General features: G+C 37.0%; 3 protein-coding genes and 1 pseudogene across 4 annotated transcripts; 2 read left to right on the forward strand and 2 right to left on the reverse strand.

Annotated features, from left to right (window-relative positions):
* Positions 1-4,008: 4,008 nt before the first annotated feature.
* LOC135154105 (uncharacterized) lies at positions 4,009-6,822 on the forward strand. Its single transcript, XM_064099344.1, has one exon. The coding sequence runs from the start codon at positions 4,009-4,011 to the stop codon at positions 6,820-6,822; it is 2,814 nt and encodes a 937-aa protein (XP_063955414.1).
* Positions 6,823-9,278: 2,456 nt separating this feature from the next.
* On the forward strand, positions 9,279-10,904 carry LOC129261758 (uncharacterized protein K02A2.6-like). Its single transcript, XM_054899800.2, has one exon. The coding sequence runs from the start codon at positions 9,279-9,281 to the stop codon at positions 10,902-10,904; it is 1,626 nt and encodes a 541-aa protein (XP_054755775.2).
* A 9,680-nt stretch (positions 10,905-20,584) lies between these two features.
* On the reverse strand, positions 20,585-30,293 carry LOC129262369 (uncharacterized). Of its 2 annotated transcripts, none has more exons than XM_064099878.1 (3): positions 30,032-30,293; positions 24,325-26,248; positions 20,585-23,165 (listed from the first exon to the last, which is right to left on the reverse strand). In XM_064099878.1, exons 2-3 carry the CDS (start codon positions 26,204-26,206, stop codon positions 22,891-22,893), a joined length of 2,157 nt encoding a protein of 718 aa, XP_063955948.1. In that variant the 5' UTR covers positions 26,207-26,248; positions 30,032-30,293; the 3' UTR covers positions 20,585-22,890. The 2 variants fall into 2 exon arrangements, with proteins under 2 accessions (XP_063955948.1, XP_054756452.2); XM_054900477.2 differs by having other exon boundaries at positions 24,325-26,224; positions 30,078-30,262.
* Positions 30,294-50,977: 20,684 nt separating this feature from the next.
* LOC135154248 (uncharacterized) lies at positions 50,978-65,157 on the reverse strand (annotated as a pseudogene).
* Positions 65,158-72,089: the final 6,932 nt, after the last annotated feature.

Genomic DNA, 72,089 nt, shown 5'->3' on the forward strand with positions numbered 1-72,089 from the left:
TTATTTTATTTTCTGAGATATGAGAGGACTTTCACGGCGATGCCACACAAATTTTTAATAAAAGGCGCAAATCCCATTGGAAACGTATACTGTAACAGAGCAATACGACGTTTTGACTGACCGCGATTTCAATGCGCGCAGTCAGCCAAACCCATAGAGATATATACTAATAACGTAATTAGTATACATCTCTATGGCCAAACCGTCGTATCGGCACTATACTAGGAACTACTTTGACTTTGCACGTAAAAAGCGATACGACGTTTTGACTGATCACGCGCATTGAAATCGCGGTCAGGGTTGTTGTATTCCGTATGGTGTTTTTGTTCAGAGAAAATCTAAATGATGGCAATTCAACAATTAAACCCAACATGACCAAAGTTTGATGACCCTATTAAAATGACCCTTGCCTTTGGTCATGTGACCCGAACCTCGGACAGGATGTTCAGTCATACACCATTACCCCTCATGAACTTGATCCATAAACTTTCAAAGTTATATGATGCCAATTCAACTATCAAACCTTACATGACCAAAGTTCGTTGACCCTGAACGACCTTTGACCTTGGTCATGTGACCCGAAAACGCAGTCAGGAGGTTCAGTAATACACAATCACCCTTCTGTTTAAGTTGAATGAACTAGATCCATAAACTTTTAAAGTTATGACGAAATCTCAAAAACTTAACATTGGTTAAGATTTTGATGTCGATTCTCCCAACTTGGCCAAAGTTCATTGACCCTAAATGATCTTTGACCTTGGTCATGTGACATGAAATTCATTTAAAAAACATTTCAAAAACTTAAACTTCACACTTAGAAAAATAGGGGTGAGATTTCATGTTGACGCCGCCGTCGCCGCCACCGCCGTGGGAAAATCAGAGCTTTTAGTCTCGCTCTGCAATGCAGGCGAGACAAAAAAATGATTCAGATTACGGCGTTCTTCCTGCCAAAATGTGTTCTCAGTAAGAAGAAAGAAACAATTGTTGGATTTTGTCATTTAGACAATACAGGCAATTAACGGAACACAATTTCTATTCAACAAGGTTGCAGTTCCTCCCTAAAATTTGAATGAAAATATAAGTTGCAAAAAGAGGCGAAGTTTCATCCGAAATCAAACAATAGCCAAATATCAATTAAACAAAAACACAAAATCTCACGTGCACATGACAGTCCTTTGATTATAATAGTGTAAAGTTTAAAATCTTCTAAGAGAGTTTAAAATTTATTTCACATCGGAAAGTGTCCTTTTAAGGCAAAGTTCAATTATCAAGGAAAACATTTTGACAATCCAAATTTTGAATACGTGCCCAACATTGTACATGAAGATTTTCTTTGCTTATGCCTTTGTAGATTACAATAAAATGATCATTATCTATTTATTATCAAGTTCGAAGCACTGAAAAAAATGTTCTTCCATTTTTGCTGCCTAGTTTGATCTGCAGTGCCTCTATGCTTACTCTATGTAGGTTTGCCACCTGTTTTTTTCTTATAATTCTTTTTTTTAAAAGACATTTTGAACCTTACTAGCATTCCTAACTTCTAGACATTCTCTGAGGGGGATCGTGCTCTTGAAATCGAATGAATTTATTGCCATATAATAATTTTCACGTTTGGGTGGTCATCATCTGATCATGATCTACACTGCAAACAAGGCATGTTTTAGCTTCCATATTCCTTTGTCAATCGTGAATAGGGATTTTATGCTCTGAATGCCATGCACATTGGCGAGACGCAGTCACGATCAAATGCAAAGCGCTTATGAAAAGGACTTGCCGCAATTTTTGGCGTTTTTCCCATCATATTCATAACAGCAAACCTCTATCACCTTGATAATTCGTATTCTGCAACAACAATACAGTCGCCTAACATTATTCACGTTGGTGTTTTGGTTGATTTGTCAAATGCATTTGGCGCTATAAATCGTGTTATCAAGTTATTTTTCAGGCACTGTGGGATTCGAGGACTAGCACATAGTTGGGAAAGTAGCTGCCTGTCCAATCTCTTTCAATGTACAAAATATAATACCTGCTCGTCTGTACCTAAGAAAATAGTGTGTGCAGTTCAACAAGGGTCCTTGCTGGGGCCTCTGTTATTTAAATTGTACATACATGATATTGTAAAGGGGTCAAATACTCCGCCATTCATACTGTCTACTGGTATGCTGACGATACAAATCCATGTTCAAAGGTATAGTTCTAGCTTCCCAGCAAGAACAATGAAATGATACTTCTCTAAGCTTTGTACATTGTTTGAGGAAAAAGGTAAACAACTCTGTAAACCCCCGTAAATGTAACTTCATTATTTTTTCAATAATCGTAATAAGATATATCAGTGTGAGTCTTTTAAATTAAATTTGACTTGTGTCAGAGTGTCGGGATTGCTAAAATAATAATAAAAAAATCCTGGTGTAGCTATTGTCTAAAAATTAACTTGAAAATGCCATATACATGTACAAGATATGGATGAGAAAATATCAAAGAATACTGTCTGGAATTATACCAAGATTAAGGTACTTTTACCAGCTGATATATTACCCATATTGGATTCCACGCTGTAAAAAAAAATATTGGGTAAAGTTTTAACCAGCACGAGGGTAATGTCAAACCTATTTTGGGAAGTATTTTACCCAATGCGGGAAGCATATTGTCCAGTAAGGTAAAAAAAAGCAACAATTACTTTAGAATGGGCCAAATTTTTATCACACTGGATAAATAAAATGCCCCCCAAATGCCCAATGTTGATTGGACACATAATTACCCCCATGGAGCATTTTTACCCAATATTTTTTTTTAAATGCACACTTGTTTTGTCGTGGGGAAGTACTTATAAGTCTAACCTAAAGCAACTGGTCGCAAAACAACTTAAAATAGTCAGAATCATAGCTGAAGCAAGAAGCAAGCTCAATATAAAAATTTAGCACATACTCGGGTGTTAGCTGCACCAGAAATATATTTTTATTCATCAATGTATTATTTAACTTATGCCTATCTATTTCGCTAAGGGGGTTTTGATGCAATATATATATATATATATTAATATATATATATATATATCATATAGAAAGTCGTAAAAATCATATAGATTTTGAAAGGAAAACGGAGCATAGCTCTCAAAGAATGAAAAGAAGAAGTCACACTCTCAGTCAATATATATATATGTACATATATGTAAATACAATTCACGCTCCCCTTCATTAATCCCTTTGCCAAGACACAGGCCTTGTTCTTATAAATGTATCATTAATTTCATAGGCCATAAAAAGTGGAGCAAAGTGACATCAGAAATGCACTATATCTAAATTGTTTATTACGAAAAGCTACGTCTGGTCCCTAGATCGAGGGATTAGCCTAATTTGGGTTGGGGTTGATTGGTTGACCATTAATCGTTTCATGGGGAAAATGGGAAAAATATTATTTTTAATGACATGGTATTACGAAATATCACATGGCTAGTTGTGGAAAGAGAATTACCATAAATGACCTGTGCCTCATCGAGTGACGTCAGTGTTAGAAAAAGCGTTATAAGCACCAATTCATTGATCTGCCAGAAGTTTCAATGACCTCATCAAGTTTTTATTCGAATAAGACCTTATTTTGATTTATTAAAATGCCATTTCACAATGTAGAAATGAGTGAAGAGATGTTCAAATTCTTTAGTGCAATTGAAGGAGAGACCTCTTGAATTATTTAGAAACGATTATACGTGAATATTTATTATTTATTAGGTAATGGTTTCATTTATATGATGAAACATTCAACATAACTGTTAGATATACATATTGCATTGATACAGTTGGCACTTCATAGATAGCGTAGTAACGACATAGTTACTCATTGAACTCCGTGTTATACGAACTTGATGTAGTGTGAATCCAGAGTTTGTGCGTATTAAAGATGAACGTTGATCAAACACAGTTGTAGTCTTCGAGACTGATTACTGGATGTTCCCTATAAAGAACCCTATAAATACACAACAGTTTGGCGACGAGTTGGTTGGGGAATGTCATGATGGCAAATGTGAGTAATTTCGGACAGTTGGGGGACGAGGACTTTGATTGTTATATCGAACGCTTTGAGCTTCATTTGGTAGCGCACGGCTACGAGGTCCCACAGGCGACTGCACCGGGCGGCGCCCAGCAGACTCCGGCGGAGAGAGCGTTGGAGAGGAAGGTGGTGGCAGTGTTTCTGAATGCGTTAGGAGCAGATGTTTATAAGAGAGCTAGGGATTTGTTAGCCCCAGCTAAGCCGGCAGATCAATCGTACCATGAGCTGAAAGCAGTATTACGCAGACATTATAAGAAGACACCGATTACTGTAGCGGAAAGACGAAAGTTTATCCGAAGGGATCAGGCACAGGGAGAGTCTACGAAAGACTATGTTGTGCAGCTGAAACATTTGAGTCTGAATTGTGAGTTTGCTGATAAGCTCGATGAACAGCTTCGTGATAGGTTTATCAGCGGAATTAAGGATGAAGGAACAGCCTTAAAGTTGATGGAAAGGTCAGCAGAGAACCCCAACTTGTCATTCCAGGATGCTGTGTCTTTTGCCCTGGATCGTGAGGTCACGCTGGGAGAAGCGAAAGCTATGAGAACGGGGTCAGATGGTGTTTCTGTGCACGCAGTAGCTGATCAGAGGAGGAGAGCAGGATCAATGTTTTCTGGTCAGGGCAATCCCGGCCAGCGCCAGGGTTATCCCGGCGCGCGTCAGGGCAATCCCGGCGCATCGCACCTGTCTAAGAGGTCTGGAACAGGAAGACAGCAGAACCAGCACAAGGACTTTGAGTGTTTTCGTTGCGGACAGCAAGGACATTTGGCGAAAGGGTGCAGCTTCCGAGGACAGTGCAGAAAATGTGGAAAGAAGGGGCATATTGCTAGAAAATGCAGGAGCAAAGACTGTGAAAAGTATAAATTTGATGTAAAGAAAGACAGAGACAGTAATCAAAAGAGAGACGTTAAGAGAAGTAGTGTTAAGAAGGTTGGTGCAAATGAAACACAAGAAGAGTATGATAGGTATGATGATAGGCACACTGGCCATAATGAGGATTATGATCGTACTACTATGTTCAAGAATGAGGTTCACTCAGTTGGTAATTCAGAGGGTAATGCCCCACCCCCAATAATAGTAGAGGTAGAGATAGAGGGTCACAAGATCGCTATGGAGTTGGACACCGGTTCAGGTGTTAGTATAATTCCGTACAGCATGTATATGCAGTATTTTACTCATATTCCTCTAGAGTCTAGTGTAAAGGTGTTCGTGTCAATAAGTCCAGGTGAGACTGTACCTCGAGGTAAGATAGAGGTAGAAGTAAAATATGGGAGCTTCAGAGGTAGTTTGATGTTGTACGTTGTAGACACCGAGTTTGTGTTATTCGGCAGAGATTGGTTGAGTTGTATAAAGTTAGATTGGGCTGCAATAATCTCTCAGTCTGGTAGAAGTACTAGTTATAGTTCGCGAAGTACTGAGGCAGTTACGGCAGTGCATAGCTTAGATAAGATTTTGGGCAAACATGATCGCTTGTTTGAGCAGCGGCTAGGCCGTCTGACAAAAGTCAAGGCGCATATCACAGTACGCGAAGATGCACAGCCGGTCGTAACAAAACCGTTTCGGGTACCTTATGCGATGAAGGGAGCAGTGGAAAAAGAATTGACGCGCTTGCAAGAAAATGGCGTACTTACCCAGGTGGAGCACAGCCAATGGAGCACAGGCATAGTGGCCGTGCCCAAGAAAGACGGTAGCGTACGAATTTGCGGTAACTATAAGACCACAGTGAATCCAAATCTCGAACCGGTACCTCCTCCAAATATCAATGTCGAAGATATTCTAGCGAATTTGAATGGAGGGGTCCTCTTTTCGAAGTTAGACTTGGCACATGCGTACAATCAGTTGGAACTCGATGAAGAGTCAAAGAAGTATTTGATACTCTCAACCCACAAGGGTCTGTTTCAACAGAATCGACTCGTGTTTGGAATTACCAGCGCACCGAGCATTTGGCAGCAGACGATTGAACAAGTTTTGCAAGGACTCCCGGGTGTCCAAGTATACCTAGACGACATTTTAGTAACCGGTCGTACTGAGCTAGAGCACTACGAGAATCTAGACAAAGTGCTCACGCGCTTAGAAGAGAGAAATCTCACTCTAAGGCAGGAGAAATGCAGGTTTGCGCAAGAATCGATTGAGTTTTTGGGGCATGTCATTGATAGGAGCGGAGTACATAAGACCCCCGACAAAATGAAGAAGCTCGAGGAGCTAGAAAGACCACAAAGTGTTTCAGAGTTGAGGTCTTATTTAGGCCTATTGAACTATTACAGGAAGTTCATACCTAATTTGGCCCACGAAATCGCGCCGCTTACAGACTTATTGAAGTCAGAACGAAAATTTGTGTGGAATATCGAAGCAGAGCGAGCATTTCTACGCTCCAAGTCATTGTTGAAATCATCGGGATTTCTTGCACATTTTGATCCGACTTTACCGATGACGGTTGCCACGGATGCCAGTCCGATAGGAATAGGGGCGGTTCTATCGCAAATTTATGCGAGTGGTGAGGAAAGGCCAGTCATGTTTGCCTCACGTGCGTTGACAAAGGCAGAACGCAATTATCCGCAAATAGAGAGAGAAGCGTTGGCGATAGTGTTCGCACTTAGAAGATTCCACATGTATATATTCGGTCGTAAGTTCACACTGGTGACTGACAATAAGCCACTCACAGCTATATTCGGACCGTACAAGAGCTTGCCTGCTCTAGCAGCCGAACGGATGCAGCGATGGGCGATGTACCTGGCAGGCTTTGATTTTGCCCCGGGAACCTCGACACGACGTCTTTAGACAGTGTCGAGGTCCTGAACGCTCCCACTCGTTCTCACCGGAGTGCACTGATGCACTAGATTAATCGCTAAATTACAAAAACATGGATGATAAAACGAAACCAAAAATACGACAGTTAGGACTGACCTTACCTAAACAAACTGAGTTCAAGATACGTTCTCCTTAAAATTACGAACATTCGATGGAATCGTACAATAGAGGATCAATTTTCGGATTTCGTACGAATCGCCATGTTGAATTAAATTAAAAACATGTATGCGCATGCGCAACATGAATATTTATAAGATGTCGTCACTGTTAAGGTTAATGAATATGCATTACAAGAAGAGATAAGAAAACTTCGGTCGAATCACGAACTTGCTTTTCAAATAAATCGCGATTTAGGTATTTCAGTAATGGATATCAATCTTGCTTGCATTTAACATAGAAAAAAAAACATTATTTAAAGAAGAATTCATTTCATTAAAATTATATTTATCTCAATCTGTATATTATGAACAAACATGACTGCGTTTACAAAATACATTTTTTTTTTTTAAAGAAGAAAAAAGAAGGTATTCAACTTCAAAGGAGGGGGCCACTATGGTGGCTTGTCAGGGATCAGTTGTGACTCATCGGGGGGGGGGGGGGGCATAGCTAGGGACACGTCCCTTGCATGGGTTGTGAGTGTGACTCGTAAGGGGGGGGGGGCATAGGTACGCTAGTGGGAAGATGTTGCCTGAGAAAGACGTATCCAGCCGGTTGTGGTAAACAAAAAAATGTATATATATATAGGGGAAGGCGGGGTAAGTTGAGCCATCACCCCCGGGCTAATAATAGAGTTTTATTTTTTTTTATTTGTGACGTCATATATGCGAGCATTTCTCTTTCTTTTTAAAGCAGGTATTTCTGCATTTATTCAAAATTGCAAATTTATAACAATTATTTAAAATCAAACATACATAATGATCAAATTACAACGGTGACAATGTAGTTGGCGGTGGAAGCCAACAATTTTAGGGGGCACCACATTTTTTTGAAAAGCAAAAAAAAAATGACAAAAAAAATTGAAGCAAAAAAAAAAAGGTTATCAACAAAAAATTTAGGGGGGTTCGTAACCCCACCTAAAATTTAGGGGGGATACTCCCCCCGCCCCCACTTCCGCCGCCTATGGTTATAAGAAGATATAGACATAATTCATGTAAACAATAACAAATGAATTCAAATGCAGAGACCAGCTACCGTAAGCTGAATGCTTGAAAAAATAGCAGCCATATATATGGCTAAAATCAATTCAATAATGGTTTGTTAAAAACATGCCTCGCAGCCAAAGGCTGAATAATTATTTTGTACAACAATTTACAACAATAGAATAATACTCAAATACAAACATGAAATGATATCAAATTACTAGTACTTCTTAATATAATACAAGGAAATAAATTATTTGCAAAGAATAGGCTTCATCATTTCAAGCGTCAATACAAACCACATAAAATAGGCTATCAAATTATCTTTTTACTCACAAGGTGTATCAATTGTTTTCAATTATGCATATTAAAAAAAATGTGCACACCACGTGCATAATCTCTCTCGAAAAAAAAAAAGATGATAAAGAAACTAATTTAAATATAGAGACAATAGGTAGAAAAGTAAAGAAAAAAGAATAAAAAAGAAAACGAAAGGGAAAAGAAAAGACAAGAAACGAAGAAACAAGAGCAAAAGTCAAAAAGAAAAGAATGAAACAGTAATTAAAGAAAGGAAAAGAAAATCAACTACGAAACGAAAAGTAGATGAACAAAATATGAAAATAATAAAAACAAAACGGAAAAGGGGATAAAAAATAAAGAAAGTGAAAAGAAATCACGAGGGAGAACTAAGAAATAATATTAGAACACGAGAAAAGAATGAAGAAAAAAATTACATGAAAAGAAGCTAATCGAATAAAAACAAAAGGCCGTTAAAATAGTGATTTATTCACTGGCTGCCACGCAGCCAAACCATCGAAAAAGAAATTACGCCACTAAGTTAGACTTATGAATATTCATATTACCCTTTCTCGCATGCCTCATACGATAGCCTTTTGTCAAAGACTTCTAGTATATTTCTATAGGATCCTCAGTGAATAAACAGGGTGAAATTAATAGGAAGAGCGTATTATAAACGTATTATAATTTTATTTTTTTGTTTTTATAAGGATTAGGCTATTATTTTTCTTTTGTTTTTGTTTTCTGCTAGCACGAAGATAAAAATCAATTTATCTCGTTGCCTCGTCAAAAGGCTATATCGATCCTCCATTGCTTCCTGTACAAAAGACTTTTAATGCACACCGGCAAAATTTTCCGACGTTTTTGCTTCGTTTTGGGGAATTATTTCGAAGTTTTGAGGGCCGCCCATATTGCGCCTTAAGTTGTAAGTATGTATTGATTCCTTTGTAACAGTTTTGTGCAATTTTATGTATTTTTGATTGATTCCCGATGCTCATCTGGTTTGATCTGGTGAGCCGGGGTGAATCACAACGCAGCCCGAACACAGTACGTGTTCGGGCTGCCGCAGTAAGCTTTGATTATGATATTCGATATCGTACATCCCAAGCGAATGCCAATGCCGATTGTTTTTCACGGTTACCTGACAGAAAGGAAGAACCGGATGTTCAAGAACCGGAAAATGTAGCTATCTGTCACGTAGATGCTTTACCGATGAGTTATGAGGAATTGCGCAACGCGACGCGCAAGGACAAGACACTGTCGAGAGTAATGCGCTATTCTCTAGATGGGTGGCCTAAGCGGTTACCGGAAGCAGACAAAGATCTGCAAGGCTTCTATGGGCGCAGATTCGAGATTACCATAGAAAAAGGAATTTTGTTATGGGGAATGCGAATCGTGGTACCACTGAAAATGCGCAGTGCAGTTTTGCAAGAAGTACATGAAGGGCACTTAGGCGTAGTCAAAATGAAGGCCATTGCGCGCAGCCATGTATGGTGGCCTGGCATTGATGCGCAAATTGAAGATGCGGCGAAGCAATGTCAAACATGTCAGGTGGTTCAGAAGCAACCATCGCCAAGTCCATTGCATCCATGGATCCCAGCAACGCGGCCTATGGAGAGGATTCATGTAGATTTTGCGGGTCCCTTGGAAGGACTGATGTTCATGATTGTTGTTGATGCATATAGTAAATGGCCAGAGGTGACTATTATGCCAAATATTACTACCGAGAAAACCATTGAAGCATTGAGAAGCATATTTGCAAGATTTGGACTACCACAGATCCTAGTATCGGACAATGGTCCACAGTTTACATCCGCGGAATTCACAGAATTCATGAAGTTGAATGGAATAGTGCATAAGCGAAGCGCGCCCTATCATCCGAGTACAAATGGGCAGGCCGAGCGTTTCGTACAATCAGTGAAACAAGCACTGAGAGCATCCAAATCAGACGCAGGAAATGTTCAGTCGAGATTGGACAGATTTCTTTTGGCATACCGGAATGCCGCACATTCGGTTACGGGCGAATCTCCCGCAGCGTTGTTCTTGAATAGACCTTTGCGTAGTAGGTTGGATAACCTCCGCCCTAACGTCACAAGAAGGTTTGCGAGCCAATTACACGAGCAAACCATGCAGAGAGAAACACACAGGAAGACCAATAGATTGCGAAAATTTGAGATAGGTGACCATGTTTTGGCCCGTGATTATGTAGGAAGGATTAGATGGGTACCAGGTCAAATAGTAGACAGGGAAGGTCCTTTAGGATACAAAGTACAGGTTGAGAAAGGGGTATGGCGAAGACATGTAGATCAATTGTTGCCTAGATTAGTAAAGGAAGATGGAGAGACTGAAACTCCAGGTACAGAGTTTGACTTAGATACAGAGATAGAAAAGTTACAGAGTAGATACAATGATGTTGGTAGAGATCCAATAGGTATTGGTACCAGGGAGCCTCAAACTAGGGCAGATTTGTCTATGCTAGAACCATCTCAACGAATGGGTAGTATGGAAAATGAAACAAATGGGAATCAGGTGGATTTTCCCAAACCTGACAGCTTCAGGTTGAGAAGATCTGACAGGGTAAGAAAGCAACCCAGTAGACTTGTTGAAACTATGTGAGTTAAAGATTTATTGGTGTTATTGCATCTGGTGTTCAAAGGTGTCACAAAAGTCTGTGACCAGTTGTTTTGTTTATTTTACATATTGATGTTAAAGGTTAACTATTACAAACAGTAGCATTAACTTATTTTCTTTGGAGATAATATGTTCAGTTTTTACCATGAACCATGGAAAAGTAGGTTCTTTGGAGATTTAACATTAACAAACTCATTAAATATGAGAGATGCATATGTTAAAAATTTATAAGTACTAGAGAAGCAAACACAAATAATTACCCAAAACGAACAGTTACTTTGGTTGAGTGATATTTTATTACACAGTTAAACTCACAAAAATGTAAATTTGACAGACTTGGTTTCATTACAGAATAATATTTATACTTGGATATGTGAAGGTATTACATTACAGTAAAGAATGTTTATTCTACTATCGAAAACGGACATGGGTAAACCAATAGTATGATACATTGAATAATTGGTAGTAATGGTTCAATTATCATGTTTTTGTTATTTTAAGGTGAATTACAAGTGACAGAATTACATATTAATAGGTATGAAATGCATATTTCTTTATACCACAGGTATACAACTTTTATATTAGGAGGGGAGAGAAATGTTAGATATACATATTGCATTGATACAGTTGGCACTTCATAGATAGCGTAGTAACGACATAGTTACTCATTGAACTCCGTGTTATACGAACTTGATGTAGTGTGAATCCAGAGTTTGTGCGTATTAAAGATGAACGTTGATCAAACACAGTTGTAGTCTTCGAGACTGATTACTGGATGTTCCCTATAAAGAACCCTATAAATACACAACAATAACAATACACAAATAGTTGACAGGAGAATAGTTTAACGAGTCAAGGGGAAGTATTAGGAAGGGAAGATAAATAATATATTAGAAATAGTTTGCTTCGCCATATAGCAGGTATAAAGAATATAACAATCACAATTGGTAATAATAGAATGCCATAAAATCATATAGATTTTTAAAGGAAAACGGAGCATAGCTCTCGAAGATGGAAAGGGAAAGTCACACTCTTAGTCAGTGTACATGGTGACACATAAAAGGAGAATTACAAATCCGTTTCTGAAACTGTCGTAAAACACGCCTATTCGTGGGAATAAGAATTGTATAGAAGTATTAAATGTGGGAGACAAACACTTACCTAATAAGTGTCTCCACAAGATGTTCGAGAACTTGGTCCTAAAATGCAGCAAGAATCTTGCGATAGCTTCTTTGACGTTGCTTGTTGCTGAACACTCTATCGACACTTGACTTGACACTTTCACATATACTACCTCAGGGTCATTGGGTGGGAATATGGGATTGCGAGCGAGAAGGCGTAATGTTCGCACGTATGCGCAGAGGTGAGCGGCATATATCGCCGGATATAATGCGCAGGGCACATTGTTTATGCTACACCTCGCCCTATATATAGATTGGTAGATGTTTTGAAATTGCGAATTTATAATTTGACAATCTCTAAAATGAAAACAAACCAAAACAAAACAAATGTAGGTAATTCCTGATTGTCAACACAAACAAATTTAACCAACAGGAGGATCTACAAACAATAAGCAAGTGCAGCATACACCCATTAAACGTAGTAAGGAACTCAATGGTACTGTTAATAGCATTGTCTTGTCACCAAAAGGATCTTAACTCTGCTACCCACATCACCGATGAAGCTTAGAAATCGATCCCGAAACTATATTAAAGAAACAGTGATCTGCATTGTCATGAATCAAACTAGACAGCTGGCAGCCGTCTGTTTCGAGGAGTTTTTTAACATTTTTTATTTTTTATTTCTCCTCGTACACAGACGGCTCGCTAGCGTGCAGCCATCATTAGGGGACATGCAATGCAAAATCCCCCCGTCGGGGCTCTTCAATTTTTGTCTTTAATGAATAAAAATTTTGAAAATTAATGCGACCAAAATGCAAATTAATATTCCCTCTTGTCATTAATTGCCAAAAAACGGAGAAAAATCAAGTTAAAAGGAACAAAAACAGTGACTTACCTCAGCTGTCGCGCAAATTCACTTCCCCGTTTTATCCAATCTTAAGTACATAAACATATGGCCATTGAGTCCCCTGTACAGATCGCGCTAGAACTTCGGTCTCTGTATTTGGTGAGTGAAGCCAACGGAGTTCAGCTGAACAACCAACATAACAGAGACCGAAGCTTTTGGTCTAGAATCAAACCATCCTTCAATGCGGGATGAACAGCTTCGAAACTTTCGAGCAAGACCTCAACTCATGAGAGCTTTAATTAATAATTTTTTTTCATCCGTGCAGGATGCTCATTCAACCGATATTTAATAGATGGAGATTCCGTGATAAAGGGCATCAAACTTTCACGTCTGTCAAAGAGACCCGTTAAATGCAAACCACTTTGAAATGTTCGCATTGGAGAAGTTTGCGACCTTCACTTCGGCTGTTCAAAGTAGTCGCAAAGCTTGAGTCGTTAGCTGAACAAATTATTGGTCTAACCCCAGCGAAGAATTTTTTTTTTCTCAACCACAATTAGGGTTGCAAAATTCCCGGGAATTTTCGCGGTGGAAACTTTCCACGGGAATAAACGGGAATTTATTGGTAATTTTGGGAATTTTCGGCAATGATACTGATTGTTTCAAGCCAAAGTTTCAATCCAAATATTATGCTAAGACAGTCAGACAAGGCATAATTTCAATGAATTTCATGTAAAAGTTGATTTACTGTATCAGTGGCTGAATGGTACGTGCAATGGCAGTACATGTACACTGCAAATGCTTTACACAAGGGATATACATTTTTTTAAAGCAGTATTTCTGCATTTATTAATAAATCAAAATTACAAATTTATAACAATGATATAAAATCAAACATATATACTGATCAAGTTACAAAGGTGACAATTGTATAGTAGTTAAGTAGATATATAGACATATTATTCATGTAAACAATAACAAATGAATTTAAATGCAGAGGCCAGCTATCGTAAGCTGAAAGCTTGAAATAATAGCAGCCAGGAACGATGTTGTTCATGGAACGATGCCTATTGGATATTCTGGTCTTTCTGCAGCTGATGGGAATCAATATTGATAATAATTATAACATTATTGTTGTTATAAGCATTATTATTATAATTTCATTATCATTACTTTATTTCTTATTTATTTCTGCATAACAGAAGTGAGAACTTGGTGCTGTTTGCGGCGTTAATTTGATGAACTCATACAGATTGCTGGTTCCAGCTTAAAGTTTATTTTAGTTCATTAACCCTCTTTAGAAATAAACATTTTCGTTCATTATTTTCAAAATACTAGATCAAATTAATGAAACTGATATGAAAATGTCATTTAATATCACAAAATATATGAAATTAATAACAAGTTTCTCAATCTCGATCATGGTCAAAGGTCATTTGAGGTCAACAAACTTAGTGCATGTTTTTTTTCTCCCTTTGTGAAAAATTATTCATCTTGGTTTCAAGGACAGCCATTATATTGTTATTTCTTGACCCCCCCATTTTTTCGGGGGTGCACGGATTGGGACATCTCAGAAATAAATTAGTAATTTAACATTTTTCGTTCCTGGACCTGATTTTTCCCATTTAAAGACTCAAGCCAGTGCCATAGCTGGTGGTGGGATTAGTCTGCTGTGCAAACTTAGTCTGCATGCACAGACCCTGATTGAAACTTTGATCAACAAGTATAGTAGGTCTCCACGCAAAATCTTGCCGTTTCCTGAGCGAGAGGGCCTTCAGTACACAAGGCATGAGTAGGCTTCACATTCAGACCCTTAAATCATGTGAAGGCTTTGCACAGCAGACTAGCAAACCCTGCACTCGAGGAAAGTGTTCTGAATATGCAGCTAGGTGTCTGCCAATGACTTGTGTACAGAAGGTACTTTTGTTGAACAGAAAATTGTATTCCTGCTAGTCTTGTGTGAAGACCTACTTGTGGAACAAAGTTCAATAAGGGTCTGTGCGTGCAGACTACATGTAGGGGGCAATGTTTTTATGTAATGGCAGTTCTCACATAAAAAAACCCTTGACAATGAAAAATTGAAAATGGGTAAAGCAAAGCTTTATTTTTTTACGTTCAATTGATAAGCTTCATTTTGTACAATGCTCCACCATGTTACTGGATACATAGACATGTATTATAATGTGTTGCATGTACAGTTTGATTAATATTTTATACCATGGGCAATTTAAAGAATGAAGAATAGTTTAAATACAAATGGAAAGTATAATGTTTGAGGATATCAATTCATAATTTTGTATTTAAAAACAGAATTTATCACTTTTGGTAAAAAAAATGAAAATTCCCGAAAATTCCCAAATTTCCCGGCAGCTGAAAATTCCCGAAACTTTCCATGGAAATTTTCCAATTTTTTTCCAGCCCTTTGCAACCCTAACCACAATAATCCATCGTCGCGGAGAATAATCGAGCTGCTACGAGAAATGGCGGAATGTGGCTTTGAAACTTCTAGCCAATCAAGGAAACTTCGGATGTCGTATAGACAATGACAACGTCACGCCTGGCATGCATCTCGTCGCTGATGGCGTTCACTCAAATGGCTCTGCTTTACCTGTACTGGCGCAAAAAACATCGCTTACCTTCGCGGTTTCGCTTCACGGCCAGCGTGTCGCCCTTAAGAATCTTCTCCCACTGTCATCAGTGATCAGGCAAGGAGGAACGACAAGCTATATGAATTAATAAATTTATATTACCAAAATGTTCAAATTTATAAGAATTAGGCAAAAATATTTGATAAAACAATACAGGAAACATCACTAAATGTTAAATGGGAACAATTATCAGGTCATACAATTTAAACTAGTGAAAAATTAAGAAAAAAAGATTTAGTTGAACGCAATTCACGCCATGCCAATAGCCACTGACAAATAACTAAACAAGCTAAATCCTTGATATACACAAATTACTTGTTTTATACTCTCTATCACTAGGCCGTGAAACAAATTTTAATACTTTTTCGCGTACAAGTGTTTCTTAAAAATGTTTCTAAATGGTGAGCAATTTATTGATCATTAAAGATCACCAATTTAAATGGATGGAGCTGCTTGCACAACGCCAATAAAATATTGAATAGGGGAGACAAGCACTCATCTAAGTCTCTCGACAAGATGCCCGAGATCTCGCAGCGGCGTAACAGGGGTCGGTGGCCAGGGGGGGGGGGGGGGGGGGGCAAGAGCCAAAAATTTCCCGGTCATATCATGGTATGAACAGGCGTAATGGTGTAATGAGGCGACGATTCTGAAAGGGCGAGACATTGCGTATCAGACAGAATTTATCTTTAAAAAAAAAGTTGCGAGCAAGCGAAACGAGCGAGCAAAATGTTTTGACATTTTTAATACAAAAATCAAATTTTGACATGATTTATCCAGAGAATACTTTATTTCACTCTTCTCTCTTTCAAATGTCATTCATTCCTTTTTTGTGGTCTGTATGCCACTGTGAACATGATTCTTTGCGGAAGTAGCGTGAAGAGTAAACAAATGAGAGGCGCAGTATGGCGCATGTGCTAAAAGCTGCTTAATATAAGTCCCGAGCGAGAATAAAAATCACATTTTCATAAGAATTTTAATTTGAGACAGTTTTGACATAATATTCAGTAAAAAAATATCATATCCGACTCGTTCAATTCAATTCAATTCAATTCATTTATTATTTTCCATTAAAAAACAACAAAATATGTACATTTGAAATACACATGTATATACATAAATAGATCAAATACATAAGCATAGTAAATTAATATTGTAAGTAATAGAAATAAATGGAAAATGGAACACCTGTAGAAAGCTTTTTTTTAAAAGCTTGTAAATGGCAGGAGTCCAAAAGTTAACAAAATACAAATATAATAATGATAACAATATTAGATGGCGCATGTATTTGAATTCAACGTCTTGCCCCCTATCCCCACCTGCCCCCGGTCCCCACCCCCCCTATCCCCACCTGCCCCCATCCCCCCTATCCCCACCTGCCCCCTGTCCCACCCCCCTACCCCCATCTCTCTCTCAGGTAGAATTCAAAATTAATATAGGTTAAAATCTAAATTGAAATAAAATTAATATGACAACAAATAAACTTTAAGATTTTTTTTGAAAGTATTCAAAAAGACATTCTCCGTAATCGAAGTTGGTAATGAGTTCCATACTGTGGGCCCTGTATATCTAACTGTTTTTTGCATATACTGCTTATCAATATTCCAGATATGTAATTTTTTACTATTTCGAGTGTTATATTTGTGAATCATAGAATTAGTTTCAAACATATTGGCAAGAGGAGGCAAAACGGTTCCTTTGATACACTTGAATACAAAAATGGCAATTTGATAAGTGTTCAATTTATAAATATCTAATGTGTTTAACTGTTTGAATAGAGGTTTAGAATGAGCTAAATAATGCGAGTTTGTACAAATACGCAAGCAACGCTTTTGCAGTAAAAACAATGGTTTCAACTTTGAAGGGGTTGAATTTGCCCAAACGATATTACCATAGGACAAATAAGATAAAATTAGTGAATTATAAATAGTAAATAATATATTCAGTGGTAAATAGTGTTTAAGTTTTGAAAGTAATCCTGTAGTTTTGCTGATTTTTGAAGAGATCATTGTAATATGAGGCTTCCATGAGAGATTCTCATCTAATAGTATACCTAGGAATTGTATGTTAGATACTCTTTCAATAAGAGTTTCATCTATATATAATGGGGGTACTTCATATATTACTTGCTTTCTACTACTCTGTATTGTTTTGAAAAGAATACATTTTGTTTTTGCTAAATTTAGTGATAATTTGTTAACTTTAAGCCACAATGATACCTTTTTGATTTGTTCATTAAACTGATTAACTAATAAATGTATATTGTTATTACTCATAAACAATGAAGTGTCATCAGCAAATTGTATAAACTTTAAGAAAGGGGCAGAGTTACAAATATCATTTATGTATAAGAGAAATAATAGGGGGCCCAAATTTGATCCTTGCGGAATTCCGCATTCCATCAGCAATTGTGAAGAAGTACACCCATTATATTCTGTAAACTGATATCTATTAGAAAAATAACTTTTGATCCATTTCAATGCTATCCCTCTTACACCATAATTAGCCATTTTCTCAAAAAGTATAGAAAAATTTATAGTATCAAAGGCCTTACTCAGGTCCATAAAAACACCAAAAATAAACTGGTTTGAATAAAAAGCATTAACAATTCTATCATGAACAGATATCAAAGCAGAATCTGTAGAAATATTTCTTCTAAATCCATACTGATCATTATGTAATACTTTATGTTTTGCTAAAAAATCATATAACCTATTGTAAAATATTTTCTCAACAATCTTTGAAAAGCAAGAAAGGAGTGATATAGGGCGATAATTACCGATTATTTCTTTATCCCCCTTTTTAAATATTGGAATAATTTTTGATACTTTTAATTGCGAAGGTACTATCCCTGCGTTAAGTGAAAGATTAACTATATGAGTTAGGGGTTTTGCTATTGCATATCTAACATACTTAACAACGTCGGGACTAATGTCATCCCATCCACAAGACTTACCATTCTTAAATGAACCAATTATTTGATAATTTCATCCTCATTAGTAGGTTTCAAGAATAAACAGTCTTTAAGAGGAGGACTCAAAAAAGAAGAAAAATAGTTATCACTGTAATTACTATTTTTAATTGAAGATGCTAATTTTGGTCCAATGTTATTGAAATATTTATTAAAAGTGTTAGATATTACCTCAGGATCGCTTAAAGTGTTTCCTTCATGTTTAAAATGTTGTGGTAAAATAGACTTTTGTTTATGAATTACATCATTTATCAATTGCCATGTTTGCTTAAGATTAGTTCTACAATCATTAAATTTTTGATAAAAATACACCTTCTTTGCTTTTCTAAGTTCTGATGAAATATTGTTTCGAATTGCCTTATATTTCTTTTCATTTTCTTTTACAGGGTAGCAACGAAACTTTTTATACAGTTTATTTTTCAGTTTGATTTTTTTTAGCAAGTCAAATGTTACCCATGGTTTCTTTATTTTATTTTTCTTACTTTTCTTAACAAGTAAAAATGATTCATTGTAATGTGTTTGAAATTTAGAAAAAAAGAGATTGTATGCGTTATTAGGACATATGCTTTCATAAACATCTAGCCATTGTTCACAACATAGTTTGCGAAAGAATGATTTCTTTGTCTTGTCGTTGATTACCCGTGTTTTCTTTTGCATCTCACTTTTCTGATACATTGGCATGTTGCTTACTATGACGAAGACCGGTAGGTGATCTGAAACATCAGAGTAAATGATGCCACTTTTCAAATCTGAAGTGTATGAATTAATAAAAATATTGTCGATTAATGACACAGAAGTTTTTGTAATTCTTGTCGGTTTACTTATCATAGGCCTTAAACCATTTGAATATATATTATTTAAAAAAGTATTTACCCTAGTATCAATAGAAGACTTTAATAGGTTCAGATTAAAGTCACCTAATACATATACATTTTTGTTTTCTTTTGCCAGAGACTGTAGAATATTATCCAAATTATCATTGAATTCTAATATATTTGAATTTGGTGGCCTATAGACAAGTAATATCAAAATATTTTTCCCACGTGGGACTTGAATTTCGAGAGCAAAACATTCTTGACAATTCGTTATCAGACTTAGATCATTCCGTATTGAATATGTAACAGTAGTTGAGATAAGAAAAGCTAAGCCGCCTCCTCTACTTGATTTTCGATCTAAATGAATAAATTCATAATCTTGAATGTGAAATATAGGGAGGGAATTATCCGAAATCCAGGTTTCCGTAAGCCCAACCACTGAAAACGGATAATCTAAGGAATGAATTAATTGTTCTATATTAGATGAGTTCTTATTTAGGCTTCGACAATTTATATGCAACAAACCAAAGTCAAATTTATCATTTTTTCCTCTATATTTACAACAAAAATCTTCTGGAAGAATATATTGACAATCTTGAAGCAACGGATTGAAATTCCTGTCCGGATCAAGACCAATGACATCATCATCCTCATCATTAGTTATGTCATTAAGAGTCTGTGTAACTTGTGTAATCAATTCTGTGTCATCATGTTCAACAGAATCAAGAACATTTTCAATAAATTCTATGTTGTCAGAAATGTGATTAAATGGGAAAATATTACATAGACATTCATAGCATATCCAATCAGTTGGGTATCTTTGATATGCATTTGATACCAATCCACAATTATCTGCGTGATATTTCAAACAGTTAGTGCACTGTATACCATTACCATCTATACAGTCACAAGTACATTCACTGAACGTTAAATTGTTGATCATTTACATACTGATCAAAGTGAATTATTATCCTGAAAGTACCAATCCCAATGGAACCTGTATGGCTACATGTAAATAGAATAACAACTAATGGAAATGCAGTGAGCATTTTGGGCGAGAAACATCTAAAAATGGTAATAAAACCATATATAACCAAGTCTAGTAATAAAGAAGTGCACATTTTGAGAGAGAACCAACAACCATAAAACAATGGAGATAAAAACAAGAATAAGGCAGTCGAAAGGCAGTACTTAGCTTATAAGCACTACTACTACTACAGACTATTTACAAGTGAACAGGAATATGAAGCTGTTCTTCAGTCTTATAATCTTATTCAGAGCCAGGAGCCTTAAAGGCTTTTACACAAGTTGTTGAGTTGACTTAATGAAGTTATAAGTTTTTTTACTGGCTCACTTCCGTTCGTCTTCACAGTGGCAAAAATTCTTCCGTCATAATACCATGCGTTTTCAACCATTGGATTTTTTCTCGCGGCCATTAGAAGTTTGAACTTTTCATTGACTAAGTCTTCTGCTAATGTGAGTCCTGATCCTTTCAGCTTCTTCTTGATTAGCATTATCTCATTTCGTTTTCTGTAAGAACAAAACTTTACCAGTATGGACCTTGGTCTAGGCTTATCAACTGCAACCTTCCTCTTGGTCTCAGTAGTTTTTTTCTGCGTGCCCTTACCGACATCAGGCAGTCCTTCAGTGATGGGTGTACTGTCGACGGCAGATGTGATGTCCTGGATGTCTTTGACGTTACGTGTGGCGATACCTGGAGGCCTCTTGCCAACTCTGTGGGACCTATCAATGTCTCCATGCGTCAGGGGGCAACCAAGAGTTTTGGTGACAATATCAATAACAATGTTATCAGTGTTTTCATTCAATGACTCATCAACACCATAGATTCTGAGAGAATTGCGGCGACTATATTGTTCGAGCTCTGTGATTTCATTTTCAAGGTGCAACAGCTTTTCAGTTGTTTTTTCAAGAAAATTTTCAGTATGAACCATATTACTTTGTGATTTATCAATTTCATTTCGTATATCATGCAAGGTTCCATCTATCATGTCTATTCTTTCTTCATTTTTGTTTATTCTTGCAGATAGTTTAGCTCTCACATCATCGATGCATTCCTCAATCAACTTCTTGAGTATTTCTTTAAACTCTTTATCCTTGAAAATTTCTTTCACAATTTCAGTTATACCGGTACTACTTCCTTTAACTTTACTCTTTTTGTCAGCTTTGGCTTCTGACTTCGTACCTGAACGTAGAGTAATCGAGTTCTCTTCGGACATGCTACCCGGAAGTGTAATGTAAACATCACAAGAATTGCATCGTGTGGGACCGAAGTGCCAGTTCGAGCGAAGATAATGTTACCACTCTCAGAACAATCTCACAACAATCCACTTAATCGAGAACATAAATTACCATTTATGCAGCTCTGTCCGACTGTCCAACTTAAACTTCAGTTTTGCTTCAATTTGTCAAATTTTGGAGCATAAATCGTCTCAGAGAAAAATAAATCTGGATCACCAATATAGCGCCATCTATATAAACTCGTTTCCTTTGCTTTTCTTTCCTTTTTTTTTTCTTGGTTGAAGAACTTTTGGGGACCATGGCCCAACCCTTCCATAATCATATACGGCAGTGCTATGCGGTTGGGGTCTGTCTGGAGCTCCCGGAACTTCTTGATATCAAAGCCATATAAACCTCGAAGATTGCCGCTATTTTTAATGAAATCGCGGGTATATACAGAATATAGCTGTTACACAACACATTCATATATGTTTATGAAGGGAGAGAGAGAGAGAGACAAAGATTACATCAGTGCGAGATAATGCATTACATGTAACTGTTTAATTAAGCCAATTAGTACAAACATGAATTATCTAAAAAGACCCATTTTCATTCTGTTTGGTTGCCATGTCCCTGTTGAAGGTCAACTTTCCATGCCTATCGATCCAATAAATCTGTCAACATCACCACAGTAATTGTTATTATTATCATTATCATCATCATCATTATTATTATCATTTATTCGGCAAAGGAAATTACAAAAAACCCAATACATTTCAGCATAAACAATACAAGATAAGAAATATCAAACACTGGAACGCCAGGGACAGAAGAAATTAACCAAATTACTGTGGCATAACATAAAGCCTTCTGTCCCAATTCCAATGGTTGATTCACAATCTACATTATAATATAAAGTAAACAATGATAAAGTACTAGTAATGTGAAGGGATATGACATGCGAAAGGAGTATTCGAAAACAATGTGGGATATAGATCAATTGCAATTTAAACTATATGAGTCACTCTCCCCAATAATGGTGGAGTCTTGCAAAAGTTACAAACCTCGATCTACGACTATCCTTGGAAAGAGTAGCTTGGAGAACTAAAACAGGAATAGACCTGCCACGCAAGAACCGACATTCGAACTGATGGTGAATAGCCGTTGTTACACTAGGAAATTAGGTAGCCTCTTATGGGTCGCAAATTCAACGCGGAATATTTTGTTTAAATGGGATAACGTGAGGGAAACAATCATAAATGAATCATTCGATCGTGACCTACTGAATTCCTAAAGTCCATCCTGATAAAAATGGTTCATAAGTATATTGGTGATGGCTAAAGCGAAGACTGAGCAGTCTTGGAGCTACCTTGGGGTAAAGAGACGGATGCGACTGAAGTTGGAGGTTGATCATCGTGACCGTTACCGGGTACAGAATGCTCTGACGGGTCGGTAGACTGATTTATGGATCCGGCAGGAGCAGCAGGATCTTGGTTCTGTGTTTGGCCTTGGTTTGGATCCTGCTGATCTGGTTCCGATACGCAGCACATGAGACAGGAGAGCCATCTGTAGAACGATTGCCCACAGGAAGCTTCAGGCAGCGGGAATTCGCCTAGGATAATAAAGAAACAAAATCGAGATTGATCTATTTAGAGATGATAATTTGCTTTTCTTAAAGGGTTTAATGTTTAGCTATGATAAGGGTAGAGGTCGAAGGGTATGATGATGATTTTTCTACCATGAATTAACACGAGGCTATTTTGCAATTACTGTCTTATAGGCATTGCGCCCTCTCCAGTGCCTAGAGTACACACTAATGTTGCTTCTACTTCTATCGCAGTACATTTTTTTGCAGGGGGGAGCAAGACACAAATAGATTTTGAAGAAACTAATGGGGCGCTTTTAAATTTTCTAAAGTGAATTAGAAGGATTTCAAGCACACCTTTGTTGAAGCTAGTGATATTTTTCATAAAAATGTAAGTTTCTTAAATTTCGGGGGGGGGGGGGCTGGGGCTTTTGCGACTAGATGGATATGAACAGGTAAGGTTCTCCTTACGTTGTTCATGGTACATAAAGAATATTATACCCCTTACTGAAAATTTGTTATTGATTGGTCGAGGGCCCTTCACGCGTGACTAATCATAATTTCACCCGACCATAAGATCAAAATAGTTGGTGACGTCGGGGTAGAATAGTTTTTTTTTTAAATAATATTTTGGGTCCGACTGAAAACCACGCAATCATCACTCAGGCACAGCGCACGACGGACTGCCTCCACCGGGTAAGTCTTGTGATGCAACGGCGCTCGACGCAGGGGTCTGCTCATGGGTCTGCTGAGAGATGAGCGCAGCGCAATCAACACAGGTAAAAATGCAATGCTAGCTGAATCACAAACTCTCCGATAAATAACTGTCAATGTGAAATCGCGTCTTCCTTGTTTACAATGAGTCTGTATGCTGAAAATAAAATAAGTGATGACCATCATTAATTAGATCATCGAATGATTCGGGCCCCTTGATTTTAGTTCAGCAGGGTTAGTTCACAATCGGTAAGAGGAATTATGAGAAGATCGATCTCACTAGTTCAGCCGCCGCGCCGCGCAACACCAAACCACCTTGGGTGATGCTTGGGAGCCGACGGTAGTTTATTCTCGGTCGGTCTGGCAATGTTACTATGTTTAAGTAGTAATTGCCGAACCAACCTCGGACAACGATATGTCCACTATACTTTCTCAAACCAAATATATTTGTATGATATAAAAGGTGCATTACCTGTCTGGGCGTACTCTCTTAGATCCTTTTCGAGTTTCATGAGTTTGTCTTGGGTGCTGTTCTTTGCTTTTCCACCAGCTGTAAGAGAACTCCCTCCTAATCTCCCTGCAGCCGCAATCACCAAAGGTACTGTTGTGACAACGTACTCGACGAATGAAGAAACATGAGTGGTTCTGTCAATGAAGACAACAATGAGAGCGACGATGACAAGAAAGACTATTCCGATGATGATGTGCTTGATAGTATTGAAGACATGACTGTACAAAGGTAGCCATTTTCGGATAATGTCACGGAGGAGACTGGACTCTATCGTGAATTGTAATTGCGGAGATCCGTCACCTGTCTGCTGAAAGATTTTGTTTTGCAAACTGTCATCCCGGTCCACTTTTGTGCCGACAGAGTGAATCTTGCTGAAGAGGTGTTGGTAGCTGTCAAAAAACTGAATTATGTTAGCAACAAAGAAAAATGCACCAAGGATGATATTGATCCAGACGGGGCTTCCATACCTAATATTTATGGCTATTCCAATTGAGGTTAAAACAATGATTTCGACCAAGAGCATAGCTGTCGCTGAGAATCGGAAAAAACAGAAAATTACCACAGCAATGTAGTAAAGAACCCTCGTCTTCTTACTCTTCCAGTTGTATTGTTCCTCAATGAATTGTCCTTGAGTACCATTGTCACTAAGGCGGTACTTGTAAATAAAGTACAAGAAAACTACAGCTCCATCAATGTATAAGATGTTGGCTAATCCAAAATCAAGACCCCATGCATTGGTTCGGGTGAACATCTCTCCACGCTGGAAACTTCTGTAAGCGTATTCATCAACTCGGGTGGCATACCACAGGAAAGCTACAAAGTAAATGATGAATGGTACAGCATAAACCAAGGCCCAGTATGTCATGTTGAACATTTTGTGATGCCGTGTGTTATTTGAAGCAAGCATGAGCAACACAGGTGGGATAAGATTGATTCGTAAGATGTTTACTGACTCTCCAGAGCCTTCATCCTGGTAATTAAAATTTCTGGAGTAGATCCTCCACAATTCCCAGATGAGGGCCAACAAGAGCAATATGTAAGTAATCCCAAAAGAAATAGTAACGATAGTACATCCAATTGTAAACGAAGGGTAAACTAAACAGTTGTCCTGATCACATGTCTCTATATTCATGATATTCCAACATTCGTAATAGCTGCTCGATTGCAGATCGAAGAGACTATAACCAGGAATCAACGTAGCCCCAAACAACGGTGAGCTTAAATACCTTTCTTTACATAAGACGTCATCCTTGACATCCTGTGAAGCACCACCTGTATTCTTCAACTGACGCCGAACTTGACGCAGGACTTTGGACAATGTATATCCCAAGCAACCATCGGAATACGATTCGTTTAATGCTCCAGTGTTGTCGATTGTGACATTGACCCAGTGAAACCCGAAGCTCAGAGTGTTCAGAGACAAAGACTTGTTGTCGTAGGGGAAATGGAGTAAGGTTTTTCCCCTGCCACCAAGCCCCCAGTGCCAGACCGATGGGTTACTCTGCTCTGAGTTGTCTGGTAGGTTGTCATCGATAAAGACGAGATTGATTCGTACTAGGCTAACATAATCGTTGGTAACATTAAGTCTTGAGATGATTCCCTGCACCGTGCCATCAGAAATGTTTAGCTCTTTGGTGCACGGTAAGTCCATCTTTGTGTCATTTTGGATGAACAGCGAGTCGCTGTCCAACGAAAAACGGCGATATATGGCAGAATCCTCAAGGTCCAGAGACGTCCCCTTGTGTTGCGTTAAGAGCAGTACCATAAGCAAGGAGAGAAGAAATAACAGAGGGATGCCTACCATCAATTTCCTGTTGATGTTTAATTGCTTTTGGTGAGCCATTCTGGGTATCTTTGCAATCTACAAATATAAAAAATGTCAATACTAAAATTAATTATGTTACCGGGATTCCTTTAATAGGTACACTCATATCAATTTTTTTTCGAGAAAAGGTTATATTTCGTTTTCAACATCATGATTTTAGTCTAGGTGAATTGATTTTCTATTTCTTTTAAAGGGATGGTCCGGGCTGAAAATATTTATACCTTAATACATAAAGTAGAATTTACTGAGAAAAATGCCGAAAATTTCATCAAATCGGATAACAAATAAAAAAGTTATAGAAAATTAAAGTTTAGCAATATTTTGTGAAAACAGTCGTCATGAATATTCATTAGATGGGCTGATGATGTCACATCCCCACTTTCCGTTTTCTTATGTTGTTTATACATAAAATCATATTTTTTTCATTATTTCATACTTGTGTGAATAATATGTCTACCTTATAATAAAATAAGTTGCAGTAATAAATATCTAATGCACTAAATCAGTTGTCAATCCAATTTTTCTAGTTCTTGGAGGAAAAAAATTGAATAAACCTAATTTTATATGATAAAATACAAAAGAACAAGTGGGGATATGACATCATCAGCCCACCTAATGAATATTCATGACGACTGTTTTCACAGAATATTGCTAAATTTCAAAATTTAATAACTTTGTTATTTGTTATCCGATTTTGATTAAATTTTCGGCATTTTGCTCAGTGAATTCTACTCTATTTATTAAACTATAAATATTTCAGCCCGGACCATCCCTTTAAGATGATAATTCATGTTAATTTTTGGGTCATGTGGGCCTTCCCATACATTGCTCGCTCGTAGCCCGGCTCCACGTCACACCATAAGTATACACTAAATACTAGTAAACCAAAGAACATGATATTTGGGTCCAAGCAGCGGCTCCATAATTTTAAAAATGTTAAGATTGTTAATGGTAAAAGGGAAAATGAGTGAGTATCCAGTAATAAGTATCTAGGTGTCATACTCGATGAAAAAATTTAATACGAGAGGCGCATAGATCACATCGCTGAAAAGATTTCAAGAAAAATTGGATTTCAACGTCGATCTGCAAAGCTTTATATCCCGGATGACATTTTTACACTACTCTGTAATGCTTTGCTCATGCCTAATTTGATTATTGTGACGTAGCTTGGTCTAATATTTCACTCGGTTTCCTTGACAGACTTACTAAATTGCCAACAGAATGACAAGAATGATCTTAGGGGCCCATCCGCGAACTCATTTATTTTTCTGTCCTATAATGGAGAGATCTCTTTTCCAGACGGCATTTTCACCGAAATGTGTGAAGTATTTAAATATGTTAACTGTATTGCTCCCTCATATTTAAGTGAACGATTCATTAAACATAATTATGATAGACAAGATAAATGTCCACTGTCTCTCTTCAGGTAAACAGTGTACAATAATAGGGGCAAGAGGACGTTTCAATACATCGGGACCGCCGACTGGAATAATCTTCGGATAGATCAACGCTAGACAATATTCCTCAACTCATTCCGTGCCTCAATTAACGAATGAAAATGGATAAGCCTTGCAATGCAAGATACACAACAATGAGTAGTTGATTTATATTCTAATTGGGCAACATTTACGTTACTCCAATTCTACTCATTACTCATTCCTCAACATATTCTCAAATTATTTCTTAATCAATTGAACAATACTCTAATACCAGTCATCCTTCCGTTTCCTGTTAAATCGTATTTAGCGGTTTCCGATTGCCTTAACCTTTTTTATTTGTCTTAACTTTAAAGTAAAGCTATTTTTGCAATTCAATATGATCTTTTATATGGTTGTATTTTAATGCTTATCAATCTATTTTTAAAGAAATAATGTAATACCTGTATATGCCATTTTGATTGATATATTCTTTGTAAATATTGCAGAAGTTGATTTTTTATCCCAGGGCCCTCAAGGACAGTAGTTTATGTAACTGAGGCCTCCCTGATTAACTAAAACTGAAAATGATTAATGAATTGATAAATGAATTAAAAATATTAATAAATATATGACATTTTGCCAAGGACGAGATGACACAGAAACAATTGTTTTTAGTGGCAGCGTGTCTCAAATAAAAGGTCCCTGCCATTTATCACTAGAAAATTATTAATTCAAGTTTGATATGAAATATAGGTTACATATTTGGAAACCTCAATTTATTTACAGGTCTTCGCTAGTCCCGAGTTCAGTTCACAAACCCTGACACGCGATGGTATAGGTACATGTATATGTCATATGAATTCAATGAATTCAGTTATCATAACAAAAATAATGAGGAGTCGATAAGACTGACCAGTACATGTATATATTTGGCGTCCTTAAGTTCAAAGCCCATTTTGGCACCCATTACTTATCAATTTGGCAACGCTCAAGTTTGATCAATATGACGCCCCTACACGTTTAAGATCAGTTCAGTTGACATTGCCCCCCCCCTATATTCCGCATTATAACGCATTTTCCTCCTAATGTCCCCCCTTGTCTTTCTCTCTACATTCTATAATCCCTATTCGCTTCTTTTTTCTCCCCCTTTTCCTTTCTTATCTTTCCCCTATTTATCTCTCCATTCACTTTTTTTCGCCCCCCCCCCCTTTCGCACCAACCTTTTATTTCGCCTATCCGGTTAAAATTGCCTCGTTGTGGCCTCCCCTGGATACACGCATGATGCTCCCTCGCATTTCCGTAAATCACTGTGTCATCTATGCTGTTTGTGTTATTATCCAGGGTATTGCAGGGGAGAGAGTCAGCTTTCGATTAACCTTCCTGCGGCAAACCATATTCTAGACAACATCCGCCATCCAGCAAATATCCGGGAGAGTTTTTTTGTTTTTCAAGGGGGAGGAGGGAGGGGGTACTCGGGTTTGGAATGGGTTGGGGAGTGTGGCCCCAAACTGATACCATAGTTGAAGACCTATACAGTTATGCTAACGTTAACCGATTTATTCAGTTATAATGGGGTGGTGGAAGTTCTTGGACGAACCTCGCTTTTATAAAACATACTAGTGCTGAATTTGGCATCCAACTCTATTCTACAGCCTAGACAATAACATAAATAATTTTCCTGACCTGTATGAATGGTTTATATTAAAGGTACCCAATCTTTTACCAGAACTGGAGTACGTCCCATAATACATTGATGAACGTGCTCTTATTGTAATTGCCGATCTACCCCCACGACATTCGTCTACCACATGTTTCATCTGATCCCACATGGGCTAATCCTAGTTCGTCTACAGCCACTTCGTCTATCCTGGTCTGACATTCAATTCAATTCAATTAAATTCAAATAAACATTTATTTTCTTCCATTACGTTACATTTTTCATAAATATTAATTAAAAAAAAACTATTTGTTATTAAAAAATTAAATATGTACATATCGAGTTTAAAGAAGATAGCGTATACCCTAAAAGATGAGGCTTGTGGCGGGATACGCCTATAGACAAAAATACAATACAATTCAGCCCAGATGTTACCTCGTTTGATTTCCATGATAACCATTTGGTATAATGTCCACATGATCTACTCCACCTAGTCTATTATGCTTTAATAGGTGAACTGTTTTAAGAACCATATTGTTAGTAGACGAAGTGGAAATTAGACCAACAGGGCGTTAGGCGAAATGAGAATTAGAATAAGTGGGTATTAGAGCAAGCGTAGATCGTATGACAATTAAAACCAACAATAGTGGAAAAATTAATATAAACCACATGTATCTTTAACCGACATGTGTTAGTTAACTTAGATTTAGAAACTGTATACATGTACGCCTACACATCTGCACATGGGAAATACTTATATCATACTACTATTATATCATGTAACAGAAGTAATCATGTAAATAATGAAACTTACCACCAATTTACGCTGAACATTTAACTGGATGAAACGAATACCTTGTTACTGCGTTGGAGATGGGCAGGCAAATTGCGACCTATGAAAATACGGCAGATTTTTAAAGACAGACAGATCTGAATCGATATACTTTCGATGTCAGGCCAATTGAAAGTCCAGTTGAAGCTATATACGCGTTTAAGTGTGTAGTTAATGGCCTCTATCAAAACCACATTCCCATGACTATACTTTCAGGAAGTTTATGACAAAGGTACATCCGTATCGGAAAACCGAGAGGCGGAACCAGGACTTTAAAAAATGGTATTACATGCAGTCGAACCATGTCGAACCAACTGTTGGAATTTTGACTTATGAAAACTATTCAAGTTTCAATATCGCTGCAGTTCTCATTGACAAAATAATTTTCTTTTACTTTTTTTTCTTCTTCTTCAATCTCCTTCTCCTTCATTTCTCATAACCTTCTTCTTCGTCCTCCTCTGTTTTGTGTGTGTGTGTTGGTGGAGGGGGGGGGGTGCTGTTAAACATATTGGACTAAATTTGGAAGCGGATATGGACCCTCCTAAACAAATTATGTCAGCACGAAGCGCAAGCTAAACATCTTTTATTTCCCATCTGAAAACGAGATATGTCTATGAAGTCCGGACCCACATTGTAACACTCTAAATTTCATAGATCTGAAATAAATAAAGACCGACTGGAGTCTGGGACCGATCGAATTCCAGAGTTCCAGCGTCCCATAGAAGCTGAGCACTAATCTAAGTCCTTCAAGGCCCCAAGCCCCCTCCCCAAAACACCAACATTTCAGTCCAAAACCCAGATAACGACAGGCACTTAGCCAACCCAGATCCACTACAAATCCATGGTAGTGTATGAATTTTGATGCACCATCATGACCATACGTCGATCGAGCGATTACGTTTATTACTAATGGTCTTTATATATATATATATATCTAAAAGCATTTTTGCAGCTCAAAAGGCTGAATTACAAATAATCGTACAAGGTAAGCGATTCTCATAGAACTGTAAAGAACAGTTTACGATGTACTTGTGATGTGTTTTGGGGGGCATTTTGGACTGGTTGACGGCTGGACACCCCTGGTCATCGTACAATGGCCGAGGCTCTCATGAGTCTCAGGTAACATCAGAAGGGTGATCGGACAAAGATAATTGGGAGTTTTGATCTTCCGATGTCCCTGGTACCGATCTTTCTATTCTTGACACATCGTTAAAGTATCGTCCAATTTCCTGCCGTGAATCGACCGGTGTCCCTAGCATTGGAGGTCAAGTCCTTGAGAGCAGGCATCGAACAGACATCGGTTGATTATCGATCAACGTCTAGGTGTCCGGACATTAGTCACTAACCGACCGATGTCTGACCGGTATGCATCGACGTATGATCTATGTATGGCCTATTTGCTTTGACATCGGCCGGACAACAGCCGGTGATTACAGATGCATCAGGGGCCCTTGATAAACCGCGTTTTTGTACACTAAACAAGACACCACAACACAGGAAGATGCAAATAGGAAAAGTGAAATATATATATATATATATATATATTCAAAACCACATTCAAAACCACATTCAAAACCAGACATGCATCTCACAAAGCGTCATTTAAATAAAAGAGAAGAGGCACAGCACCGAGCTCAGTAAGCATATCTGGAAACTGAAAGATGAGGGCACACCCCACAAGATAACCTGGATAATCGTACGCCATGCACAACCCTACTCTCCACTCACAAAACGCTGCAACCTCTGCCTATGGGAGAAATACTTCATCATCACCGCAAACAGAAACAACAATTTGAACTCTCGAACTGAACTCATATCTACCTGTAGACATAAGAAAAAGTTCCTCCTTGCTGGATATGGATAGCCCCACCAGCCCCCCCCCCCCCCTCACATGTAACCATGTAGTAATGACCCCTAAGTACCCCGATGTAATAAACAATACACATGTACCCCTTCAGTAACCCCTTTCATCTCTGTCAACCCAATGTTATACCCTAATGCACATGCTCTGTATACTTTATTCTGTCCCAAAATTGTGTTCTTCATACTAATCAGTCGCTGATGAGCCTTAGGGTGAAACAGTCTGTACGACTAGCTTAGTTAAGCAATCCAACCAATAAATTATTTATATATATATATATATATATATATATATATCTAACGATATTACATTCTGAGAGTTCAAACAAAGTTTATTTCCAAGTCTTGGAAATAAACTTTGTTTACCTCTTTTTCTATTATATATATATATATATATATATATATATATGTGTGTGTGTGTGTATATATAATGCCAAATTTCGAGGCCCTATTATATGTCACCCATGTGGAGGTGCTACCTAATGACGAGAACGTATCTCTGTGGATAAAAAAAAAATTAAAGAAGGACGGGGTGAGAAGTGTCACAAGGCAAACACAAGACTCATTATTTCTTTATAGTCACATGTGTAAAAAAGTAAGATGGGATAAACTCACTTTAAAAAGAAATAAATAATGACAGAATTCATACTTTGCCATTAAAAGATCAGCAACCATCCTTCATTTTCTGTGAATATGGTGATATCTTCAACGTTTTTCTCAATAAGTGGTCTGAAATCCAGAATACTCTAAAACTTAGCTGCAGCAAAGCTAATAACAGGTATTCTTGGGCAAATAAAAAGAGTTCCCATAAAACATTACAAGGATCAAACGATACATCTTCCCTGGACTTAACTGAAGCAGTAATAGTCCCGATTGATGTTCAAATGATAAAGTTAGCCTATCAGATGTGTATCGTTAATTTTGTATGAATATATCTATATGTATGACATCATGGTGGTGCGCGGTCACAAGTATTTAACAACATTGTTATCGTCGATCTTGGAAAAGAGATCTTCGTGAAACGGTTAACGGACAAGACATGCAAGAGCTTTGGCAATTCTTTTATTTAAATATTGTAAAGAAATGGATAAAGAGAACAATGGTAGGCGTAGCTTAAATCAAGGTTCCCCAGAGCTATCTACCCTTTGGAAAAATTGATGCCGAAAAATGTCTCTGCCGGGAATCGAACCCGGGCCCCCAGCTTTGAACGCCGATGCCTTAACCACTAGACCACAGAGACGGGTTAGTGGCTAGGGCGACTGGTTATATATATATATATATATATAATAATCGTAGATTTAAGTAACACAATTCGATAAATAAAGTTATCTCAGATGACATTTGTATTTAAAAGTAAAACGGAGGGTCTTAACGAAAAAAAAACAAAGCTTGTACAAAAGGCAATCCCCTAACTTAGTTTCATTACAAACTTACAACAAAAAAATATTGGGTCGTAATAATATATAGAAATATTGTTTAAAAAATTTGACTCAAAACTCTTACGCCTAGGTGCCCTTTATATTCATAAATCCTTATGTAGAATATTTAAACTGAGTCTTTCACTAAGGTCAGTCCCCGACGATTGGAAGAAAAACAGCTCCTATATATAAAGGAAAGGGTCTAAATTGGAGAAGACAAATTATCAGCCAATATCAGTTGTCTGTCATATTTAGAAATCAATTGAAAAAAATGTTAAGAACAGCTCATTATCTTCTTAATTACGATCAGTTTGCTTTCTTACCAAATCACTCTACAGTTTCTTGTTTACATAGGGTAGCCGACGAGTGGGACGAAGCCTTTAACGAACATGAAGTTGTTGGAACTAATTATCAAGTCTTCATGCTTAAAATTAGATCCACGGATAAACTTATTCATTGATGATAAGCCAGTAGAAAAAGTAAAAAAATGTAAGATATCTTGGAGTCGAAATAGACGAAAACCTTGAATGAAATTCATATATTGCTCTATCATCCAAAAGTTAAGCTTATAAGATTTTTTTAACTCGGTAAATTACGACATATCCTAAATAAAATCCTACTGAATATATTATACAAATTCAATATAGAACCTTGTTTCTACTATGCAATATCGGTTTGGGGAAATAAAATTTGTTCAAATGCACTCTAAAAACTTTTTAGACTTCAGAAACGAGCTGCTCGATATACGCTACCGTAAATCTCTATCTTATAAATCATATTGGGGAACATAATGTTAAGGAGATTAAATGGACATCTATTGAACAAAGAAAGTAATATTTTTAGCAAACTTGATTACTATAAATGTGATCATGGACTGGCCCATCTCGTTTATATAATAATATTGAAATGGTTTGCGACAGACATGATGTTAGGACACGTACAGCAACTTTGATACTGTACACTAAATGGTGTTCCACCAAAATTGAATGCCACAAGAAATATTTTATGTTTTCCCGCCGCACATGTCTGGAACAACTTACCAGATTCGCTTAAAAACGCAGTTTCCGTAAATTATTTCTAATTATCTTATTAAAATATGTATTTCTTATGATATTGCGTCAAATCTAAACTCACGTTGGGTGTCTGATACAATTTTCATGAGCATATATGAATGCATTTGTATGTTCGTCTTTCCTTTTCATGTTATTACGTATGATCCTATAGACCCTTCTGTTGATTCCGGAAAGTATTTGTAACCCAACGCTCTTGTGTATTATAACCTTTACTTCAAGTTATCATTTTAATATACAATTCCCTCATTCCTGTATAACATTTATATTACGTTTCTGTTGCTTGTAATAATTCGAACTCTTTGATATTTTATAGTTTTAGATGTCTTTGCTGGTATGGGTTTTGTGTATACTGCGAGTAAGGTAAGGTGTCATCGTCATCTGGTAAAGTGACCCACCCTAGACCAATTATAGTCAAATTCGCAACATATCGTGTTCGTCAGGCTGTACTACATGCGCGTCGAAAGCTGAAAAACTCAGGGATTTCGATCTCAGAGGACCTTACGGTAGCAAATTATACCATCCTGAAGACTGCAAGAGAATCAGCAAAAGTCTCAGCAGCGTGGTCCACCGACGGGCGCATTTTTGTTGCTCTTCTTTCAAGCAATGGGTCAACCGTCAAGAAACTTGTAAGATCTGTAGAAGAAGCTAAAAATTTATGATGATGATGATTGTGAAGGAGTGAATCATTTAGTGACTTGCCAGACCTAATTTCCTGGGAGATACGCATCATTTACAGGGATATTTTTAGACACTTTTATTATTACTGTGTGTTAAGTTGTTAAAGTGTTGAATTCTTTTACTTCATTTTACTTCATCATTTTAGTTGGGATTGTGTGTGTGATGGGTAAGAAGTTTCCTTGTGGAATATGTGAGAACTCTGTTAAAGTCAACCAAAAGGGATTACAATGTACTACTTGTCGGAAATGGATTCATTTGTCATGTACTAGTGTAACTTCAAATTTATATACTAGTAGTTCAGTGCAATTTGTTGATTGGGAATGCTCCAGATGTGTCCTGCAACGGTTACCATTCTACGATATATCAATGTCATCCACTGATTCTGAAGATTTATGTGAAAATTTAAATGAAAGGGTAAATATGACCAATGATTTGAAATATAATCAATTGTTAAATACTAAGGGCATGAGATGTATTCAGTTGAATGTCGTCAGCCTACTCAAACACTTGGACGAAGTCAAATCAGTACTGTACAGTAACAACATTGATATCTGTGCCTTGAATGAAACAAGACTAGATGATAGCATTAGCAGTCATGAAATTAATATACCTAATTATACTGTGATACGCAGAGACAGGAATAGGAATGGAGGTGGTGTTGCTACATACATTTGCAATAATATTGATCATCAGCAACTGTTTCACAACTCCATGGAAAATCAACAAGGTTGCAGTTCCTCCCTAAAATTTAAATTTGAATGAAAATATAAGTTGCAAAAAGAGGCGAAGTTTCATCCGAAATCAAACAATAGCCAAATATCAATTAAACAAAAACACAAAATCTCACGTGCACATGACAGTCCTTTGATTATAATAGTGTAAAGTTTAAAATCTTCTAAGAGAGTTTAAAATTTATTTCACATCGGAAAGTGTCCTTTTAAGGCAAAGTTCAATTATCAAGGAAAACATTTTGACAATCCAAATTTTGAATACGTGCCCAACATTGTACATGAAAGATTTTCTTTGCTTATGCCTTTGTAGATTACAATAAAATGATCATTATCTATTTATTATCAAGTTCGAAGCACTGAAAAAAATGTTCTTCCATTTTTGCTGCCTAGTTTGATCTGCAGTGCCTCTATGCTTACTCTATGTAGGTTTGCCACCTGTTTTTTTCTTATAATTCTTTTTTTTTAAAGACATTTTGAACCTTACTAGCATTCCTAACTTCTAGACATTCTCTGAGGGGGATCGTTCTCTTGAAATCGAATGAATTTATTGCCATATAATAATTTTCACGTTTGGGTGGTCATCATCTGATCATGATCTACACTGCAAACAAGGAATGTTTTAGCTTCCATATTCCTTTGTCAATCGTGAATAGGGATTTTATGCTCTGAATGCCATGCACATTGGCGAGACGCAGTCACGATCAAATGCAAAGCGCTTATGAAAAGGACTTGCCGCAATTTTTGGCGTTTTTCCCATCATATTCATAACAGCAAACCTCTCTCACCTTGATAATTCGTATTCTGCAACAACAATACAGTCGCCTAACATTATTCACGTTGGTGTTTTGGTTGATTTGTCAAATGCATTTGGCGCTATAAATCGTGTTATCAAGTTATTTTTCAGGCACTGTGGGATTCGAGGACTAGCACATAGTTGGGAAAGTAGCTGCCTGTCCAATCTCTTTCAATGTACAAAATATAATACCTGCTCGTCTGTACCTAAGAAAATAGTGTGTGCAGTTCAACAAGGGTCCTTGCTGGGGCCTCTGTTATATATAATTGTACATACATGATATTGTAAAGGGGTCAAATACTCCGTCATTCATACTGTCTACTGGTATGTTGACGATACAAATCCATGTTCAAAGGTATAGTTCTAGCTTCCCAGCAAGAACAATGAAATGATACTTCTCCAAGCTTTGTACATTGTTTGAGGAAAAAGGTAAACAACTCTGTAAACCCCCGTAAATGTAACTTCATTATTTTGTCAATAATCGTAATAAGATATATCAGTGTGAGTCTTTTAAATTAAATTTGACTTGTGTCAGAGTGTCGGGATTGCTAAAATAATAATAAAAAAATCCTGGTGTAGCTATTGTCTAAAAATTAACTTGAAAATGCCATATACATGTACAAGATATGGATGAGAAAATATCAAAGAATACTGTCTGGAATTATACCAAGATTAAGGTACTTTTACCAGCTGATATATTACGCATATTGGATTCCACGCTGTAAAAAAAAATATTGGGTAAAGTTTTAACCAGCACGAGGGTAATGTCAAACCTATTTTGGGCAGTATTTTACCCAGTGCGGGAAGCATATTGTCCAGTAAGGTAAAAAAAAGCAACAATTACTTTAGAATGGGCCAAATTTTTATCACACTGGATAAATAAAATGCCCCCCAAAAGCCCAATGTTGATTGGACACATAATTACCCCCATGGAGCATTTTTACCCAATATTTTTTTTTAATGCACACTTGTTTTGTCGTGGGGAAGTACTTATAAGTCTAACCTAAAGCAACTGGTCGCAAAACAACTTAAAATAGTCAGAATCATAGCTGAAGCAAGAAGCAAGCTCAATATAAAAATTTAGCACATACTCGGGCGTTAGCTGCACCAGAAATATATTTTTATTCATCAATGTATTATTTAACTTATGCCTATCTATTTCGCTAAGGGGGTTTTGATGCAATATATACACAACAAAAAAAGTAAGTCCCCCCTAAATCAAATTGCTGTAACTTTTGAACAGAATTATTTTGAGATATGATATTCCGTAGGTGGTTTTCTACACTCATTAAGCAACTCCTTGGGAAAAATAAGATTGATCAGTTGAGTCATGCATGAGTAATTAAAGATTGAATTTAAAATGACAATTTTTGAAAGTCACAAGAGTCGTTTTTCAGATTGTGCAAATACAAAGTTGGGCAAATGTTGTCTTTAGGTGAATTTTATGGTGTTATGCTGTTTTACTATCCATCATTTAGCCACTCCACACACAATTTTGATATCATAATGTTCATGGTTGAGTGAGCACAATGTATTGCAGGGGCCGCGGAAGCGGGGGGGGGGGGGCTGGGCGGGGAGCTTCAGTCCCCCCCCCACTTTTTTCCAAAAGCATGTACAAAAATGTAAAAATTACCATACGATTGTGATTTTTTGCATGGCCAGCCCCCCCCCCCCCACTTTGAAAACCCTTCCCCGGCCCCTGTCTTGTGACGTATCATCATAGGGGTTTATGGTTGTATCCTCTACAACATGTTAGATCATGTTAACATTTGAGAATTTTGGTGGATGGCTCCCCCGATTATAGGCCCCTCCCCCATTTTAAAATTCTGGACCCACCACTGATTTGTCCATAGATTAAACTGATCATGAGGAATTGTTAGGAAAAGAATACATTTATGCAGTATAAGGAGTATTCATTCCTAAGTTTTCAAATGTGCTCGTTCAACCATGAAAATGTTTAAAGTTCGGAAAGTATGTGGTGATAGAAATGATGGATGATAAAAACAATAGCAATTTGAAACCGAATTTGCCCCCAATATTCACTTCATTACCCTTTAAAATGAGTCTGTGACATTGAAAATACCAATTTTCTCACTTTGATGCGTGCTCACTCATCCATAAATAAACAAATCGATTTCATTTTTGCACAGAATTTTGCCCATAGGTTGATAAACATTACTGCCAAATGACATTGCTAAAGACAGCCGTGAAAAAAGTTCCACTATATTGAATAAGGGGTTACTTATTCTTAAACAGGTGCACCCATAATGTACACAAGTCTATGAGAGACGAAGTCAAAATTTTAACAAATATGAAATAAGGGTTTGTTTCATGGACGGTTTTTGTTACTTCTGCCAATAGTTATTTCATGGAACTTCGTACATGGCTTCAGAGTAACACTATCCAAAAGGCGCACACACCAAAATAACCATTCGATACGACACAGAGTGGGGCCAAGGCCTTGAACTTTCTTCTCATTTGCATAATTTTCGAATATTGTGTGCTCACTGATGCATGAAACATCGTGATTTTCATAAAAATCAAATCAAATTAACTATGCAAGGAGGTTTGTGACAGATATCCATAGTAACTAATTGCATTTTTTCCAATAACGTAAAAAAGAGCTAATCGCATTCCACATGTTCATTCAAGCGTGGATATTTAATTAAACGCGTTTGAATCACTGAAGCATGTTAAATGGTCATGAACATAACGAAAAAGTTGAGAAAAGATCATTTTCATTTACCAAAATGAACCAATACTTGCCTATGATATTTGAAAATCGTATATTTTTGTTTTCAATAAATGTTCATTGAACCGTGAAACGATGAATATTGTTGAAGAAATTCTTCCAAAAATAACTGTCATCATATTCTATCATTTTTATTGATATAAATGTGTAAAAAATCCAATTAGAGCAAATTTGGACTTGTGTTTATTCAACCGTGAAATTTAGCCAAACAAGTTGTATCGTCTTTTAGAGAGTACCTTTTACAAGCCTTCTGACTATTTTTTATGATGAGAATGTAAAATTAGTTCCAATAAAATGGAATCAAAGTCATGATATTTGGCTTGTGACTTTTGAAAAGTGACATTTTTGCCTTCTGACGGTGCTCACTGAAGCATGAAGTGAAATACGTACATAACGTTTACTCAGAGGGTAGCTTATAAAATTACCTACACGCTCATGTAAAAATATATTAAAAACTCGCATTGGTTCGGAAATTATTGATGTTTGTTTAAGGGGGGACTTACTTTTTTTGTTGTGTATATATATATATTAATATATATATGTACAGTATATATATCATATAGAAAGTCGTAAAAATCATATAGATTTTGAAAGGAAAACGGAGCATAGCTCTCAAAGAATGAAAAGAAGAAGTCACACTCTCAGTCAATATATGTACATATATGTAAATACAATTCACGCCCCCCTTCATTAATCCCTTTGCCAAGACACAGGCCTTGTTCTTATAAAGGTATCATTAATTTCATAGGCCATAAAAAGTGGAGCAAAGTGACATCAGAAATGCACTATATCTAATTTTTTTATTACGAAAAGCTACGTCTGGTCCCTAGATCGAGGGATTAGCCTAATTTGAGTTGGGGTTGATTGGTTGATCATTAATTGTTTCATGGGGAAAATGGGAAAAATATTATTTTTAATGACATGGTATTACGAAATATCACATGGCTAGTTGTTGTGGAAAGAGAATTACCATAAATGACCTGTGCCTCATCGAGTGACGTCAGTGTTAGAAAAAGCGTTATAAGCACCAATTCATTGATCTGCCAGAAGTTTCAATGACCTCATCAAGTTTTTATTCGAATAAGACCTTATTTTGATATATAAAAATGCCATTTCACAATGTAGAAATGAGTGAAAAGATGTTCAAATTCTTTAATACAATTGAAAGAAAATGTCACGAGACCTCTTGAATTATTTAGAAGTGATTATACGTGAACATTTCGCAAAGGTGATGGTTTCATTTGGAAGATGAAACATTCAACATAACAATACACAAATAGTTGACAGGAATAGCTTAACGAGTCAAGGGGAAGTATTAGGAAGGGAAGATAAATAATATATTAGAAATAGTCTGCTTCAGTTCGCCATATAGCAGGTATAAAGAATATAACAATCACAATTGGTAATAATAGAATGCCATAAAAATCATATCTATTTTTTAAGGAAAACGGAGCATAGCTCTCAAAGATGGAAATGGGAAGTCACACTCTTAGTCAGTGTTCATGGTGACACATAAAAGGAGAATTACAAATCCGTTTCTGAAACAGTCGTAAAAACACGCCTATTCATGGGAATAAGAATTGTATAGAAGTATTAAATACGGGAGACAAACACTTACCTAATAAGTGTCTCCACAAGATGTTCGAGAACTTGGTCCTAAAATGCAGCGAGAATCTTGTGATAGCTTCTTGACGTTGCTTGTTGCTGAACACTCTACCGACACTTGACTTGGCACTCTCAAATTTACTCCCTCTGGGTCAATGGGTGTGAATATGGGATTGCGAGCGGAAGGCGTAATGGTCGCACATATAGAGGTGAGCGGCATATATCGACGGATATAATGCTCAGAGCACATTGTTCATGCTACACCCCCTAAACCCTATACAATAATGTTACCTGAAACTCATGCAAGACGATCAGTGACGCTTGCTTACCATTTTGTAAATTTATTTAGGAACTTGATCCCTAAACTTTCAAAGTTAGGCTAGCATTATAAAAAGTATCCCGAGCCTGGCCAAAGATCATTGTACATAAAAGACATGAAACTCATGCAAGTAGATCAGAGACACCTGATCAAAGATTATCAAAATTCAAAAGCTGCAAAATGGCACAATATTGAAAGTCACTGTTCTTTTTTCCGTGGTGATGAGTGAGTTTCTCAGCGGTTTTGTTTTTACTTTGACCGATAATTCCTCATCGGTTTTAGTAAATATCAATGTGTAATTAATATCAATGAATAGATCATTTAATTTTCTTTAAAATGATTCCCTATATGATATGATTATCATTCATATGGAGGTGCAGTGCCTTGAAATGTGGGGCAAGGTCAAAATTCAAAAGTTGCAAAATGACGCAATATTGAAAGTCACTGTTCTTTTTTCCGTGGTGATGAGTGAGTTTTTTCAGTAATTTCTTTTGATTGTTTTCATGCACCTTAACATCAACATTAACATGGAATCATCAAACACACCTCTGCACAAGCAAAAACATAACAAACAAACATGCATGGGTATTTCAAACAACGACACAAACCATGTTATCTCACAGAACCATCACTACAGAAGCAGGGGCTTGGTTTGAATGGATTTTCATCTTTACAGTGCGTCCCAAAAAAACTATACACTTTTAATATGGCTGCCAAATAAAAAATGTAGCACTTTGGGGAAAAAGACTTACATATATGGAAAGCCAATAAAGTCAACTTTCAAATGACACCAAAAGGGTGGAAAACGATTCATGCTTGAGTGAGCACTGCCCACTGAAACAAAGGGTATGAAAATTAGGGTGGGCTGGAATTAGCCTTCCAATTTATGTCAGTTTTTGAGAGGCAAATCCTTTCGAACTTGCAAAGTTAAGAGTCGTTTTGATAAATTAATGATCAACCGTGACCAGTTTTGGTTGCTTAAGCAAATTTTATAAATTATTAAATTGAACTTTAATGCAGGAGTGAACACAAATTACACTTTTTTGGGCAACATTTCAACTTCATCATTTGGATCTCTTTTTGGGCACTTTCAACTTTATCATTTGGATCTCTTTTTTGGGCAGCATTTCAACTTCAACTATCATGTGGATTTCAGCAATGTGTTCATGGGAGTCGGGAGAATGGGGGGTGAGATAGAACTTAACTGGGAGAAGTAGGTTGATGGAATAAGGGTCAACAGAACATTCAGCCCCCGCCCCCTACCTCTTTCCCGCCCTCCCCTCCTGTTGAGAGACTGATGGCTATTGGCATGTACGCGTGAAGTCCAGAGCAGAATGTTGATTTCAAGATTAATTCTGAATTGGGGCATCAACTTTTTCCTATCAATCATTTAATCAACAATTTATCAGTAAATCAACTTATTCAATGTGCAATGTGATCAATCAAACATTCAGTTTTTTTTCAATAAATTATTTCATTAATCATCATAATCATTAAATTTCTTGGTAATCATTCAATAAAAAAATGACCATCAGCCACCGGTCACTTGGCAGTTAAGTTTTGAATAGGCTACAATCCAGGAAGTGCGACAGAGAGGGGGGGGGGGGGGGGGGCTGGGAAATGGAGGTGGAGAGGGGAGGGTACATATGACTTTTAATTTGTAAAAGGACAAAAAGAAGAGGAATGCCCTTTTAACCAAGTCTTAGCATATCTCGGCCTCTTGCTTGTAACAGGTACCATCACATTACTCTGACTCTCACGAACACACTTCTGAGGTCCACAAGATGAATATGCTACACTAAAATTACAATTCCAGTTCACTCGTGCATTAAATTTCAATTTAGTAACTCATGAAATTTGCCTAAGAAACCCAAACTTATCTCACTCATTCATTTAGCTTAGCAAGTTCCAAAGGACTAACCACTCAAAAAAACTGTAAGGCTAGTTCCTGCCCAGCCTAGTCAAGCTTAGTCTCTCAGGAGGAGAGAAGCAGGGGGGGGGGGGTTGAGATGGAAAGAGGGGTTGCTAAATGTTCTGTTGACCTTTATCCCATTAACGTACTTCACCTACCTAAGTCATATTACCCCCTCTTCTGACTGTCATGAACACATTGTTCAGATCCACATGATAAAGACAAAATGGTGCACTAAAAATTGCAATTTATGATCACTCATGCATTAAATTTCAATTTAATAACGCATTAAATTTTCACAAACAACAAACTGATCACAACTGACTTTAATTCACCAAATAACCCTCAACTCTGCAAGTACCAAACAAAAAAACCTGAAAGAAATTGGAAGGCTAATTCCGGCCCACCTTAATTTTCATACCCTTTGTTTCAGTGGGCAGTGCTCGCTCAAGCATGAATAGTTTTCCAGCTTTTTGGTGTCATTTGAAAGTTGACTTTATTGGCTTTCCATACCTATAAGTCTTTTTCCCCAAAGTGCTACATTATTTATTTGGCAGCCATTTCAAGAGTGTATAGTTTTTTTTGGGACGCACTGTACTGACACAGACAAAAGAACCATGTTCTGTATTGACCCTTCATGACTATTTCTGCTCGTTTTGCAGCTTTTCGATTCAGACCTCATCCAACACTTTTGAATCTTGCTCTTTTCGTGATGGCATGATCATAACAAGCATGGTATCATCTTAAAGAGCATTAAATCATCTTTCGAATGATATCAAATATGCATTGTGCAATATTAGGAGTTGGGAGAAAGGAATGGTCAACTCAGATTTCCAAACCCTTTTTGCTCGTTTTGCAGCTTTTCATTTCAGACCTCATCCAACACATTTGAATCCTGCTCTTTTCGTGATGACATGATCATAACAAGTATGGTATCATTTTAAAGAGCATTAAATCATCTTTCGAGTGATGTAAAATATGCATTGTTTAAAATTGGGAGTAGGAAGAAATTAATGGCCAAACACAAATTTCCAAACTTTTTTTGAGAGGTTTATTTCCGCCCCTGTGGTTCCAATGGTTGATATGATCGGTTGCCATGCTTCCTCGCACACGTACAATCGCCACTCCATTACAGCAGCACAGTGTTCGACTGTCGATTAAAATTTTAAAAGTTTCACTGGTGTAAAGAGCAAAATTTCTTTCAAACTCTAGATTGCTTTATCATAGGCACTAACTGTGTTTTGGGTTTAAAATGATAAAATAATAAAAAAAAGATAGTCGGATCTCGACTTCAGTGCCCAAGTTGGTACAATATATGGGTGATCTTTTCCTGACGTTCCCGCATCGTAATGCTTCCTTAGCACCGCAGCTGGTAGATCGATCAACAAACGTTATTAAAACTGTGGCAGAATTGTCATTTTTGCCTTAAACCTTATTAGTTGTTTTCAGAATCGTCTCATACAATAGGTTCAGGGGTAACAACAATAGTTTTTTTTTTCCAATTAGTATACCCCTGAGTCCAACATCTAAAACGACCTTATTTTTCATTTTGTTTGGTTGCCATGTTCCTGCGGAAGGCTTACCCTCCATGCTTATCGATCCCATAAATGTTTCACCACCACAGTCATCATTATTAATCTTATTTTTTTATTCGGCAAAGAAAAAAAAGGCAAAAAAAAGTAAAGAACACACACACACAACAAACACACGGTATAAACAATACAGAATAAGAAATATCAACCATTGGAACGACATGGGCAGAAAAAGTTAGCTACATTACTGTGGCATAGAGCCTCATGTCCCGATTCCAATGATTGATTTACAATATATATCAATAGCTAAACAATAATAAAGTACTGGTAATGAAAAGAGATATTAACATGCGACAGGAGTATTCGAAAACAATATGGGATATAATGTAGATCAATTGCAATTTAAAACTACAGTGCGTATCAAAAAAAGTTTACACTTACAAAACATCCTGTAAAATTATACATTTGTAATATCCTGAAGATTTTTCCACATTTTAACATTGGTCCAGATCTATTTAAGCAAATGACGATATAACTGTCGAAAAATATTTCCGCTTGAGTGAGCACCACTTACTTTTGAAAAGTTAGTGAAAAATAATTTGCGCAGAACTTTGAAATAGTTATGCGAATAAAAGTAGACCTTAATCATGAAGAACACGTTGAAATTAGCTAGTAAAATTGATTTGAAGATATCTTTTACCTTTTTAACTTATTTCCTTGCCCAAAACACTTCAAAGAGTGCATTGCGCCCAACCCCACTCCCCCACACACCGAGGCCATCGTGACGATATTTGCTTTACACCGAGCTGTGATTTACATGAAATGGCTTAGGCTTGATTTTCATTTTGTTAATCATTGTCAAGCTTGGAAAAGGTGTGGAGAAACAATTATTAAATAAAAAATGAAATGTAAACCCACTTTAAATGATAAAAACTTAGTGAAAAAATGCTGGAGATGTCTGATATAAACTTTTGTTCACATTTAGCTATGTCCTCAGATCCAGCTGGCACAAAAGGGGTAAAGGTTGTGCTTACTAAGTGTTGACATTTCAATTTGGGTGGCAAAATTGTTACAAAATGCTTGAATGTATCTGTTTTATTTCAATTGACTAAAAGCGCAAGGGAAATGTATGAGAAATGTTTCGCAGGGTAGATTTGATTTCGCCCTTTCCCCTTGACACAGCGTGAAAACTAGCATTTCTGCGCAAACAGATTTCTGCGAGCTTTACAAAAATGGACAGTGCTCATTCAAGTGTAACATTCTGTCAAAACTTTTACTTTCATTGGATAGGTGAGACACAAACCTAAGATTATATGTGAAAAAAATACCCACATGTTGTATATTTTTTAATTCCCAGGGCTTTTTCAAAGTGTAAACTTTTTTTTGATACGCACTGTATACGAGTCTCTCTCCCCTATAATGGTGGCGTCTTGCAAAAGTTACAAGCCTCGATCTACGACTATACTTGGAGACAGTAGCTTGGAGAACTAAAACTGGAATAGACCTGCCACGCAAGAACCGACAATCGAGCTGATGGTGAATAGCCGTTGTTACGGCTTATTATAATCACTCGGGTCGCGTTCGCGTTCGAAATCACTCGGGTTTTGGATTTTTGGCGATTTTTTTATTTCGATGCAATTTTTTTTCTAACGGTGTCTTCAATGGGACAAACACGCTGGGAAAATAAAATGAAATTGAAATTCTAGTTTCGTTTTAAGCCGGCAAGTACCTTAGATAAAATGCACTCGCCTACTGCTTAACATAACAAACAAACAAATCAGCCATGTGGCTCAACTATCCTAGAATACATCCAGACTTCTACTGTTTTTATACGAGGACTCCGAGTCGGAACTTGCCATATCTGCCACATCGATATGACATCGTCATTCCCATGTGCGGACATGCATGCCTGCATGCAATGGTTTATTATAATCACTCGGGTCGCGTTCGCGTTCGAAATCACTCGGGTCGCGTTCGAAATCACTCGGGTTTTGTTTTTTTTGCGATTTTTTTTTTATTTCGATGCGATTTTTTTTCTAACGGTGTCTTCAATGGGACAAACACGCTGGGCAAATAAAATGAAATTGAAATTCTAGTTTCGTTTTAAGCCAGCAAATGCCTTAAATAAAATGCATCATCTTAAAGGCGCAAGTGCAATTAAAATGTAATAGAAGTCGCAAGCACGCGCGATGATTCGGAACATGTTATTAAAATGCTGTGGGGAGGTAACGTTTTCAAATCAATTTATTACTATCTTCAGAAATTAACTTTTGATAACCAAGAACAAATATAAAAGAAGCGGGGTCCGCTATCACCACGAGGTTGAAGAGAAGTGTCTATCATCATAAAGGAGGTAAGAGAGTAGTGCAGTGATGTCCGTCGGTAATACGACCTTTACAAGTTCAAGGCGGCGTCCGCTATCACCACGAGGTTGAAGAGAAGATATCTATCCTCGTAAACATCGTCAGAGATAATACTGCGTCTTTCTCCCTGATTAATGCGACCTCTAAATAGCTAGCACCTCAAAAAAATCTTGAAATATGTTCTGAACGATCACGCACTGTAACTAGATCTACGCCGATATTTTATATCCGATTTTTCCTTCAAGGGGCATGATCGAAGATTGGCAGGTGATCGCGCCGATTGTGGTAAAATCGGGTAAAATCGGGAGCCGATTTTAAAATCGGTTAATTAAAACAGGTACAATTACGATTTTAAAATTAATTTAAAATCGATTTCCAAAATCAATTTTAAAATCGATCTAAGATAAATTTTAGATCAGTTTTAGTATTAGTTTTTAAAAGCCCATTCACATTTTTACTGATGCTGACGAAAAGTTAGTTTGGTTGTCAGAGCATTATTTGTCCTGCGTCTAAATAACTATGTCCGATCGAAGGACCGTTTTAATTTCGGAAAGGTAGGAGAGACAGAGAGAGAGACTGATCCCCGTTCAGCTCAACGTATACGTTTGGCACGCGAGCACAAAGAAGATCAATTAAGCACATCACCTAATGCAATGTTTCGAGAATTTAGGTAGGGAATTTTTTAGGTCTCCAGTTACTTAAAACATGATATGGCCATTTTATCTATAAAATAAGACAAATTTTATGAGAAATGGACAATAGTTAAGAGCAGAATTTTAAAACGCCTATCGGAAAGATCGTCCTCAAAGCTCATTACGTATTAGACAGCTGGCAGCCGTCTGTTTCGAGTTTTTTAACATTTTTATTTCTCCTCGTACACAGACGGCTCGCTATGGTGCAACCATCATTACGGGGTTAACAATGCAAAATCCCCCAGACGGCGCTCATCGATTTTTGTCTTTATTTCATAAAAATATATGGAAAGAACTGTATCAAATAAATATTATTATTCCGTTTTGTCCTAAAATGCACACAAAAAAGAGAAAATAAACTTAAAAGGGGAAAAACAGTAACTAATTGCTTCGGCTGTCGCGCAACTTCACTTCCCCGTTTTATTGGAACGTAATGCATAAACATATGGCCATTGAGTCCCTGTACAGATCGAGCTAGAACTTCGGTCTCTGTATTGGTGAGTGGAGCTAATGGAGTTCAGCGGAACAACGAACATTACAGACTGGAGACCGAAGCTTTTGGTCTAATTACGTATATATGCATTAAACCACGGATGGCTGGCTATGCATACCGCTGAATAAAATACTTTCGGACGAGCTGCAGACTGACTGGCACTGTAACGTGGGATCTAACTCGACTGGACTCACGTTACCTTGCTCCATGCTACCGATGCACGCCGTGTCCGACCGTGGCCGGGTCCCGCCTTGGGGCCATTGCATGCAGGCATACATGTCCGTACATGGGAATGACGATGTAATATCGATGTGGCAGATATGGCAAGTTCCGACTCGGAGTCCTCGTATAAAAACAGTAGAAGTCTGGATGTATTCTAGGATAGTTGAGCCACATGGTTGATTTGCTTGTTTGTTATGTTAAGCAGTAGGCGAGTGCCTTTTATTTAAGGCACTTGCCGGCTTAAAACGAAACTAGAATTTGAATTTCATTTTATTTTCCCAGCGTGTTTGTCCCATTGAAGACACCGTTAGAAAAAAAATCGCATCGAAATAAAAAAAATCGCCAAAAATCCAAAACCCGAGTGATTTCGAACGCGACCCGAGTGATTTCGAACGCGAACGCGACCCGAGTGATTATAACAAGCCGTTGTTACACCAGGAAATTCGGTAGCCTCGTAAGGTTCGCAAATTTAAACTTTGTTTAAATGGGAAGGGGGCACAAAATGATCAATAGATGATTCGATCGTGAACTAACGTTCCCCTACCTACCGCCTCCAACAAAACCATCTTTAATTCCTAAATTCCACATTGACGAGAAGAGTAAATTGCTGATGCTACTTAAAAACCCCGACATAGTTTCTCAGTATCCAGGAATATGATTTTGTGTTATATGTATTGGTGATGGCTGTAGCGAAGAATGGGCAGTCGTGTAGCAGCTGCCTTTAAAGAGACAGCTGCGACTGGAGTTGGAGGTTGATCATCAGGACCATGACTGGGTACAGAATGCTGTAATGAGTTGGTAGACTGATTGATGGATCTGGGTTAACATATTGATTCATGCGCGAAGCGCGAGCTAATATTTTGAATTTCTGACCTGAAACCAGGGGAGCGTTTCATGAAGGGACTTTGTCTGACAAGTTCTGTTTTATCCGACAATTACCATAGTAACCATGGTAACAGTACCTCTCAGCCAATCAGAATTAAGGAAAGATGTCAGATCTGACAACTTGTCGGACAAAAATGTTGATGAAACGCTCCCCAGGGCTCCGTAACACAAAGATTAGCGATCAATCGTTAAATGAATTGACCAATCAAGATCAATGTTACACGCGCATTTGTCGCAAAATATATATTCAATATATATTTGCTATTCATCGCAAACCTTTGTGTTACGGCCTGTTTGTTATCACGAACAAAATGCGTATCTCACTAAAAATTAATCCGAGCGCGAAGGTGTGATGAAATAATTAACATACATACCTGAAAAGAGCTATATTAATGACTATTTGCAGTGACTCATGAACAAAATGTATATCTCTTTAATCAAAACATGCGAGCGCGAAGCGTGAGCTGAAATTATTTGAGATTCTGATTGAAAACTGGAAATGTGTACCACCTTTGCAATCATAAATAGGATTGGTATCTTATCAAACAACTAATGCGAGCACAAAACTCGATCTAAGTTTTTTTAAAGTTAGATTTAATTTCCCTCCCCAACAGAAGCAAGTTTATATTATAGTTAATTAAGTCTATCTCACAAAATTGTATCGAACCTAAATCATTTCTCCAATCACTTGGAATTGCATGATATATTTAACCTATTGTAAACAAATGATCACTTCCCATACCAAGGTTAAAAAAGTATGCGACTGGTTTAACATATCCATTGTCAATGATATGTTTCACCTTAATTAACCCTCGTTTTAATAAATCTTTATCAAATATCATCTTATTTTCTATACAAATATTCTTATTATTAAAAATGATTGGATTTTTAGAACCATTGAAATGTCTTAAATTATCGATCTCTTGCCAAGCATCTAGCATTTCCAAATAATACGATGGAATCTTCAACTTACTTTTTATCTTTTTCATTTCATAATCACATAGAAAAATTAACCTTTCTCCAACTGAACTTAGGGAATAATAACAAATAACTTCCACCCCAGATTTCTTTCTCCATACAAAAGTCTTTTTACCCATATAATACGCTGCGTTCTAACAAATATTTCAAAATTTATCATTTTAACCCCACCACAATAATACTTCTGATACATAATTTTTCTTTTAATACGATCTTTCCCTCCCCATATAAAATCAAATGATAATTTGATTTTATACACCCACATACACACACACGCTATTTCACTCTCCTGTTAATCCTCTCTTTTATATTAGCTGTGCACATACAATTCAAAATTTACATTTTTCATCCTAAAACAAAACCGAAACGAAAAGGATCTTTGCTAGTCAACAAAATGTTTGAAAGAAATTTATTTCAATATTATTTATGTTTCAATAAAAAGACTGAGTAAATTGGTTTCTACGTGTTAGTTTGATATTAACTATAAACTAAGTACATGATTTAGTGTGATTTTAGTCAAATTCCCTGTACAATGTTAAACACAAATTAAATGTTTTTTTTTTGTTGTTGTTGGGGGGGGGGGGGGGGGCCATGAACTGTAAACAAAGAATAAAGATTGGAATGACAACAGCAAAACTTAAGAGTAACCTTCCATTGATCAATCTAATCACTAAAACTCTCGAGTTGTTTTAGTTCATGGTAATTTGTCTGTGTACATAAAAAATCAATTCGCCATCGAACCCATTCTGATTTTATAAAAGGACGAAGTTTATTTGCTTATCTAAGTAATGTTCAAATGTTAAGAAATTAACGAAATAGATGAAATAGATAGATAGATAAGAAAAGATAAGATAGATAAAATAAATAAGATAGATTAGATAGATAGATATTTATTCGTCTTTCTTTCTGCACATATATTTTGTCTTAATAAGTGTGATTTCACATTCTACAAATGCGAATCAATCATAAACCGTTGTTTCAGTAGAAAAAGGAAACACAGCAAATAACGAATTACGTATTGAACGTACAAGGAGAACCCCTAAAAGGCAGGGCTTGTAAGGCTAGGGTCTCCTTTGTTTCAAGTAAATGACTAAATAGTATTCAGTGTATACATGTAATATCTCTAAAACTAGAAAAAAAACTACTAAAAAACAACCAAGAAAACAAACTTAAACTAATCAATTACAAAAACACACAAAAAAGAATAGAGTAAATCGCTTGAATATACCATTTTTAAGTCTAATAAACTAACAACAATAAAATTAAGTGATATATGATGGAAGAAGAATAAAACATGCTAAGGTGAAAGAAACACAAGAAAAGAATACAAAAGGAAAAAACGGGCTGACCCTCTGCAGAAGAATCCAGTTAGACAAGATACAAGAAAAATAGATACTGATATATCATAACATTCTCCTGTCTTCTGTACACTTTTTATAGGCTCCAAAAGTAAAAAAAAACAGTATAAAAAAGCATATCTTAACCTAGAGCGACTCACAAATAACAATTAAGAAGATAACCTTTAAGTACACGCTGAAAAGTATATATGCTTACCGATTTTTTTTATATTTGAATTGAGAGAATTCCAGAACCTGGGTCCAGTACTTACAACTGCCCTAAAAGCAAAGCTTGTACGTAACTTTGGTAAGTGGAATGCAGAAGCATTTCGTGTATAAGGTAATGATCATTGTTAGTGATCAGTAACATTTTGAGAGAGACAAGTGTTAGCTTTATTGAAGAATAAGTCAGATGCTTAACTATGTAAATAGTTTAAATTGAGTTAGAACGTGCATCTGATCACCAGTTGCATATCATGTGAATTAATCATAGCGGGGAACTTGCATTATAATATGCAGCATTCATATCGCGCTTAATATAAATGATTTTAAGCGCTCCATACTATTACACCGGCTCTATAATGACATGTGCTCGTATAATACCCCTTTCATAAACCCAATAAAACCTATCCTCCAATTAGCCGCCTAAGAGTAATGCGGATAATTCAATAAAAATTGCGTTCACAAACTCCGAAAATTATCCGCATTATTTTTACGAGCGCCCGTCCTGAAAAAGGCGGATAATCGTCATGACAACTGGACACGTCCCCTCCGATGCGGTTGTGTTGGAAAAGGGTGACCTTGTGACCGCACCATGGCAATTATCCGCATTATTTGGAAATACGTTCATAAACTCAAAATCTTGTCCCGATGCCGCTATTATGCGGATAATAGCAGCATCAGAATAATGCGGATAACTCTTGTCCTCCTCTGATTTTACGACCAAATTATGCTGCTATTATTTTCCCTGTATAACCACCAAATTCCTCTGCAGGCGTAAATAACATTGTTGCCAGTATAATGAACCAAGTGAATACTCATGCAATTGTAATTAGAGACTTTAACTGTGACATGAGCTCTGCCAAGAGTGATTCATGGTCAACCATCTTACAATCAATTATGTCAGGGTTATCATTTTATCAACTTATTGACCAGCCCTCTACGGAAACACTTTCTTCTGAAACAATAATAGACGTGATATTTTGTACTGGTCTGGAAAAGACACAATATATTATATATATTATAGTATATTATATTATTATATTTGCATTTGAGCGCAGCTTTAGATGGCGTAGTCTTTTCTAGTAGCACACGGTCCAGGGGAATTTTCGTCACTGCTCCGAGTTAAAGAATAGACCTTTCCCGTGATCCCAGAGTAGCAGTGAAGGAAAGCATCCTGCCAGGCATTAATAACCATATACGGACGTCACTGCTGAAGAAGTGCAAGTGCACTGGTTGGTGGTGAGACATTTCCTTTTCAAACGCCGCAAGGCCAACCGGTTTACGACCGTGCTGCACTGGTCGTCATCCGCCCTTTATGCATCACCAAGATGTGCCTCAGTGTTCCCAGTGAGAGACTTCTGTCCGGAAGTTCCTCTTGGTGTCGCCAGAGGTTAGGATGAAATCAAAGTCGACTTGACGGATGGCTAATTACACCGGAAGATTGGACAGGAGCCGTAGGATGCATTCCCACTGTGCTGGCGTGTATTTCGCCACCTATTTTGAATGGATCCGTTAGGCAAATTTCCGATTGGAGTCAATTATTTGGCCCAAAACCTCTTCTTCGAAATCCAGATGGGAGAAGTTCAAAGGATCACAATAAATAAGAGCTCCGCCAGTTATGGGTAGATACATGTAGTGGTCCGTGTCACGGTCTTGGAGCATTACTCGGCGCACATCTTGGGTTCCTGACGCGGAATTGGTCAGCTTACCATGATATCTAAGCAAATATCTGAAAAACAACACTATATATATATAATTTTTTTTTTTTGGGGGGGGCTGAAATAGGCACATGTATACTCTCCAATCTGATGATGAAAGAGTACTGAGAAAAAAAATATTTTTGAGCGGCTCTGAAAAAAATCATAAAATGCCTAATATCTCAACTTGTGCAAAATGTGATATTACGTTTTCCATTGGGAGGCAGACTAGCAGGTCTTAGGTTAGTGTTAGAAGAAGTCTAAGACTAACCTAAGAATGAGTGGGCTCTGCAATCTCTGCCTTGAAGAGAAGTACATCATTATCACCAATAGCAAAAAGTGCCTCAACAAAAGATCAGAAATAATATCAAAGTGCCGCCATAGACACCGGCCAAGACCCCCAGAAAACCAATCAGGTGTGACGACCCATCGCAGCACGCAGACACAACCAAGTCGTCAAATCATCAGTCTGCCTGAAGATCGCCGAAAGTGTGAAACCGTCGCGACGGTAGTAGACCGAACTGACCAAGGTATGAATATATATATGCTCTGCCCCGGCATTGAGCACTTTTTGGAAACCTCAACCAATCCTATATATATATATATATATATATATATAGAGAGAGAGAGAGAGAGAGAGAGAGAGAGAGAGAGAGAGAGAGAAGTACATCTTCATGAGATAATACATTAAGTTCCAACGAAAACTTTATTCCAATGTATATTCCAATTTTTCGACTCAACACCACGTCTTCTTCAGGGATACAAAACTCACAATGACATGGTTCATTCATGATTGTGGTGGTCATGGATACTCGCGGTTATAGAAAAACATAATAATAATAATAATAATAAAAATAATAATAATAAGCACCAAAAGGCGCCGACTGTAAAAGTTAAGCGTAAGTGAGGAAATTATTATGCCATAATCAATTGAAATTGACGCAACCACATTCATGAATATTGTTAGCAACGAATCCAGTTCGGTACCTAGAGCTCTGACAGATTCAGCCAGTTGAACGATAGAATCACAAATTGACAAATGAATATGGTCAGGTAAGTAGTGCCTATGTCTAGGAGAAATAATGAATAGAGATTGCTTTTGTTCAAGAGTGACTTATTTCTTACCATCCATTCATTAACTTCTCGAAGTAATTTCTACATCAACGAAAAAAAAAGCATTGCGAAAATTAGCTAGGAATTTGGGATCAAATGAAGTTGTCTTATAAACAAAGTGAAGAGTAGAGGTCCTAATTCAGAACCCTGAAGAGCTCCGTATGGCAAATTAACCCTCTACGATATTTGGTAACCAATTGACACTCTTCATGATCCAAATACGACCTAAACCAATTATGTACAGTATTAAGAAAAAAAATCAGCGTGTAAACTATTCAAAAGTAAGTTGTGATCAATGGTGCCCAAGGCCGACTGCAGGTCAAGCATGACCATAAAATGGCGTTTATCCATTGATAACAACAATTCTGTAACCGATAACATTATTGACCCGAAGTAAAGCCGATTCTGTGCAATGAATAGCTTTATAAGCAGATGGTAGTTTTTCGTACAGATTACAACGATCCAGAAGCGCCAATAATTATACTTCTTGATGTAATTCTAACAGTATTACAAACATTTTTAAAGAGATAAAGAGATGACGATCAGAAATACATAAAACCAAGTAAATACAAAGCACAGTGAAAGTGTGATACTGATGATTATTGCGAATTATTCTTGAAAACATTGTGAAATTACTAATTAACATTGTATTTGGCCAGCCAAGAAAGATCTCTACTTAGGCCAAACTGAAAACTTCTGCTATGACTTGTGGCTCGTAGCTCAGAAAGTTTCCGCTCATTCCCGGTTCTTATGATAAAGAAATACTAACGTTATTGACCCTAAATGATCTTTGATATTGATCACGTGACCAGAAACTCGTGCAAAATGATCAGTGATACTTGATTACCCTAGTGTTCAAGTTGTATACGATAGATCCATTTCAAAGTGGTTATGGATTTAAAAGTTCTTCATCCAATTACATAAACTCGTGCAAGATAATACATGTAATAAGTAATACTTGCTTACCCGTTTGTCCCAGTTTCATGAAATAGGTCCGTATAACCTTGGTTAGGAATTAAATGCTGACACGCCCAACATGGTCAAAGTTCATTGACCCTAAACAACTTTTTACCTTCATCATGCTACCTTAAAGTCATGAAATACGATCAGTGATACTTGCTTACCCTAATGTTCGATTTTATGAACTTAATCTTTAAACTTTAAAAGTTAGGCTAACATTCTAAAAAATATCTCAGCCTGGTCTGAGATTATTGTAACTAGATGACATTTGACCTTTAAATGCTTAATCATGTGACATGAAACTCAAGCTAGTAGATCACTGACACCTGATCCAAGAATGTCATGGTAACATTAAGTTTCATGAACTAGATCCATAAACTTTCAGACTTACGATGATACTTCGAAAAATTAACATTAACTAAGATTTCAATGTTGATTACCACACCTGGTCAAAGTTTATCGACCCTGAGCTTTGACCTTGGTCATGTGACTTGAAACCCATGGAGGACGATCAGTGATAACTGTTTACCATTATGTCCAAGTTTCATTAAAATAGGTGCATATACTTTCTATGATGAAATTTTGATGAAATTAAAAGAAAAAAATCAAAGGTGACGACGCCACAGTCGCTTCCGCCGTCGGTAACACGGCGCCTGTAGTCTCGCTGTTCTAGGCAGGCAAGACAAAAATGGGAAACGCTTGAAATTCATTGATGTAATAAGATCTGATCAGAATGTATAGTTACCAAGATATTCACAATATCAGCTTCATTGGACAAAATTGCATAAATATTTTCATGTTCAGTCACCATGCCTCCTCGTAAACGTATAATTGCCACGTCTATTCAGCTGTACAGTGCTCGACCGTCGGTTAAAAAGTCTTAATATTTCTGGTGTAAATACCGAAATTCCTTACAAAAACACCCCATCACTGGATTGCTTTATCGTAGGCATTTGACTGTGTTTTAGGTTATAAATGCTGGTTTGTAATGTTGCCTAGCACCCCGGCCGTAGTACACTTCAGTAGATCGATCCATGATAGGTCCATGATCGATCAACACAAGTTCTCAATTCTGTGGTAAAATAAGGTCAAAACGCTCATCAGGTTGCAATTTTTGTAAAAAATTATTAGCTATTTGAGGAATTGCCTCATTCATCAGGCTCAGGGGGTCGAAAATAGATTAAGCTAATCAGTACAAACCTGAATCTATCTAAAAAGACCCATTTTCATTTTGTTTGGTTGCCATGTCCCTGGTGCAGGCCAACTTTCCATGCCTATCGATCCGATAAATCTTTCGCCATCACCACAGTAATTTTTATTATCATTATCATTATTATTATCATTTATTCGGCAAAGGAAATTACAAAAAACGCAATAAATTTCAGCATAAAGAATACAAGATAAAAATATCAACCACTGGAACGCCATGGACAGAAGAAATTAACCAAATCAGAGGCATAACCTAAAGCCTTCTGCCCCAATTCAAATGGTTGATTCACAATCTACATTATAATGTAAAGTAAACAATGATAAAGTACTAGTAATGTGAAGGGATATGACATGCGAAAGGAGTATTCGAAAACAATCTCCCCGACATTCGAACTGATGGTGAATAGCTGTTGTTACACTAGGAAATTAGGTAGCCTCTTATGGTTCGCAAATTCAACGCGGAATATTTTGTTTAAATGGGATAACGTGGGGGAAACAATCATAAATGAATCATTCGATCGTGACCTACTGAATTACTAAAGTCCATCCTGCCAAAAATGGTTCATAAGTATATTGGTGATGGCTATAGCGAAGACTGAGCAGTCTTGGAGCTACCTTGGGGTAAAGAGACGGATGCGACTGAAGTTGGAGGTTGATCATCGTGACCGTTACCGGGTACAGAATGCTCTGACGGGTCGGTAGACTGATTTATGGATCCGGCAGGAGCAGCAGGATCTTGGTTCTGTGTTTGGCCTTGGTTTGGATCCTGCTGATCTGGTTCCGATACGCAGCACATGAGACAGGAGAGCCATATGTAGAACGATTGCCCACATGAAGCTTCAGGCAGCGGGAATTCGCCTAGGATAATAAAGAAATAAAATCGAGATTGATCTATTTAGAGATGATTAAAAATGATTATTTGCTTTTCTTAAAGGGTTTAATGTATAGCTATGATAAAGGTAGAGGTCGAAGGGTATGATGATGATTTTTCTACCATGAATAAACACTAGGACATTTTGCAATTACTGTCTTTTAGGCATTGCGCCCTCTCCAGTGCATAGTGTGCACACTAATGTTGCTTCTACTTCTATCGCAGTACATTTTATTGCAGGGGGGGGGGGCAAGACACAAATATATTTTGAAGAAACTTAATGGGGCGCTTTTACATTTTCTAAAGTGAATTAGAAGGATTTCAAGCACACCTTTGTTGAAGCTAGTGATATTTTTCATAAAAATGTAATTTTCTTAAATTTCGGGGGGGGGGGGGGGCTGGGGCCTTTGCGATTAGATGGATATGAACAGGTAAGGTTCTCCTTACGTTGTCGATAGTAGATAAAGAATATTATATCCCTTACTGAAAATTTGTTATTGATTGGTCGAGGGCCCTTTACGCGTGACTAATCATAATTTCACCCGACCATAAGATCAAAATAGTTGGTGACGTCGGGGTAGAATAGTTTTTTTTTTACATTTTGGGTCCGACTGAAAACCACGCAATCATCACTCAGGCACAGCGCACGACGGACTGCCTCCACCGGGTAAGTCTTGTGATGCAACGGCGCTCGACGCAGGGGTCTGCTCATGGGTCTGCTGAGAGATGAGCGCAGCGCAATCAACACAGGTAAAAATGCAATGCTAGCTGAATCACATACTCTCCGATAAATAACTGTCAATGTGAAATCGCGTCTTCCTTGTTTACAATGAGTCTGTATGCCGAAAATAAAATGAGTGATGACCATCATTAATTAGATCATCGAATGATTCGGGCCCCTTGATTTTAGTTCAGCAGGGTTAGTTCACAATCGGTAAGAGGAATTATGAGAAGATCGATCTCACTAGTACAGCCGCCGCGCCGCGCAACACCAAACCACCTTGGCTGATGCTTGGGAGCCGACGGTAGTTTATTCTCGGTCGGTCTGGCAATGTTACTATGTTTAAGTAGTAATTGCCGAACCAACCTCGGACAACGATATGTCCACTATACTTTCTCAAACCCAATATATTTTTATGATATAAACGGTGCATTACCTGTCTGGGCGTACTCTCTTAGATCCTTTTCGAGTTTCATAAGTTTGTCTTGGGTGCTGTTCTTTGCTTTTCCACCAGCTGTAAGAGAACTCCCTCCTAATTTCCCTGCAGCCGCAAACACCAAAGGTACTGCTGTGACAACGTACTCGACGAATGAAGAAACATGAGTGGTTCTGTCAATGAAGACAACAATGAGAGCGACGATGACAAGAAAGACTATTCCGATGATGATGTGCTTGATAGTATTGAAGACATGACTGTACAAAGGTAGCCATTTTCGGATAATGTCACGGAGGAGACTGGACTCTATCGTGAATTGTAATTGCGGAGATCCGTCACCTGTCTGCTGAAAGATTTTGTTTTGCAAACTGTCATCCCGGTCCACTTTTGTGCCGACAGAGTGAATCTTGCTGAAGAGGTGTTGGTAGCTGTCAAAAAACTGAATTATGTTAGCAACAAAGAAAAATGCACCAAGGATGATATTGAGCCAGACGGGGCTTCCATACCTAATATTTATGGCTATTCCAATTGAGGTTAAAACAATGATTTCGACCAAGAGCATAGCTGTCGCTGAGAATCGGAAAAAAACAGAAAATTACCACAGCAATGTAGTAAAGAACCCTCGTCTTCTTACTCTTCCAGTTGTATTGTTCCTCAATGAATTGTCCTTGAGTACCATTGTCACTAAGGCGGTACTTGTAAATAAAGTACAAGAAAACTACAGCTCCATCAATGTATAAGATGTTGGCTAATCCAAAATCAAGACCCCATGCATTGGTTCGGGTGAACATCTCTCCACGCTGGAAACTTCTGTAAGCGTATTCATCAACTCGGGTGGCATACCACAGGAAAGCTACAAAGTAAATGATGAATGGTACAGCATAAACCAAGGCCCAGTATGTCATGTTGAACATTTTGTGATGCCGTGTGTTATTTGAAGCAAGCATGAGCAACACAGGTGGGATAAGATTGATTCGTAAGATGTTTACTGACTCTCCAGAGCCTTCATCCTGGTAATTAAAATTTCTGGAGTAGATCCTCCACAATTCCCAGATGAGGGCCAAGAAGAGCAAAATGTAAGTAATCCCAAAAGAAATAGTAACGATAGTACATCCAATTGTAAACGAAGGGTAAACTAAACAGTTGTCCTGATCACATGTCTCTATATTCATGATATTCCAACATTCGTAATAGCTGCTCGATTGCAGATCGAAGAGACTATAACCAGGAATCAACGTAGCCCCAAACAACGGTGAGCTTAAATACCTTTCTTTACATAAGACGTCATCCTTGACATCCTGTGAAGCACCACCTGTATTCTTCAACTGACGCCGAACTTGACGCAGGACTTTGGACAATGTATATCCCAAGCAACCATCGGAATACGATTCGTTTAATGCTCCAGTGTTGTCGATTGTGACATTGACCCAGTGAAACCCGAAGCTCAGAGTGTTCAGAGACAAAGACTTGTTGTCGTAGGGGAAATGGAGTAAGGTTTTTCCCCTGCCACCAAGCCCCCAGTGCCAGACCGATGGGTTACTCTGCTCTGAGTTGTCTGGTAGGTTGTCATCGATAAAGACGAGATTGATTCGTACTAGGCTAACATAATCGTTGGTAACATTAAGTCTTGAGATGATTGATATGCAAAGCCTTTCATACGAATTGATAAAGAGCGAAATGATATTCCTTTGATTTACAATGCTATGTATGTTTAAATTGTCACTTCCCACTCTATATTTTGGTGTTAATTGTTTCTGATGTTAGATATTTTGTATTTTGTATTTTTGATGTTGTTTGTTGTTGTTGTTCATAGTTATCTTGACATGTATTTTAAACTGCAGGGCGCCTTTGTAAAGCAGTTTTAAGAACTGAACAGGCCTACCCTGCAGTATAAAATAAATAAAACAAAATAAATAAATAAATAAATAAATAAATTCCCTGCACCGTGCCATCAGAAATGTTTAGCTCTTTGGTGCACGGTAAGTCCATCTTTGTGTCACTTTGGATGAACAGCGAGTCGCTGTCCAACGAAAAACGGCGATATATGGCAGAATCCTCAAGGTCCAGAGACGTCCCCTTGTGTTGCGTTAAGAGCAGTACCATAAGCAAGGAGAGAAGAAATAACAGAGGGATGCCTACCATCAATTTCCTGTTGATGTTTAATTGCTTTTGGTGAGCCATTCTGGGTATCTTTGCAATCTACAAATATAAAAAATGTCAATACTAAAATTAATTATGTTACCGGGATTCCTTTAATAGGTACACTCATATCAATTTTTTTCGAGAAAAGGTTATATTTCGTTTTCAACATCATGATTTTAGTCTAGGTGAATTGATTTTCTATTTCTTTTAAAGGGATGGTCCGGGCTGAAAATATTTATACCTTAATACATAAAGTAGAATTCACTGAGAAAAATGCCGAAAATTTCATCAAATCGGATAACAAATAAAAAAGTTATAGAAAATTAAACTTTAGCAATATTTTGTGAAAACAGTCGTCATGAATATTCATTAGATGGGCTGATGATGTCACATCCCCACTTTTTGTTTTCTTATGTTGTTTATACATAAAATCATATTTTTTCATTATTTCATACTTGTGTGAATAATATGTCTCCCTTATAATAAAATAAGTTGCAGTAATAAATATCTAATGCACTAAATCAGTTGTCAATCCAATTTTTCTAGTTCTTGGAGGAAAAAATTGAATAAACCTAATTTTATATAATAAAATACAAAAGAACAAGTGGGGATATGACATCATCAGCCCACCTAATGAATATTCATGACGACTGTTTTCACAAAATATTGCTAAATTTTAAAATTTAATAACTTTGTTATTTGTTATCCGATTTTGATTAAATTTTCGGCATTTTGCTCAGTGAATTCTACTCTATTTATTAAACTATAAATATTTCAGCCCGGACCATCCCTTTAAGATGATAATTCATGTTAATTTTTGGGTCATGTGGGCCTTCCCATACATTGCTCGCTCGTAGCCCGGCTCCACGTCACACCATAAGTATACACTAAATACTAGTAAACCAAAGAACATGATATTTGGGTCCAAGCAGCGGCTCCATAATTTAAAATTTTTTAAGATTGTTAATGGTAAAAGGGAAAATGAGTGAGTATCCAGTTTTAAGTATCTAGGTGTCATACTCGATGAAAAAATTTCATGCGAGAGGCGCATAGATCACATCGCTGAAAAGATTTCATGAAAAATTGGATTTCAACGTCGATCTGCAAAGCTTTATATCCCGGATGACATTTTTACACTACTCTGTAATGCTTTGCTCATGCCTAATTTGATTATTGTGACGTAGTTTGGTCTAATATTTCACTCGGTTTCCTTGACAGACTTACTAAATTGCCAACAGAATGACAAGAATGATCTTAGGGGCCCATCCGCGAACTCATTTATTTTTCTGTCCTATAATGGAGAGATCTCTTTTCCAGACGGCATTTTCACCGAAATGTGTGAAGTATTTAAATATGTTAACTGTATTGCTCCCTCATATTTAAGTGAACGATTCATTAAACATAATTATGATATTAGGACAAGATAAATGTCCACTGCCTCTCTTCAGGTAAACAGTGCACAATAATAGGGGCAAGAGGACGTTTCAATACATCGGGACCGCCGACTGGAATAATCTTAGGAAAGATCAACGCTAGACAATATTCCTCAACTCATTCCGTGCCTCAATTAACGAATGAAAATGGATAAGCCTTGCAATGCAAGATACACAGCAATGAGTAGTTGATTTATATTCTAATTGGGCAACATTTACGTTACTCCAATTCTACTCCTTACTCATTCCTCAACATATTCTCAAATTATTTCTTAATCAATTGAACAATACTCTAATACCAGTCATCCTTCCGTTTCCTGTTAAATCGTATTTAGCGGTTTCCGATTGCCTTAACCTTTTTTATTTGTCTTAACTTTAAAGTAAAGCTATTTTTGCAATTCAATATGATCTTTTATATGGTTGTATTTTAATGCTTATCAATCTATTTTTAAAGAAATAATGTAATACCTGTATATGCCATTTTGATTGATATATTCTTTGTAAATATTGCAGAAGTTGATTTTTTATCCCAGGGCCCTCAAGGACAGTAGTTTATGTAACTGAGGCCTCCCTGATTAACTAAAACTGAAAATGATTAATGAATTGATAAATGAATTAAAAATATTAATAAATATATGACATTTTGCCAAGGACGAGATGACACAGAAACAATTGTTTTTAGTGGCAGCGTGTCTCAAATAAAAGGTCCCTGCCATTTATCACTAGAAAATTATTAATTCAAGTTTGATATGAAATATAGGTTACATATTTGGAAACCTCAATTTATTTACAGGTCTTCGCTAGTCCCGAGTTCAGTTCACAAACCCTGACACGTGATGGTGTAGGTATGTCATATGAATTCAATGAATTCAGTTATCATAACAAAAACAATGAGGAGTCGATAAGACTGACCAGTACATGTATATATTTGGCGTCCTTAAGTTCAAAGCCCATTTTGGCACCCATTACCTATCAATTTGGCAACGCTCAAGTTTGATCAATATGACGCCCCTACACGTTTAAGATCAGTTCAGTTGACATTGCCCCCCCCCCTATATTCCGCATTATAACGCATTTTCCTCCTAATGTCCCCCTTGTCTTTCTCTCTACATTATATAATCCCTATTCGCTTCTTTTTTCTCCCCCTTTCCCTTTCTCATCTTTCACCTATTTATCTCTCCATTCACTTTTTTTTGCCCCCCCCCTTTCGCACCAACCTTTTATTTCGCCTATCCGGTTAAAATTGCCTCGTTGTGTCCTCCCCTGGATACACGCATGATGCTCCCACGCATTTCCGTAAATCACTGTGTCATCTATGCTGTTTGTGTTATTATCCAGGGTATTGCAGGGGAGAGATTCAGCTTTCGATTAACCTTCCTGCGGCAAACCACATTCTAGACAACATCCGCCATCCAGCAAATATCCGGGAGTGTTTTTTTGTTTTTCAAGGGGGAGGAGGGAGGGGGTACTCGGGTTTGGAATGGGTTGGGGAGTGTGGCCCCAAACTGATACCATAGTTGAAGACCTATACAGTTATGCTAACGTTCACCGATTTATTCAGTTATAATGGGGTGGTGGAAGTTCTTGGACGAACCTCGCTTTTATAAAACATACTAGTGCTGAATTTGGCATCCTACAGCCTAGACAATAACATAAATAATTTTCCTGACCTGTATGAATGGTTTATATTAAAGGTACCCAATCTTTTACCAGAACTGGAGTACGTCCCATAATACATTGATGAACGTGCTCTTATTGTAATTGCCGATCTACCCCCACGACATTCGTCTACCACATGTTTCATCTGATCCCACATGGGCTAATCCTAGTTCGTCTACAGCCACTTCGTCTATCCTGGTCTGACATTCAATTCAATTTAATTAAATTCAAATAAACATTTATTTTCTTCCATTACGTTACATTTTTCATAAATATTAATTCATAAAAAAATATTTGTTATTAAAAAAAAAAATATGTACATATTGAGTTTAAAGAAGATAGCGTATACCCTAAAAGCTGAGGCTTGTGGCGGGATACGCCTATAGACAGAAATACAATACAATTCAGCCCAGATGTTACCTCGTTTGATTTCCATGATAACCATTTGGTATAATGTCCATAATGATCTACTCCACCTAGTCTATTATGCTTTAATAGGTGAACTGTTTTAAGAACCATATTGTTAGTAGACGAAGTGGAAATTAGACCAACAGGGCGTTAGACGAAATGAGAATTAGAATAAGTGGGTATTAGAGCAAGCGTAGATCGTATGCCAATTAAAACCAACAATAGTGGAAAAATGAATATAAACCACATGTATCTTTAACCGACATGAGTTAGTTAACTTAGATTTAGAAACTGTATACATGTACGCCTACACATGGGAAATACTTATATCATACTACTATTATATCATGTAGCAGAAGTAATCATGTAAATAATGAAACTTACCACCAATTTACGCTGAACATTTAACTGGATGAAACGAATACCTTGTTACTGCGTTGGAGATGGGCAGGCAAATTGCGACCTATGAAAATACGGCAGATTTTTAAAGACAGACAGATCTGAATCGATATACTTTCGATGTCAGGCCAATTGAAAGTCTAGTTGAAGCTACATACGCGTTTAAGTGTGTAGTTAATGGCCTCTATCAAAACCACATTCCCATGACTATACTTTCAGGAAGTTTATGACAAAGGTACATCCGTATCGGAAAACCGAGAGGCGAAACCTGGGGCCCATTTCATAAAGGTACAGCGTCAGCGTCAAGTCCCAAAACAGCATCAAATTTTCACTTGCAGCGTCAAATTTAATATTTGACGCTGCAGCGCATTTCATAAAAAGTTGACGCTCCAGTGGGAGCGTCAACTTTTTACTGGAGCGTCAAGTATGGTTACTGGAGCGTCAAATAGGGTTAAATATTTGACGCTGGTCATGGGGGAGCGTCAAGTTGACACTGTAAAAGGTTTTTCATTGTGAAGAATGGCATACGTTGTGCTCAGGCATGCCCAAAGGGCTCTTACAAGAGAACGGATATCTAGATCGAGCAATGTCTATGATAATAATGCTAATGAATAATATATTAAGGTAATGCTTTCTAGTAGAAATGCCGTTTCTTTTTTGTTGTTCTACCTATCCCCCCCCCAAAAAAAATGTTAAAAAATTCCTACGAAACAGCAAATTTTTCAGTCTTTCCCAGGGCAGGCAAAGGGAAAAAAGGGAGGTTATAGACAGACTTAAAAACAAAAAAAAATTGAGAGGATTTTTTTTCTTGTGGGAAAAAATAGAGGAAGGTAGATCTATTATGTGGAAGTGTTTAATTCAAGGCCTAAATTAAAAAAGCCCTAGGCCATAAACAAGGTTACACTTCGGAATTCCGAAGGTTCTTTATTCCGAAGGTCCATAATTCCGAAACACGTAAATTGCCTATACCTCGACGTTCGTTAATCTGAAAACGTAAAAGGGTTCGTTAATCCGAACATTTGTTGCGTTATTTCGAAGGTTCGACAATCCGAAAACGAAAAAAGGTTTGATGTTCCGAAGGTTCGTTAATCCAAGAACGAAATAAGGTTCGTTGTTCCGAAGGTTCGTCAATCCGAAAACGAAATAAAGTTTGTTAGTCCGAAAACGAAATAACGTTCGTTAATCATTTCGTTTTCGGACTAACGAACCTTCGGAATTACGAACCTCATTTCGTTTTCGGATTAACGAACCTTCGGAATTACGAACCTCACTTCGTTTTCGGACCAACGATCCTTCGGAATAATGAAGCTTCGGAATTACGAATGTATGCGATAAAAAAATGATTGCTTTTTTTTTCAGTTTCTGACTTTCTAAAAAAAAAAAAGTTGTGGCCATGGCATTGTTGAATCCATTTACTGAATGGTTATTCACTGTTGAAACCGATAACTTAAAAATCATTTCCATTTTGAACAAAAATAATCTTTTAAGGTCATTTTCGATGTTTCATGCATAATTAGAGCCTACAAATTTACTTGCTTCAGGGTGATTTTTAACAGCACTGCACCTGCAGTGGCCTGCGCCTGCCTTGTTGTTGATACAACCTTGCATTACCGACACAAATAGTGTGGGACTGGGATTAAACTTGTACGGTAGAAACTTTGTTGAAGGTGAAATTTCGACCGGCAATAATGATGCCTTTTTACTTTTTTCAAAATAATTTTTTCCATGGCATAGGGCTAAAATATATCAATTCTCTGAAAACTTACACAATGGAGAATAATGCTATGCCATCCCAGGAAAAATTAGTATTTTCTTCTTACTCTCTTCTAGAATTGCAAGCCAGGCATCACCATAGAGCCATCACTCTGTATCAACGGCTAGTCTTATATGCTGCAGACCCTGTTTGCAGCTGCTAAATAACAATTTCGCTCCCAAAAAAATTTACAAGCAAAAAAAAATATATATTCTCCTTCAATTTTGTTTCTTCTAATTTTGCTTCTCAAAGGTGTGGGGGGGGGGGCACAGGCCGGCTGTGCCCCCCCCCCCGGATCCGCCAGTACTTTCTACCTAAACTTATGACTTGAATTGAAAACAAAAAACTGGAGAGAAAGGGGATTTCCCCCTAATCAGCCTCGTACATGACTATTCAAATAATTCGCTGGAAAGTCAAGCTGACTTTCCAGCGAATGTGCTTCTATGAAATGCAAAGTTGCTAGCATAGCAAGTTGCTAGCATAGCAAGTAAAAGCTGCTATTCTACCAGAGTTGCTATCATAGCAACTTGCTATGATAGCAACTCTTTATGAAATAGGCCCCAGGACTTTAAAAAATGGTATTACATGCAGTCGAACCATGTCGAACCAACTGTTGGAATTTTGACTTATGAAAACTATTCAAGTTTCAATATCGCTGCAGTTCTCATTGACAAAATAATTTTCTTTTACTTTTTTTTTCTTCTTCTTCAATCTCCTTCTCCTTCATTTCTCATAACCTTCTTCTTCGTCCTCCTCTGTTTTGTGTGTGTGTTGGTGGAGGGGGGGGGGGTGCTGTTAAACATATTGGACTAAATTTGGAAGCGGATATGGACTCTCCTAAACAAATTATGTCAGCACGAAGCGCAAGCTAAACATCTTTTATTTCCCATCTGAAAACGAGATATGTCTATGAAGTCCGGACCCACATTGTAACACTCTAAATTTCATAGATCTGAAATAAATAAAGACCGACTGGAGTCTGGGACCGATCGAATTCCAGAGTTCCAGAGTCCCATAGAAGCTGAGCACTAATCTAAGTCCTTCAAGGCCCCAAGCCCCAAAACACCAACATTTCAGTCCAAAACCCAGATAACGACAGGCACTTAGCCAACCCAGATCCACTACAAATCCATGGTAGTGTATGAATTTTGATGCACCATCATGACCATACGTCGATCGAGCGGTTACGTTTATTACTAATGGTCTTTATATATATATATATATATATATATATATCTCTCTCTAAAAGCATTTTTGCAGCTCAAAAGGCTGAATTAAAAATAATCGTACAAGGTAAGCGATTCTCATAGAACTGTAAACAACAGTTTACGATGTACTTGTGATGTGTTTTGGGGGGCATTTTGGACTGGTTGACGGCTGGACACCCCTGGTCATCGTACAATGGCCGAGGCTCTCATGAGTCTCAGGTAACATCAGAAGGGTGATCGGACAAAGATAATTAGGAGTTTTGATCTTCCGATGTCCCTGGTACCGATCTTTCTATTCTTGACACATCGTTAAAGTATCGTCCAATTTCCTGCCGTGAATCGACCGGTGTCCCTGGCATTGGAGGTCAAGTCCTTGAGAGCAGGCATCGAACAGACATCGGTTGATTATCGATCAACGTCTAGGTGTCCGGACATTAGTCACTAACCGACCGATGTCTGACCGGTATGCATCGACGTATGATCTATGTATGGCCTATTTGCTTTGACATCGGCCGGACAACAGCCGGTGATTACAGATGCATCAGGGGCCCTTGATAAACCGCGTTTTTGTACACTAAACAAGACACCACAACACAGGAAGATGCAAAGAGGGAAAGTGAGCTATATATATATATATAAATATATCTAACGATATTACATTCTGAGAGTACCAACAAAGTTTATTTCCAAGTCTTGGAAATAAACTTTGTTTACCTCTTTTCCTCTTATATATATATATATATATATATATATATATATATATATATATATATATATATATATATATATATATTCTCTTCATCCATTTCTTTCACACAATATTTAAATAAAAGAGTTGCCAAAGCTGTAGTACATGTTTAACTTCACACATTTATATATATAATGCCAAATTTCGAGGCCCTATTATATGTCACCCATGTGGAGGTGCTACCTAATGACGAGAACGTATCTCTGTGGATAAAAAAAAAATTAAAGAAGGACGGGGTGAGAAGTGTCACAAGGCAAACACAAGACTCATTATTTCTTTATAGTCACATGTGTAAAAAAGTAAGATGTGATAAACTCACTTTAAAAAGAAATAAATAATGACAGAATTCATACTTTGCCATTAAAAGATCAGCAACCATCCTTCATTTTCTGTGAATATGGTGATATCTTCAACGTTTTTCTCAATAAGTGGTCTGAAATCCAGAATACTCTAAAACTTAGCTGCAGCAAAGCTAATTCTTGGGCAAATAAAAAGAGTTCCCATAAAATATTGCAAGGATCAAACGATACAACTTCCCTGGACTTAACTGAAGCAGTAATAGTCCCGATTGATGTTCAAATGATAAAGTTAGCCTATCAGATGTGTATCATTAATTTTGTATGAATCTATCTATATGTATGACATCATGGTGGTGCGCGGTCACAAGTATTTAACAACATTGTTATCGTCGATCTTGGCAAAGAGATCTTCGTGAAACGGTTAACGGACAAGACATGCAAGAGCTTTGGCAACTCTTTTATTTAAATATTGTAAAGAAATGGATAAAGAGAACAATGGTAGGCGTAGCTTAAATCAAGGTTCCCCAGAGCTATCTACCCTTTGGAAAAATTGATGCCGAAAAAATATATCTGTCGGGAATCGAACCCGGGCCCCCAGCTTTGAACGCCGATGCCTTAACCACTAGACCACAGAGACGGGTTAGTGGCTACGGCGACTGGTTATATATATATATATATGATAATCGTACAATTCGATAAATAAAGTTATCTCAGATGACATTTGTATTTAAAAGTAAAACGGAGGGTCTTAACGAAAAAAAACAAAGCTTGTACAAAAGGCAATCCCCTAACTTAGTTTCATTACAAACTTACAACAAAAAAATATTGGGTCGTAATAATATATAGAAATATTGTTTAAAATTTTTGACTCAATTTGACTCAAAACTCTTACGCCTAGGTGCCCTTTATATTCATAAATCCCAATGTAGAATATTTAAACTGAGTCTTTCACTAGGGTCAGTCCCCGACGATTGGAAGAAAAACAGCTCCTATATATAAAGGAAAAGGTCTAAATTGGAGAAGACAAATTATCAGCCAATATCAGTTGTCTGTCATATTTAGAAATCAATTGAAAAAAACGTTAAGAACAGCTCGTTATCTTCTTGATTACGATCAGTTTGCTTTCTTACCAAATCACTCTACAGTTTCTTGTTTACATATGGTAGCCGACGAGTGGGACGAAGCCTTTAACGAACATGAAGTTGTTGGAACTAATTATCAAGTCTTAATGCTTAAAATTAGATCCACGGATAAACTTATTCATTGATGATAAGCCAGTAGAAAAAGTAAAAAAATGTAAGATATCTTGGAGTCGAAATAAACGAAAATCTTGAATGAAATTCATATATTGCTCAATCATCCAAAAGTTAAGCTTATAAGATTTTTTTAACTCGGTAAATTACGACATATCCTAAATAAAACCCTACTGAATATATTATACAAATTTAATATAGAACCTTGTTTCTACTATGCAATATCGGTTTGGGGAAATAAAATTTGTTCAAATGCACTCTAAAAACTTTTCAGACTTCAGAAACGAGCTGCTCGATATACGCTACCGTAAATCTCTATCTTATAAATCATAATGGGGAACATAATGTTAAGGAGATTAAATGGACATCTATTGAACAAAGAAAGTAATATTTTTAGCAAACTTGATTACTATAAATGTGATCATGGACTGGCCCATCTCGTTTATATAATAATATTGAAATGGTTTGCGACAGACATGATGTTAGGACACGTACAGCAACTTTGATACTGTACACTAAATGGTGTTCCACCAATATTGAATGCCACAAGAAATATTTTATGTTTTCCCGCCGCACATGTCTGGAACAATTTACCAGATTCACTTAAAAACGCAGTTTCCGTATAAATTATTTCTAATTATCTTATTGAAATATGTATTTCTTATGATATTGCGTCAAATCTAAACTCACGTTGGGTGTCTTATACAATTTTCATGAGCATATATGAATGCATTTGTATGTTCGTCTTTCCTTTTCATGTTATTACGTATGATCCTATAGACCCTTCTGTTGATTCCGGAAAGTATTTGTAACCCAACGCTCTTGTGTATTATAACCTTTACTTCAAGTTATCATTTTAATATACAATTCCCTCATTCCTGTATAACATTTATATTACGTTGCTGTTGCTTGTAATAATTCGAACTCTTTGATATTTTATAGTTTTAGATGTCTTTGCTGGTATGGGTTTTGTGTATATTGCGAGATGTAGACAGTGATTTCTTACTGCTTTGTACATTTCAACTTTGAATATTATCTGATAATAGTATTCTGAACAATCTTCTTCTTACCTTCGTTAGTATTGACTTGATTATATTAATGCATATTATTATTTGTTTTCTGGATTACTCAAATTCTATAAGCTTATTCTTTAAACACTAACTCGTTATAAGTAGTGTAATACTAGACTTTCATTATGTTACATGAGTGAATGAGTTTGAACATTTACCCAGTTATGTTAGATAGTGTTGTCATTGGCCATGTATTTTATAAAGTCAATATTACAATTTATTGCTGGAATGAAATTGTATTACCGAATATGAGCATATTGCTATTCATCTTACTTATATAATGATGATAATCTTACTCTGTTATATTATTTATACACGTTATTACTTAGTAGTTATTGTTTCATTCAAATTTATATTTCCTATAGTGCCCGTAATTATTAATTCATTAATTTCATTTCAGTGGATTTTATCAGTGAATAAATCTTACGATTTGTAGTTCATATATTTAATTTTACGTTCTGATAACTTTATTTTATTCATTTTCATGTGAATCATGTCATCATTTCATGCAAAAATATTTGTTATGTTTATTACTCAGCATCGCCTAGATAATGAGTCAGAATTTGATTTTATTTACATGTATGTAAGTGATTTTGTTGTAATCTTGGTTTTGCTTTTATTAGATCATTAATGAAAGCTTGCTTTTTGCCAATCTTTTGTACCTCAATAAATTTATTCTAATTAAACAAATAATTCCACAAGCTCTGCTTCAACAGGGCTGCCTGTCGTTCTTTCCTTTCACATAATGTG

Source organism: Lytechinus pictus, chromosome 5 (genome assembly GCF_037042905.1).
Source record: "Lytechinus pictus isolate F3 Inbred chromosome 5, Lp3.0, whole genome shotgun sequence".
Classification (NCBI taxonomy): Eukaryota; Metazoa; Echinodermata; class Echinoidea; order Temnopleuroida; family Toxopneustidae; genus Lytechinus; species Lytechinus pictus.

What these genes read in the sequence shown, in the direction of transcription:
- LOC135154105 (XM_064099344.1), top strand. Translation starts at nt 4,009, where the DNA reads ATGGCAAATGTGAGTAATTTCGGACAGTTGGGGGACGAGGACTTTGAT.
- LOC129262369 (XM_064099878.1), bottom strand. Translation starts at nt 26,206, where the DNA reads ATGGCTCACCAAAAGCAATTAAACATCAACAGGAAATTGATGGTAGGC. An exon ending in AAGAGAGTACGCCCAGACAG is followed by an intron (nt 23,166 to 24,324) that starts GTAATGCACCTT and finishes TTATTATCCTAG; the next exon opens with GCGAATTCCCGCTGCCTGAA.
- LOC129261758 (XM_054899800.2), top strand. Translation starts at nt 9,279, where the DNA reads ATGCTCATCTGGTTTGATCTGGTGAGCCGGGGTGAATCACAACGCAGC.